At 35.3% G+C, this 56931-nt stretch overlaps 1 long non-coding RNA gene across 1 annotated transcript; it reads left to right on the top strand.

The window, feature by feature from the left end:
- The first annotated feature begins 7499 nt into the window (after nucleotides 1–7499).
- Nucleotides 7500–18102, top strand: LOC145269633 (uncharacterized). Its single transcript, XR_013865147.1, has 2 exons — nucleotides 7500–8090; nucleotides 13953–18102. It is a non-coding gene; the product is annotated as an uncharacterized LOC145269633 (long non-coding RNA).
- Nucleotides 18103–56931: the final 38829 nt, after the last annotated feature.

The following is a 56931-nucleotide window of genomic DNA, read 5'->3' as shown; positions in this document are numbered from 1 at the left end:
CACCTTATATATATATATATATATATATATATATATATATATATATATATATATATATATATATATATATTCATGTCAGGTCATGTTATATGCTATTGGTACCATGTAACCCAGTACTACCTGCCTCATAGTCGGGTCACCGGCGACTAAACTGGTTCCCCCACCAGACTTGTTTGGTGAGGAGGGTGGCTAGTCTCTCTGAAGGATTAAAAACAAAACCTTTCAAAGGGCGAATGAACCCTTTTTCGGGGGCAATGGCCAACTAGCACTGTGTGTGTTTGTGTGTGTGTATGTGTGTGTTGGGGTGGAGAGGGCTCCTGTAAGCAGTGGTGAAAGCAACCTTTCGAGGAGAAGCAAATCTCTGATTTAAAAAACCAGAAAGCGGGAGACCAGTACCTGCATTAAGCTGGTCTGCAGTTTAACTTGTTGCTGGCTATCTTGCTCTTGCTTGTTGTGGGATCTAAAGATTTTGAACCGAGAGAGAGACTTAGCTGTCGTACAAAGCTAGGACTCTGTAACATCATCTGTGTACAGATACTCCCTCAGACATTTGTCTATTAAAATGGTCCTGCGGCGATGGAACTCATTTTTGGGCTCATGGACTTTAAGTGTCTGAGGGAGTGGCACTCGTTTGACAAGACGTTGCAATCATCATATATATATATATATATATATATATATGTGTGTGTGTGTGTGTGTCTGTGTGTATGTTAGATTCAGTTTCGTTTTTTTATACTGAAAAGCGAAACAAAGACGTGGTGAGTGAAAAAAGTCTCGAAAATAGTATGTAAAAGTCGTTCAAATTAAAGATACGCGCGACCTCCCTTTGTAACTCATAGATATTATAGTCTACACAGTATATAAAAAGTTTTAAGAATAAGTGACCCCACCGAGCACGCCCCGTAAAAAAAAAGCCTTTGCCGGACATACACAAAAATGCACGCACTAACACACATTTTGCCTTTTATATATAATAGATAATGTATTAATGTAAATTTTAAGCGATCAAGACTTAGTCTTAAATAATTCCCACCTATGATCTGTTTGAGATGTTCCAAGACTTACAGTAATCTCAGACGATAGCATCCTTTGATCAATGGGTCTTTTGTTATGTAGCTGTGGGTGAGGAAAGATGATGATGAAGATATATATTAGTGATGGGACGATTACAATATTTTTCCTGATTTCGATAAAATTACAGATTCCGTGCTAAATTCCCAATTCCGATTCTGATTCTTTATAAATTTCTAATTATTTAACTATAGAATTGTTATTTCCCCCGATTATTGTAAAAAAAAAAAAAAACCCCACGTTACATATGCAGATATTTTCCTAAACGTTAAAATACACTTGTGGAGGGGGGGGTCTAGCTTTACTGGTGTTTGAAAATCAATAAGTATTTGGTATTTTATCATTATTACCAGCAATGGAATATTTTGGTTTAAAAACAAAATCAAATAAAAAAAGAGACAAAAAGATCGTTTTGGCATCGGAAAATAAGAATCAATTTTTCCAATTCTTGATTCTGATTAATCGTCCCAACACTAATATATATTCTTGTGTCTGTGGTATCTATATAATTGTGACATTTGAAATATCATCGTATTTGTCAATATCACTTATCGCTCTGATTGATAATCTTTTGTCCATGAAAGGTTTCCATATCTTTTTCTTTGCGTTTAATCACGTCTTACTTATTCATTCAACTCTACTTGAGACGCTTTCTTACTCTTCTCACGTTTCAATTGCTGCTGCTTTTTCTTTACGTATTTTCGAATTATATGCGTCATATTCTCTTTAATATCATTCTTCAGTTGCTGTATGTAATTTATTTGAAAAAATCATTGGTTCTTCTTTTTTTTTTTTTTTTTTTTTTACAAAGGCATCACCACATTATCAAGGCCCAGAGGCCACTCAAGGATAAGGGTTAAAGAGTGTACAGTAGAAGTTGGTCAATATAGTAATCATTAGTAATGAAAATTTGGTAAATTTAATAACTTATATGGAACGGCTCATCAAGAACTTATTTACCTTAGACTTGAACACAACCATATTGTAGTCAGCCGGAAAGCAGGAAAACGGAAGACAATTCCACAGGCGTGCAGTTCTAAGAAAGAAGCTTTGTTCATGGAATCTATGTTTAGGTTTAGGCACAGATAAAGAGTGGGGGAAATTATTGATAGTGTTTACAGCTAGACGAGTGTTTCTTGTGAAAGTTTGGCGAGGGGGGACCATAGATTGAAGCTCAGTTGAACACTTTCCATGAAAATAACGATACATCAGAGACAAACTCGCAACATCTCTTCTGTGAGATAGAGGTTGTAAGGAGGAGAAAAGGACATCTCCTACGAGGCTACGAAGTCTATTTTGAACTCTATCAAGGCAGGACAAGTCCTTTCTAGCAGCTCCTGCCCAGATGTGGCAACAGTATTCCATCCTTGGACGTACCTGGCTCTTATATAGATAGAGAATAGCATCAGCAGTGAGATATCTACTGGATCGATAGAAAGATCCCACCATTTTTCCAGCGGCCTTGGCAACAGATTTGATATACGTGTTCCATTTAAGATCAGGAGTAATGGTCAAGCCCAGAAGCTTGTCAAAACTTGAGGCCTCCTGAAGACGAGAGCCATTCATTTCAATTGATGACAAATGTGGATTAAAATGTTGATGATGTAAAGAGAGAAGCTTGGTTTTATGTACAACTTTACTACAGAGAAAGTTCGTATACTAATTGTTCATTTCCTGAACTTTTAATTTACATATTTTCTGATTGAAACATTAACTGATAGCTTAACAAGTAATAAACTTCATACATTGTAAACTAAATATATCTGCACATTTTAGAACGTAAACTTTAATATATTAATAGATACCGACAATGTGAGGTTATGCTAAACGCTATGATTCCGTTTTAACTTCATTAAAGATAGAGAACAATGAAATATTTTAGCAACAAAATAGATGTTTTTGCATCAAAATAAACACAGAAATGTATTCCTGCGATACTTAACAAAATCAATTCGTCATATTTAATTGCCACTGTTTAGGATTAGAACCGTAACTGTCTGTCTCTTTGTATGCATTATCCTTTCATGTTGCGTGCGTGCCTCTAGGCGCATACTTTTTCCTGTTCTTCATCGCTGCCACATCGTGACGATTCATGTCTGCTCTTCAAATTGATTTACGTGTTTAGTCTTTATTCGGATTTCATCGTTGACAGATCAGCCTCGCCTCATTGAATCGATTTAGTTCTTTTTTATTCCTTTTTTTCGTTTTCTCATCTTCAATCAAGTTTCTCCCGTTAACTCTAGATTGACGAACTCGAACTGAACTGTAAGCTCTAAACTATTGACTGTTCCAAAAACTCATATAATTAATTTTAAGGTGTGTGTGTGTGGGGGGGGGGGAGCTGCATGCAGGTGTATGCGTTGTCAAGGGAAATTAATGGGTTTAATTTGTCACCAGCAACCTTTGTTGACTCTTTTGCACTCAATTTGACACAAACAAGTTGTGTTCAACTCAGTAACATCTTAACCACAACATTTTCACAATATAATGTGAATAAAAATTTGCTGAAAGTAAGAAATATTTAATAATGAAAAAAAAAAAAAGAAACCAGCGAATGCTTCATATAAATATATTATACACCATACATTCTGTCGTATATTTTTTAAAAGCTTTTACACCTATATGACATAACAAGCCTTCTTGTGTGTGTTTTTTTTAATTTCTTATCATTAAGTTTTAGCTGGGAATGGAGCATCCTACCGAATGCCAGATATTCACCCACTGTCTCAAACATTCCAATCAAGAGATATTTTTTATGATCCCTTTAAATGCAATTGTTTGAATCTTCCTTGCACTTGGTTCACTGGGTTTATTTTTTCCATGGGTGCGGTTGCTCCAATAATTACTGGAATGATGGAGATCTTCTGCAGATTTCAGTTTTTCATGTCGTACATGGGACCTTTTTTCATGTCGTACATGGGACCTTTTTTCATGTCGTACATGGGACCTTTTTTCATGTCGTACATAGGACCTTAGTATTTCATTATCTCGTCCTTTTCAGCTCTGCTTAATCCAGCATAATTGGAGACATTCGATAATACCAAGGTTGCTTAGTTCTCCTTCTTGTCCCATATCACTATATTCCCTCTATAAAGATAGAAGACTACTCATGCCCAAACGTGTGGTGGGAGGTCGATGGCTGCAGGGGCCAATCACTGATTTGGCGCCTCCCCTGCTTAAGCATATCAGGAAAAACTCCAGTATTGAGGGAAAGATTGATACACATACACTCCAAATGATGATACGCATACACTCCAAGTGCATAGAAATGCTAAATTTGCCCTCCAAACAGCCTCAGAAATGGAACAAAGTTGTGTTTATTAAGGTCTTTATTTTAAATTTTCTTGGGTCTCCTACAAAGGGTGCGCCCCCTAAAACCCCATTTTGGCGCCCCCCCCCCGAAACCTTGGCTGAGGGGGCCTGCCCCACCCTGCCACCATGCTAATGCTGATGCCTGAGAGTATGTTGTACCTTTACAAGGCCACTAGTATTGTTGCCACATCTGGGCTGATGCATCTACCACTAGTTTCTCCCTCTTAGATAAAGCCCAAAAAAGAGCTGTCAATCTAATCGGTCCCACTTTATCAACTAAGCTCCAGCCCCTGTCTCATCGCCGCGATGTTGCATCACTGTGCCTGTTTTACAAATATCTTAATGGAATGTGTTCTGATGAACTTGTAGCACTTGTACCTCCTTGATATACATATCCCCGACAAACCCGCACAGCAACAAGATCTCACCCCTTCACTGTTGTCATCCCTAAATGCCAGAAAGCTTTCTATTTTAATAATTTATTCCCTCAAACAGCTAGACTTTGGAATTCCTTTCCTGCTGCCTGCTTCCCTGGCTATACTAATATGCAGAAGTTTAGATGTAACATAAACAAATATCTTGTCAATATTTCCTAGACATGGCCCCAAATAGTAGCCCCTTACATCCAAGTGGCGATATGCTTTGTAAGGGGTGAACATAATTAAAAAAAAAAAAAATCACCATGCCAGGTTTAATAGGTATATAGCGGTAGAAATTTATTTAATTTTCAACCCAAACAAGGCACAGTGCTAATTTGGTGTACGGGCCTACTATCTGGCACATAATTTGCAGGGATACTATGTAGGGAGTTGAGTAGCAAGATGTCTGTTTACATTACACTTGAACTTCTGCATGTCAGTACAGTCATGGAAGCAGGAACCCAGAAAGGAATTCCAAAGTCTAGCAGTTCTGAGGAGGAATCTATTAGAGTAGAAGACTTTCTGTCATATAGCGATCTTTACTGTGGAGGGGTGGGATTTTGCTACTTGTCAGGATTATCAAGAGTATTTCTGTTGAGGGGGTACAAGGGCTTGTAGTTCGTTGGGGCATCTACGATTAGAATACATAGCTTAGTCTTACAATAAGCCCAGAATATAGCACCCTTTGATCAATAGGGCTTTCCACAAGATCTTGCGAAAAGACCCATTGACTGAAGGATGCTATAGTCTGGACTTATTGTTATAGTTTACTAGAAACTTTCACAACAGTCAATGGGTTTCTCTTTCATCAATAAATTGAATTTTCAGGAGTCTGAGTGAATACAAGTCTTCGTATATTTCCAGTTCACTGACTCTTTTCATTATAGTTGCAAACCAATGTTATAAATAGGGACAAGTGTTTAGCATAAATAGCTTCCCGAGGAAAACAATATTCCTTTCTGGCTAACACTACTCAAGTTTGTACTATTTTCCAAACCTTTGTGATCGTGATTTCTCATTATGGTCTCGCCATCTACATTCTTGTTTGATTCTCTGTTAAAATTGATTTGCTGTTTTATTTCTAAAAACTATGTTTATCTCTTGATAGTTGACATTAAGAAAGAAGTTAAGGGATTTTAGAACCATTCTGAAGGAGAGATTGAGGAAGGTATGTAAAAATGGCACAGGTGTATAAATGGTAAAAATGGCACAGGTGTATAAATGGTAAAATACCACAAGTGTCTAAATGGTAAAAATGGCACAAGTGTCTAAATGGTAAAAATGGCACAAGTATCTAAATGGTAAAAATGGCACAAGTGTATAAATAGTAAAAATGGCACAAGTGTATAAATAGGGGGGAATAGCACATAATGAAATGTCTTTGACAATATACTTAAAGCAAAAGCATTAAGAAGTTTGTCAATTTAAAAAAAATAAATTATATCTATATTTAAAAGCAAAGGAGAAGGAGGAGGAGGATTATACTCCTCCAAAAATGAGATACTGCTTTCTTAGGCGATTACGTGTAAATATTCTGAAAAATATTTTAGAATTTAAAATGGGGGTCATGTTTTCATATAAATTCTTATTAAAACGATCCCTCAGTTCTAGGACATTAACTTTTTCAACTAATAAGGAACTAATTAGAAAACTGATCTTTAATATCTGTCTAAACCTTTTTTGTTTTAATTTAAAATGCAAAATAATTTTAATAACATTTATTTTTTAAATTGTCAACAGAGAACGGAACGGTGGGAAAGTTCTCAATCTTGGAAGCAGTATTTCGTGTGACTTAATTTCCTAATAAAAATCGGTAATGTTGATAAATAAGGTTTGCAGGTGATCTGGAAAAAAAAAAATGAGACTGGAAACTTTCCTGTCGTTCTGTTTTCAGTTTCAGTTGAAAATATTAAAAATAAATATTACTAAAACTATTTTTTCATTTTAAATTTAATTAAAAAAAAGAAAAGTTGTTTAAAAGTTTTTAAAATTATTTGTCATTTTTTTTTTCTCTTGCATTTATTCTACACAAGTAAAAAAATAAAAGTTGTTTAAATTCTCATGTTCTGGTTAGTCAGTTTTGCCTCATTCGTTCTATCTTGGTTTTTAATCGCAAACGCTTAGTCGTACATTTTTAGTAAAACCGCATTTTGTTATGTTTTTATCGGTAAAAACAGGACAAGACAAATCATCACTGAGACCAAGCTGGCTGACTTCTCGCGTCGTCTTTATTCACGTAACAAAAATCAGTCCTGTTTCCTTTTCGACGTTATCGCAAACAAGCTTTCTTTATCTGACACCAGATTGCATAGTACAGTACACTAACCCGACGTGGCGCCGACAAAAAAGAATTCGTCCCCTATTGAAGAAATGCTGGCTTTTTATATTGTCGAATTCGACCACGTCTCAATTTGCACAAGACACATTTTTGTCTTGCGTCGGTCATGTTTCGAGTTGAAGATTTTTTTCTGTTTCTTTTCTTAGGTGAATGAAACCCATGCTAAATCAGTCGCATTAAAATTTTCCCCATCATCGTTGAGAAATAGATTGTTGACTTCTCGCGTCTCCTTTAATCACGGTTGGTGCGATTTACAACATTAAACGATTTACAACATTAAAACGATTTACAACATTAAAACGATTTACAACATTAAAACGATTTACAACATTAAAACGATTTACAACATTAAACGATTTACAACATTAAAACGTTTTGCAACATTAAAACGATTTACAACATTAAAACGATTTACAACATTAAACGATTTACAACATTAAAACGATTTACAACATTAAAACGATTTACAACATTAAACGAAGGGACGCAACTCCTAATATAATTTCTGACCACTCTTTCGTATATCTGTGGATTGTAAAACAAACCCAACATAAGTTTCCTTGAAAAGCAGAGAAAGTCACGTGAACAGTCTCGGTCATAATAGCCTCCCCCTCCAACTCCTCTAATTTTTCATCGTGTTGATTCGTAACCTTTGTAAAAAAGGTCACGGTTGTCGTCAACATAAATACAAGACAAAATCGTAAAATATTGAAATGAATCAATTAAAATTTTTATTTGTAATTATCAAAGAGATTGGCAACGTAACAAAATAGTTATCCGCTCCAATAGTTCGCGTCTTTAATTTTCTGCGAACCTACCTTTCCGGTCGCCATCTTGCATCTTTTGTTTCATCGTCCGGTCGAAGTGACGAGGAAGTTTTTAATTTCGAAGCATTTGTTTCTTTCTTGAAAGTAGACCAGTCATTCAATAAAAACAGCTTGGAAACAAAAGTAAGTATTAATCGAATTTCTTTTATGATTTTCTTTAAAAAAAAAAAAAAATGAACCGATGTAAAAACTTGGAATTGTTAAATTTGCCGAGGGCGAATGGTAGGTTAAGTAAGACACTCTTATGTGTGGACGACATTGGATCGTTTTTCTATCATCATTATTATTGTAGCAGTAGTAATAGTAGAAGAAGAAGAAATTGAAGAAGAAAAAAATATAATAATGATATAATAATAAAATTAAAAAAAAAACGAATGCCCGGATTTGGTGCGTTATATATACACACACTAGTCTCGTCAAATCTCGCTAAACGAGAGGTTGGGATTACAAAATATCCTACACGTGGTCTATCATAGGTGGTTAATGTTGGGTTTTCAGTCAGAGGACATATTGTGGTAATTATTACTGACCGGAACTCGATGTGGAGGGGGGAGGCAGTGGAATTCTGGGAGTCAGTCGTTCAAGCAAAAGGTATAAAAAAGTGCTTGGTCGGACTGATTTTATAGTAGTAGTAGTAGTAGTAGTAGTAGTTTGTTGTCCACCACGTGGGTCGGACTGAACTTTGCATGGCATCAACTTGTGGGTTATAAAACACCCCTATCGTTGATGTGTTAGTTGGACTTTTTTGTTTAGTCAAGTTACACGTTTCACAGTTACTATTACAAAGACAATTTGTCGTCGTAAGCAACGAGGCAATACGTTGCAACTCCAGTTAGCCGAGAAAAGCCGAGAAGGATTCTCCACACAAGTTAAGAGTTTCATTGTTTTTTCCTTCTACGTCGAGTTCAGGTTTAACCGTTGAGTTGCAGAAACGCCCCCCCCCCCTTCATTCGGTTAAAATCCGACAATATATGTCTACGTTACCAGTTTGTGACCGTTACAAGAAAAGATTGCTTGGAAACAACGACGCCATTTCGCTGTAAACTTGAACATCTTCTCCCCCCCCCTTACTTGTCAGTAAAATAATTCCGACACTGACAAATCTTGTCAAATCGGTTATTAATACAGACAGAATTTTCTTAAATGTGTTTTTTTTTGTTTTTTTTTTTACATTTTAACACCAGATTTTGCAATCGTGTTATCGTTTATAAGAAAAATAACAAGGTGACTACAATTGGATTTTATTAATAAACTAGCCTGGCTGCCCGGCATTACCCGGGTGTTTGGAGGCGTGTGTTGAGCAAAACAAAAAAAAAGTGGTAGTAGGCAGGCTCGAACCTGAACAGCGAAGGAGGAAAAGAATGTGAAAATAAAAGAGTGTTAGTAGGCAGACAGACTTGAATTTATCACGCGAATGCAGAAAAGAAAGTGAAAGAAAACCTGACACCTTATCCCTACTCCATGATGCGACTGGAAGTTTGGAACGTTGGAATTAGTAAAGAACAATACAATGACTTGCAAAAATTGCGACGCAAAAAAAAAAAAAAAATCCTCTTTGTAGAAAAGTGGCCAGTATCGAAATTAATGATTTTAGCCAATTTTTCGATATTTGTTGTCCGAAGCTTCAACATGATACCAATCTTATGAAAATCCGTCGCCTCTGTTGAAAGTTTTAAGCAGACATACATACATACATACATACATACATACATACATACTAGTGGTAGGACGATTCCAAATTTTTCCTGATTCCATTTTAAATTTACGATTCCAGTACGATTCCCGATTCCGATTCTAATAACAAAAGCTGCCCCAAAAAACACAACTACAGCATATGAAGCCCCAGTCGTCCCTATCGAATGAGTTCATTAAATAGTTTCGATTTAAGTCGATTTAAGAAATGTTCCAATATTTGGAGCTTTACTTATCGCAGAGAACAATGAGTTTAAGATATAAATTTACCAAATTTATTATTTAAAAATCAACTAACATTTTGTTTACGTCAGTTTTTTTTCTTTCTCTTTAATAATTCTGTGAAAAAAAATCTATAAATAACGGATATGTTCATATTTTATTTGTATCTCACCGATAATTTATATACCAAATATACATTAGGAAACCCATAAATAAAAAAAAAAAGTTCATGTGATAGAAACTTATGCATTGATAACAATGTCATTAGAAATACCGGAAAATTTGACCTAACACTGTTAAGTTTTTTTCCTTAAACCTTGTAGGGTTTTTTTTTGTGGAAGAAGACAGATATTTTTGTATGAAGTTTTATCGATTTATATATATTTGCAGACTTTTAACACTGAATAAATTTGTTATTAGCAGATAATTTATTGATATTTTTTAGGCATATTAGTGAAAATATTTTTTAATTAAAACGTATCAATGTTTAACAAATATATATATATATATATATATATATATATATATACATGTTGTTTGAAAAAAGAAAAACCGAAAGAATTTATAAAATGGTGATAAACGTTTCGTCCCTATTGCAGATGACATCCTCAGGATATTAAAAGGAAAAATGCAGAAGAAGAAAATGATCATAGACCATACGATAGTGCTCAACCCAAGGAGGGAGGCTATATAAAATATATTTTAGTCATCGACATACAGTCCTGTTTCGTTGTATCACAACTCACCAGTGCCGCTAGACTAGCACCTATCCCAAGCCGAGGATCGAACCTAGAACCATCGTGATGACAGTCGGCAGTTCTACCCCCTTGACCACGGAAGCGGTGCCCGTAACTAATCTGTCCAAATGTCTATTTAAATAAACATCCGTCCGCCACTCGTAAAGTGCTCAAACGTTTGTTTGTAAACAAACCGCGAGCTTCGCATTTTTCAGTCAAATTAAGTAGCGAGTGAGATAGTGCATAACCCAAGGAGGGGGGCTATACTTTTAAAAATACGTTATTTAAATACCAATGTACACTTTTTTCTAATCTTATTTTGTTTAAATTATTTAAGCAAAAACGGTTTGGGACAATAGTATGAATAGTGTATGTATATATAAATATATATATATATATATATATATATATATACACATATATTGACATTATTTGAATAGGAGTAAATGTGGTATTGTGGTGAGTGAAATGATTGTATCTAAGAATAATATTGTGTGAGATAGAGGATGGCCAACCTCTCCACTTTCTCACACTTTTGTTGACCTTGTTCTATGCTATATTTTTTAGCAAATAAATAATTCAGAGTGAAGTACATGTTCTGATACTACACTATTTTTCTGTCCTTGTTGGATGAAAATGAAATCCTTGTCGATTGCGGCATTTTTTTTATTTTAATGCCAATTTAAAATGAGCCTTCTTGGAGAGCTTGATTCTGCGCATTATAAACTAAAACTTGTGTCTAAATCAGTCTCACTTAGAAGATAACTGAAAAGAATGACATATACGTAATTACGAATTTAGGAAAACTCGTCCATGGAAAACTCGTCCATTTTTGCTAGGTAGAAAAACTGGTCCATTATTGAATAAGTATGGGTTGAAATCACATTTTATGACCATTCTTGAAGGAGGTGTTGTTTCTAGGAGAGACTACACCCACCCTATAATATTTCAAAATACTTACTTGTTTACTGTTGTTTAATAACAGAAAAATCGATTTTCGTAGTGTTTGTTCTTTACCTTGCTTGATATGCTTTCAGTGGTTTAATTTATTTTAAAATGTTTATTCAGTTCAAAACAGAGACTACACCCCCATAATATTCTCCTGACTTTTACTTTCACTTTTCTCTCTCACATGGACCTAGTCCGAATTTGTAACAGCGGACCATCGGGTTAAGGTTAGGGTTATTAATGGACTTTTTTTTTCAAGTTTGTATTATTATATGGCTACTCTCTTTTGAACTCTGTCCAGGAATGAGAGATTACTAGTAGATGCATCAGCCCAAATGTGACAACAATACTCCATACATGGGCCAATGGTGGCCTTATAGAGGTACAGGATACTTTTAGGAGTAAGTAACTTTCTAGCACGATAGAGAGAGGCCACCTTCTTTGCAGTAGCCTTAGCAATACTCTCAATGTATCTATTCCAACTCATGTTCCCTGTGAACGTTAAGCTGAGGAGTTAAAAAAAAGTACTTTCAGGTAATGTATCTTTAGCTATTGGTGGTTGAGAATGTTTCTTGTAATTATTGAAAGCAACAAGCTTAGTCTTGGCAGCATTGAATGTGACCATCCATTTTTGTCCTCATTCCTCTGCAGATTGAAGGTCATCCTCTAGTGTTTTTGCCATTTCAATTAGATATGTGTTCATTTTCCCCCTTGTGCGTGTTATAGAGCATGGTGAGAAAGTTGTCAAAAAACAAATATATAACAAATATTATCAAAGGCAAGATAAGTTACTTTTCTACCTAAGTGGATAAGTTTTTAGTGTTTTTATTTAATGTAAAATGTTTGTTCGACAAAACATTCAATGTTTATCAGAATATGTGAAAAAGACAAATGTGTCAGCCCATGTCATAGTCACATATATCGAGTGAATTTCTAACAGTATTTTGTATATTTTTTTTAGATTGAACTCATTTTCCCAAACTTGATTGTGGTAGAAACCCACCCAATAAATGTCACAGTAACATTTGCTGGGTGGGTTTCTGCCACCATTTTTTTAAATTTCTTATTTTGAAGTTATTATTCATCTTTTCTTGTTCTTCAGCAGCGTTCAACATTACTCGTTTTTCGGACCAAATAAACATTTTACATTAAATAAAAATACTAAAAAATTATTTAGTTAGGTAGAAAAGTAACTTATCTTTCCTTTGGTAACATTTATTTGTTATATATTTGTTTTTTCACAACTTTTAGGTACCTCTATGTAAAGTAAGACAAACCTAACACTCGACCCTACTTGTTTTTTTAACTGACTGAACGCTTTAAAATAAGTTAAACCACTGAAAACTTAGCAAGCTAGGTAGAAAACAAACACTTAGAAAAATCGATTATATCTTTTTTAAAACAACAGTAAACAGGTGAAAATATATTTAAAATTATTTGGTGCGTGTACTCTCTTTTAAAAACAATATCTTGCAAGAACGGTCATAAAAAAGAGTTTTCAATCGATATTTATTCAATAATAATCATTGCTTTGTGCTTGGAGACTCCTAACAGTTCTCCTAGATTTAGTCTTTTTTAGATTTTTAAGATTTAAGATTCAGCTGACTGGGTTCTGATATGAGACAGCTCTTGTAATGAATAAGTCCATTTCAAACATCTGACTTGATAACTGCTTTTTACCTTTACAGTTTTTATTTCGACTACAAAATCTGATATTTCAGATCTAATCTAATAGGATTATGAAAATATATAATAACTAGCAGATGTACTTAGCATTGTCAGGTATTAAATGTAACATGAAATTCCTTTAAAAAATAAAGAAAATGGAAATAAACTGACACGTGCATGCGAGTATTATGTTTTTTTTCTAAACATTTTACTTGTAAGTTAAAAATATACTTGAATCGAGATCGAAACCGAAACTAAAATCAGTAATTCAAGTACGATAACCATTAGACTAGCTTTACACGATCTTTACAAAGTGTTTTAAAACCTACTTATTCTTAACACAATGATGTTGTCCTGTGAACGATTCACACCTGCACAATTGTGAAACAGTTGACAGATAAAAATCTGATGACCTCCACATACAAATTTCTCAATTTTGACCTCTTAGCAGCGTTTTTTCCTGCTGAAAACCAATTAAAAAGTTTTCCACATGTCTGAATACCATATATACCAAATTTCAAGTCCGTAGATTAAAACATTTGTTGAGTGTATAGGTTGAGATTTTTCCTCACACAAACATACACATTCTCACTTTTGTAAATATGTAGATAATAATGATTATTTAAAAAAAAACGATCTTATTGAAATACAATGTTGGTTTAAAACATTTCACATATTTTTACTTTTTTTTTTAATAAAATTATTTTTTTGTTTACAGATTTCATCCCTGAACATTGAATTTGACTCCTATCTGTTCTGTGAAAAATAAAAACAAAAAAAAAAAAACAAACAAAAAAAAACAAACCCCAGACCATATGGAAAACAATCCTAGAAAGAAATTTCCTTGTGAAACTTGTGGGTTCAGATTTTTTAATATTGCATCTTTAAAAAGACACTCAGAAACGCATAAAACTCACTGCTGTGAAATATGTGACAGCTCGTTTCCCTATCAGTCACACTTAAAAGAACATATGCAAACTCACGATGGGGGGAAGCCATTTTCTTGTAATATATGCAAATCTTCATTTTCTAGTAAGGAACGATTAGCTGTTCATATGCAAAGACACGCGGAGAAAAAAAGATTCTATTGTCAGGTTTGCAACTCAACTTTTTTGCGTAAGTCAGGCATAAAAACACACATGAAAATACACTCTGGAGAAAAACCACATATTTGTGATCAGTGCAACTATTCTTTTACAGATCTGTCGGGCTTAAAAAAGCACATGCTAATACACACTAGAGAAAAGCCACACTCATGTAATATGTGTTGTTCCACTTTTAGATTTAAGTCAGACTTAAAAAAGCATGTGCTAATACACACTGGCGAAAAGCCATACAGTTGTGACTTGTGTAATTCTTCTTTTAGAGATAGGTCTGCTTTTAAAAGGCACATACAAGCACATGCTGGATTTAAGCCGCATCGTTGTGATTTGTGTGATTCGTCCTTTAGAACAAACCAATACCTGACGATACACAGACGAATTCACACTGGGGAGAAACCGTATACTTGTGAAGTGTGTGGATTGCACTTTATCTGCAAGTCGAAACTAAAGTTACATGAACGTAAACATACCGGAGAGAAACCGCACAATTGTGCATTGTGTGGCCGTGGCTTTTCGCGCAAGTCACTTTTGATGACTCACATAATGAGCCACACGGGCGTCAAGCCATATGTATGTGAAGAGTGCGGTGCTTCCTTTAAAGAGAAGTCAAAATTAACCCGACATATGAAAACCTATGGCAATAAAGAACACCCTAAAAAGAAAAAAAGAAAGCAAACATCCAAATAGAAAAAAATATTGAGAATAGGCCAATTTAACATTTTTGCAAATATCATAGTTTGTGATACTTGTGAATACACTAGAAAAAGTCAGAATTCTGATTTTTGTCATAGTTAGTGATATATGTGTAAACACTAGAAAAGGTTATAATTCTGACTTTGTCATATTTAGTGATACATGTTTAAACACTAGAAAAAGAAAAATTCTGATTTTTAGTGATATTTAGTGATACATGTTTAAACACTCAAAAAGGTTATAATTCTGACTTTGTCATATTTAGTAATACATGTTTAAACACTAGAAAAGGTTAGAATTCTGACTGTCATATTTAGTGATACATGTTTAAACACTAGAAAAGTTTATAATTCTGACTTTGTCATATTTAGCGATACATGTTTAAACACTAGAAAAGGTTATAATTCTGACTGTCATATTTAATGATACATGTTTAAACACTAGAAAAGGTTATAATTCTGATCATCATATTTAATGATACATGTTTAAACACTAGAAAAGTTATAATTCTGACTTTGTCATATTTAGTAATACATGTTTAAACACTAGAAAAGTTTATAATTCTGATTGTCATATTTGGTGATACATGTTTAAACACGAGAAAAGTTTATAATTCTGACTGTCATATTTAATGATACATGTTTAAACACTAGAAAAGTTTATAATTCTGACTTTGTCATATTTAGTGCTACATGTGTAAACACTCGAAAAGGTTATAATTCTGACTTTGTCATATTTAGTGCTACATGTTTAAACACTAGAAAAGGTTATAATTCTGATTTTGTCATATTTAGTGCTACATGTTTAAACACTAGAAAAGGTTATAATTCTGATTTCTGTTTGAAGTTATGTTGTATTTTTTCTTTTTTAATTTAAGTCACACATGGACTATAAAAAAATAGCACGATTCATATTCTGCATAAAAGTAGAAAAATAAATGATATGCATCTCCATTTTATCGTTTCACTCTGTGTCTGTGCAAACGCATAATAAAATAAAAATTTGTTGTACCTATAGTGAGCACCTTGTGGTACAATTTTTAAAAATTCTGCTAGCACCTTACATGAGCTTAATGTTTATGGGTGTTGACAACCGCCTTCGTTAGGAGATGATGGTGCAGCAGTCCCCGCTCTCTGCAAAGCCAGAGGATCCAAGGAAAAGACAGAATCGCTACAGTTTAACTCTAACTGCATTGCAGGAGTTGCTGCTGATGACAATAAAAAGTAAGGCTGCCTTAGGGACTCTGGATCCAGATTTTCTGTTAAAGTTTTCTCCCTCCTGATGGGGCAATGTTGCAAGGCAGCAGAGGTTTTGAATCAGAGTTGTCTTCTCCTATGTGAGCTACCATCAAGAGTTGAGTAGCCACACCTGCATGACGTTACTGGTTTTTAGGTGCCAGTGGACTGCCTTTGCTCCTTCTCCCAGTTAGTATAAACAGTTTTGATGGGCTTAGTAGTTAAACCACATGAGAAGGCCAGAAGCTGGACTTGGTTGTCAGAAGCTATTTGTGATACACACCATGAGAGCATTTTTTTTAGGGAGAAGGAGCTTATCCCCACTACCATCCTCAGTTGTGACAACCTTTGAAACCAGTTTATGGTATAGTATTAATTGGTAGGTGTATAATTTATTATGTTTCTTAGAAAGTGTTAAAGAAAAGAGTCCACTAAAAACTACATAACTACATCAACTATATTTTTTTACACAAAAAAATATTCATATTATTTGGATTCTTCAGACTACTGTTCTCATCTTGAATGTCATTTTCAAAATTGACCTCCGACCTTTCTGAGGTGTATCTTGTAAAACTCGGAAATTTGGATTGAATTTCAAATGGAACCCTTTATTTACTTCACTATAGGGGTAACATGCTCTTTTTTTATCAGCCATGATTGGATGGAGGTCCTTACTAATTTGCAATTGCAGTACCCCTGAAGAACGTCAGAGGTTACATCAACTGGAATGTTTTAAAAAGGACACTCAAGATGAAAACAATTGTCCACAGAATCCCAATAATACTAATAAGCAAGCCTCATCTAAAAAATTCATAAATTTTAGAAAAAAAAACACATTTTGTTTGCGGAATATTTTGTTTGCCATTTTTTGCTTACAATTATTTCAGAAACCAACGGAATATAAAACAATCTTGAATTAACACAAGTTAACATTAAGTCAAACGGAATATAAATCAAACTTTATTGAACAGCCATCATAATAAAACCGAATAGTTTGCTTTAATTAGTTATTCTGTAGGTAAAAAAGCCAACACAATTCTCTTGAATCAAAGTAACTGGAATGCTGAGACTGATACTACACTCAGAAACTCATGTTGAAGTAATGGTTGCCCTAACCGTGTTAATGTTTTTTATGTATTAATTTCGAAAAGCTGCTGAAACAGTTTGTGATTTAAACAGTACTTTATTTCAAGTATATTTTTAACAGTGGGGTGGGGGATATGAAGTCAGTCCCGAAAATGGCGGAAACTGTTACGATTTAAACATTACTTTATTTCATGTATATTTTTGACAATGGGGTGGGGGATATGAAATCAGTCCCGGAAATAGCTGAAACTGTTTACGCACTAAACATTACATTATCTCTATATAAATAAAATGAACTCATTTTTTCCCGTCTGATTTTGACATTAATAGGATTAAAAATCAAGAAATTTCATGCAAATATAATATGCACAAACGGCAGAACAATATCTGAGGTGTGTTATAGGCTTATTATTTCTCAAATTCCTCGATAATCTTAGATTTCTATATTTTTTCTGCTGAGAAGTCACGGCCAAAATCGGTTAAGATCAATGGAAGTGGTAAAATATTTTCTCTCTAATAAATTCCTCCTTTCCCTGCCACCACTTAACACCGTTTGGGGATCGTTCACAAGGAACAGTTGAGAAGAGAACACCGGTTTGGCTTCGTAGTTCTTTCATGTGAAGTTATTTAAAATCACTAAACTAAGCTGCAGTGCTTTGTGGCGTAGTGGTTAGCACGCTGGACAATTCACATTATATTTTCACGTTCGCTCCGACCTACCGTAGTCGTTTTTTTTTTTTTTTTTTTTTTTTCCTAAACAACTAGAATGGACTTTTCTTGGTGGCCGAACTGTTAATGTTGCAGATGTTTTTGTTTTTTTTTCACACTTTATTTTCCTATTTTTACTCATGACTCCGGGTTTGATCCTTCCTACTTACCTACCATAACATTTTTTAAAACTCCCCCCCCCCGTCCCGGAAACAAACACTCGGGCAATGCCGGGTACCCCCGCTAGTTTCATTATAATTTTGATAATATATCAAAGTTATTATGTTAGTAAGGTTGGGCAATAATGTGGGCTAAAATTATGAAAAATGATAGTCAAAATTAGTAACATATCCAAGATTTGTGAAAAATTATGAAATGTGAGTTAATTGATTGGTGTGTTTGTAATGAAATCATCGGTCCAGACAATATATCAAAGTTATTATTTTAGTAAAGAGGGGAGGGCGATAAAATTTTAACAAAAAGGCTAGAATAATATGGTGGTGTCTTCATTCATGCCAAACGCCCACAGAATTCCCAGAAGCAGTAGATTACATATGAAAGATGCTGCTGTGGAATTTCCACAGGTCCTGCTAAACAGACATGCTAGATAAATTTGCATGAAATTTGGTCAACAGCTTTTTAAAAAATCTAACGGTTACGTAAATAATGGTTTTTTGTGAAACTAATTTTAAAAAAATGTATTTAGATAAAATATATGTGCGAATATAATTATTAAAGAATGTATATATTGGTAATAAAACTAAGGTTGGTTGGTTAGTTGGTGGGTTGGTTGTCTTTATTTTATGGCATATCAACCCTTTTCGGGTTATTTAATGCCGAATCCAAAGATTTTGAAGAAAAAAATTTTTTAATAGAACATATTTGTTGTTTTCACGTCGGTTTCTATTCAACCCATAATTGGGATCCTAACAGGTACTACCACTCCAGGTCAGAGTGGACCTGGGAGCAATGGTAATTAAAGGGTGGCTCCACACTCCCCAAAGCCCACAAGCTGGGGCCTCACCACTGGATATAGTTTAAGGTCATATCCAGGACCCCCATTGAGGGACTTTTACCCTCTGCAGGGGGGGGCAGTCGGCGTATTCTAATGCCCCACCGACAGGAAAACTATCAAACATTGTTTAATCTTTCTCTGTTTTAATGTGGTTACCGATTGTTGGCAACTTTTATTAATACACATTGAATTTTATTAGCATCATTAGGAAATGCTGATATTTTCTAACTAAAACAAAGTTGTGTTGAGAATAAAGTTTTATGCAAAAGAGAAACAGAATATAAAAGGAAACGAGATCAGCACAAATAAATCAATAAACTGAATGAAAGTTAAGCCTGGACTGATATAGGCAAACTCACAACATAACAGAATTTCATGCCGTCAATATCAGCAATATAGAGATGAAACTTTCAGGTCGTGAATACCTGAGTTCAATCATGATAACAACGTAATATAAGCCCCCTTTAATCCATTTAGTTGAATAAAAAATAGGAGACATTACTTTTAGAATGCCGGTTATATACACAGACACGCATACCTAACTTTCTATAAATAGGGGTTAACACTGAGAAATACCTACTTCTACATATAAACATGTAAACAGCAAAAACATAGATGTTTTTATATTAAAGCTTCCGAACTCTAATTTATTTTTCTTTCTATTCGCTTTACTTTTTCTTTCTTTCTTTTGTTGTTATTGATCTTTTATTTAATAAAAAAAATTTACACAGGAATCACCACTTATCAAGGCCCAGAAGCCAATCGGGGATAAGGCTTAATGTGATTATGGCACAGTAAACATAAGTAGTGGGAATTTTGTAAATTGGATTACTTAGGGGACGGTTCATCAAGAATTTGTTTATGTTGGACTTGAAGACAATCAGATTGTAGTCAGCTGGAAAAGAGGCAATCGGAAGAGAGTTCCACAGGCATACAGTTATAAGAAGCTTTGTTCATGAAATCTGCATTTAGGTTTATGGACAGATAAGAGTGTGGGAAATTATTGATAGTGGTTTTGGCTAGACAAGTGTTTTTCATGAAAGTTTGGTGAGGGGGGACCATAGATTGTGATCAGCTGAGCACTTGCTATGAAAATAACGATAAAGCAGAGACAGGCTCGCAACATCTCTTCTGTGGGAAAGAGGTTGCAGAGAAGAGAAAAGGGTATCCCCTACTAAGCTATTAAGTCTATTTTGAACTCTGTCAAGACAGAATAAGCTGCTTCTAGCAGCTCCTGTCCAGTTGTGGCAACAGTACTCCATCGTTGGCCGTACCTTGCCTTTACCTATGTAGAGAATTGCATCAGCAGTGAGATATCTACTGGAGCGGTAGAAGGATTTTCGTTGTAATTCCTGTATTTAGTTTTTATTCTCTTCATGTGCTCTAAACAATTTATTAATATTTCCTAAACAATTTATTAATATTTACTAAACAATTTATTAATATTTACTGTACAATTTATTAATATTTCCTAAACAATTTATTAATATTTACTAAACAATTTATTAATATTTTCTAAACAATTTATTAATATTTACTAAACAATTTATTAATATTTACTAAACAATTTATTAATATTTACTAAACAATTTATTAATATTTACTAAACAATTTATTAATATTTTCTAAACAATTTATTAATATTTCCTAAACAATTTTTTAATATTTTCTAAACAATTTATTAATATTTATTAAACAATTTATTAATATTTACTAAACAATTTATTAATATTTACTAAACAATTTATTAATATTTACTAAAAAATTTATTAATATTTACTAAACAATTTATTAATATTTTCTAAACAATTTATTAATATTTACACTGCATTGGCCACTGTACAACATGAACGCATTCACACATGCAGACAATTTTCTCTGCCCTTCTATAGGGAGCGGAACAACTGAAATATATGCATTAAAAGAGATAGGTACGAGGTGCCTTAAATAAGTTTCCAGACATTTTTTGTACGGCCACTTTTATTGATAGTACACGCATAAAACTTTAGTACCCTTCAAAGTAATCTCCTCCAGCTGCAATGCACTTGTTTTACCGTTCTATATTCGTTTTCAGCATACCCGAAAACCTCCATGAAACAAGTTTTTAAGGTAGGTTTTGTGTTGGTCTACCAGGCCACAATAAACACCACCCATAAAAAATAACATACCCCCCCCAAAGAAAAAAAGTGTCCATAAAGTGGGTTCATTTTACACTGAATTAATATAGAAAAGTTATCCCTTTTTTGAAACTATAATTTTTTTTATCTTGGAAACCATTCATTTCCTGGAATATTAAATGGTATTTTCGTTTTCGGTACCCATGAAAACCTATAATAATGGTAATTTAAACGTTGTGAAAATCACATTCAAGATGAGAACAGTAACCTGAAGAATCCCAATATTATGAATAACCAATCCTCATCTCAAACATTCAGAAACGTCAACATTTTTCTATATGACATTGGAACAAAAATTGTTTTATTTTTTGCCAAATAAATTGAATTAAAAAGAGCTAAAATAACCCTGGTCAGTCAGACTAACCAAGACATACCTTCAATAAGCTTCCAGACTTTTTGTATGGGCACATTTATTGATAGTACACATATAAAACTCTAGTTGCCTTTGAAGTAATCTCCTCCAGCTGCAATGCACTTGTTTAACCATTCCAACAACTTTTGGAAGCCTTCATGGATGTCACCTTGTGTGAGTGTATCAATGTCTCCCATCATAGCCTCTTTCATCTTCTAAATCATCTCATGACGACAGCCTCCAAGGTTTTCCTGAGAAACTGTCTTGACGTCCATCTTGATCAAATAGTCTGATCTTCTCTGAGAACTTACGAGATAAACTCATTTTTCATATTTTCGGTTCCTCATGAATAACTGTGTGTACAGTTCCCACACTGGCAGCAAACTGTGCACTTATTGTTTCTGTAGACACGCTAAGGTCCTTATCTATCTTAAACAATTTCAGAATGGTTCATGAAAAAGAAAAAAATAAATAAATTAACAAAAATATGCAACAATTTTTGATTAACCAAAAACAAAAACAATGATTCTAAACATTATCATTTATTAGTGTTAAAATGTGAAATTAATGTTTCTCATATTTATTTTAGAAAGTAGTTTGTTAGTGCTCCGTGAAAAAGGGGCTCTATGTTATCCTGAAGTTTGGGAAACCTTCATCAATGTAATTCCTTTTTAATGAGCATGTTCACATTCTACCACTCCAAAAGGTATCTCATTTCCGATGCAACCCTCTACCTTTACAGGGACGTCCTAAAATAGATTTTTTTTTTCCACATATGGACAAGAGCTGCTCGGACACCTTATTCTGCCTTGACGGAGTTCAAAACCAGCTTCGAAATCAAGAAGATGATGTCCTTTTCTCCTTTCTGCAACATATTTTCCACAAAACGATATTGCGACTCTATCTCTACTCTATCGTTATTTTCATGGCAAGTGCTCGTCCGAGCTTCAATCTATGGTTCCCCACTACCAACATCAATAATTTCCCCCACTCTTTATCTGTGCCTAAACTTAAACGTAGATTCCATGAACAAAGCTTCTTTCTTAGAACTGCACGCCTGTGGAATTGTCTTCCGTTTTCCTGCTTTCCGGCTGACTACAATATGGTTGTGTTCAAGTCTAAAGTAAATAAGTTCTTGATGAGCCGTTCCATATAAGTTATTAAATTTACCAAATTTTCATTACTAATGATTACTATATTGACCAATTTCTACTGTACACTCTTTAACCCTTATCCTTGAGTGGCCTCTGGGCCTTGATAATGTGGTAATGCCTTTGTAAAAAAAAAAAAAAATGACTCTTTAAGCTACAACGATCTCTTCCACTATTAATCTATGCCTAAACTTTAACACAAATCCCACGAACAAAACTTTTTTCCTAAAACTACCCACCTCAGAAATTCTTACATTTTCTTCACTTTTTTTATTGCATCCTCGTTTTACTTAATTTATATTTCTCTATATCCTTAGTTTTAATACAAGTAATCGTTTATTTTGGTGTTTCCTTTGGCTTCAGTTATTTTCTTATATTTTTCTCATTGACTGTTGTTCATTCTTTTTGACTTCTAAATTCTGTTTCCGCCTTATTTATTTTCACTCCCTTCATTTTTCTACCACATTTGTGATTTTTTCAATTATCTTGTATCATTTCTTACTTTTGAATCTTCGCTTAGTGGTACATGTATATGAAGCATTAGATTGAATGCCTACTAAACACCACCCCCAGGTGTCTTCGGTCTCTCCGTATAGGGGTTTGTCGAGGTCTCTGTCCTGATAGGAAAATACTTCTAAAAGGAAGTAAATCCTGATCAAATAATCAAATAAAACAAAATGAATAAAAGCAAAAGAAAATGTTGGCAGGCCAGCACGCAGGATAAAAAGGGATCCTCAACTCGTTCATGCACCAGATGGGAAGAGGAAAGCAATGGTGAAAACTTGCGTTCCTTTGAAAGTTACAATATTGCATTACCAGAAGCAAACCGGGATCAGCCATCACACCTTGATAAAAAAAGATCCTAGCCCCCTACCATTAACAACTTACGCCCCCCCCCCAAAAAAAGGAACACAAGAGACTTAAAAAGCTCCGTCATGCACTATTGCTCCAAAAAAGGTACTGCTGTTTTGCTACTACTATTCTAAGTGTGAAAAGTGAAGCTAAACATTAAATCAGATGTTACTCAAAGAATAAGAATAAGAAAATCTAACCTCCCTGAGGACTTTAGTGCAAGAGAAATACAAACAATTGCACTTAAAGGGACGGTAAGAATCTCAAAAAAGATCTCTCGGTTGGAGTAACTAAACTAATGGGATAATGTTTGACATCCGGTAGAATGCCCCATCCCAGCAAAAATGAAGTGATAAGAAAGATAAAACAAAAGTGAAATGTTTAATGAGTGCATGCCACATCCTCCTGGCAGATGGCCACTGCCCGCCACAGCAAAGTATGTAAATACCACCATTGATATATCTGTGGAGAGATGCATCAAACATCTAAGAACATGAACCGTCACCCAGAGCATCAAATGGAAAGGGAACAGTGTTCTGTAAAAATACAGACAGTCTAACAAAAATGATCACAAACAGCCAAACATTTTTCATTTTATACTCCCATGTATATCTGTATGCCTACTTATATATGTGTGTGTGTCTATTCATTTTTCCGTACCCCCAAAAGACTAAGACCTTGGAGGCGCAAGATAAAGATGAACAGAAAAAAGATTAAATTGATATCCTGAAAGTCTTGTAATCTCTATTCTTTTTTCTCTTTCTATGTCTGTTTCTTCCCATTTGTTTTTTGTTCTGTTTGCAATTGACTTTTCCAATACACCATACTAACCCGACTACACCATGGACGCATGACACAGTGGTAAGAGTGCTTGGATATTCTCCTTTTTTTTCTTTTTTTACATGGAGTTCACCACTTATCAAGGCCTAATGGCCACTCAAGGATAAGGTTATTGTGTGTACAGTAATCAAAGGGATAGTGTAGCAATAGTATTGGAGAATTGGTAAGGTGTCATTACTTAGGGGGGGGGGCGGTTCATCAGGAATTTGTTTGTGTTGGACTTGAAGACATCCAGGTTGAAGTCAGGAGGGAAACAAGCAAGCGGAACAGAGTTCCACAGGCGTGCAGTTCTAAGAAAGAAGCTTTGTTCATGGTATCTACGTTTTGATTTAGACACAGATAGAGAGTGGGGAAAATTATTGACGGTGGTTTCAGCTAGTCGGGGGGGGGTTTGAGAAAGATTGGCGAGGGGGGACCAGAGAATGGAGCTTAGACGAGCACCTGCCATGGAAATAACGATAAAACAATGACAGGCTCGCTACGTCTCTTCTGTGGGAAAGAGGTTGCAGGGTAGAGGAAAGGACATCCCTCACCAAGCCACGGAGTCTATTTTGTACTCTGTCAAGGCAGGATAGGCTGTTTTTTGCAACCCCCGCCCAGATGTGGCAGTAGTACTCCATCTTTGGACGTACTTGGCTCTTATATAGATAGAGAATTGCATCAGTAGTGAGATATCTTCTGGAGCGGTAGAAGGGTCCCACCATTTTCCCAGCGACCTTGGCCACAGACTTGATGTATGTGTTCCATTTAAGATCGGGTGTAAAGGTCAAACCCAGGAGCTTATCAAATCCTGGGGGCCTCCCTTAGACGAGAGCCATGCATTTCAATTGATGCCAGATGGGGATCAGAGCGTTTATGATGTAGAAATAGGAGCTTGGTCTTAGATGCATTAAAGGTAACCAGCCACCTCTTTCCCCACTGTACCACGCGCTCAAGATCAGAGCGAACATCATCATTTACGGCCTTTGATGTGTTGCCATAGATGGTCGTGTCATCAGCATAGATGTCAACGAAAGATTTTAGCATATGTTTTGGGAGATCATTGATGTAGATTAGGAAGGGAGTTGGGCCTAGTATGGACTCCTGAGGGACTCCAGCATTAATACTGTGGGCCTCTGATTTCTGCCCATCAACCACTACTCTTATGAGCCTATCAGATAGAAATGATTTAATGATAGAGAAAACATTTCCAGTTATACCGTAGCTGGAAATCTTGTGTAGTAGGCCTTTATACCAAACCTTATTGAAGGCCTTTGATATGTCGAGAGCAATTGCCCTAGAAATTAAGCCTTTGTCGAGAGATTCGTTAATCCTATGAGATATAACTGTTAGCACATCTGCTGTAGATCTAGCAGAGCGGAAACCATATTGTATGTCGCTAAGAAGGTTATTTCTGCTGAGGTGGTTGACTACTTCTCTATTTATTGTGGATTCCAGCAACTTACTCATGACACACAGGAGACTTATTGGTCTGTACTGAGAGGGGGATGACTTATCACTTGAATTCTTGAATACAGGGCATACTGATGAGGTTTTCCAGGATGTTGGAAAGCACTTCTCCTTAAAGAAGGTTGAAGGTAAAATTTTCAGTGTGGCAAGCCTAAAAATACAACTACAAATTACTTAGCATGTACATACAGTCATGGATGACGGAACGAGAGCATCCTATCCTATGAAGTAAAGAAAGGGTTCCGTTCGAAAATCCGTCCAAATTTCCGAGTTCGGCAGAAACATTTTTGAGTTCAACAAGGTCAAAGAAGGTCGACATTTACATTGACCGAAACTGTGAATTGTGAAAATGACACTCAAGATGAGAACAACAGACTCCACGCTAAAGAAAGTAGGTCAATGGCGATGGATTATCAAAACCGACGTCATTAGCGTCCTATATAAAATCCGCATAGTAAAGGAATCCATGAAATATTGTGATATTGTTACAGTTTCAGATGCATGGTTGTTAACACAAGAGGCTCAATAGGTTTGTCAGAAACAGACGCAGCTGTGGAGAAACTAATGCGTGGAGTACTAGGCGACTTGTGGTAAAGCTTACTGATGATCTATACTGTGGAGGGAACAGCATAGAGGACCTATCATCAGTTTGAAAGAGAGTTCTCAGAACTCTAACTCTGGCTATTTTAAGACTATCCGCCAGCAAAACCATATGTCCTAAGGAAACAACTATCTAAAAATGGATATAGTCAAAGAGATTGTTGTCAGCTGGCTCTCATCGTACCGTTACACTAAGCTCCTGTCAATATCATAAAACTGTGAAGGGTCTACGATCATTCATAGGAGCCTACTGTGGCCTGACCGCCTCTGAGAGAGGTGGAGCTCCCCATTGAGGGGAGATTGAGACCTCTCAAACACTGAGTAAGACCGAGCAACTATGCTAGTATTAACTGTTAAGCATTATTGGGTGGCCGGGGAGTGGCAGGTAACCTAGCTGAAAGAATGAATTTATTGTGTTTTGTAAAACAGGCATACTTTTATTGTTTGGGAAAAATGACAAGGGATATCATTTGAAAGCTAGAACGAAATATAATTTTGTTCTTGGCGAAACCCAACTCAAGGACGTCTGGCTTTTGAGCACTAGGTTAGCACAGAGATCAAACTGTCAACCCCTCTGAGCCTGTGAATGGGATTGAGTTGTGATCACAGATTTTAAGACCATGCAAGGCATTCGAACTTCCCTGGAATGATGCGCTGATCGATGATTGGTTTAGTGGCTTACCCCAACCAACTCTTCCATCGAAATATCAGAAAATGCCCGCGCCAAAAATCTCAGATTGGAGTCGAATTTCAAGAGAAGTAAACGCTGCCCAAAGAGATGCCACCCCCTCGACCGTTGCCACCGTAGAGAATGGAGAATAAGACTTAGGAGTGTTTTTTTGTGTAATGAGATCGAACTGAACAATTGTACATACGTAAATTTCGTGAATGAATTTAAGTAGATTAGAAACATCTGTGTTTGTCTTCCTTTGGCTTGAAGGAGAAGCTAATTATTTTCAGTGGACACTGGCATATCAACCCGATAAACGAAGCCCCTATAAAGAACTCTCGGAGGAAAGACTGTGGAGAAATGCGTGACTTACCTGGATAGACCACGTGCGGGTCGGTCACCGAAAATAAATAAAAAGAAAGAAAAGAAACGGTCAAGACTCTTATTTATAGAGTAGTGATCACGTGAGTTAGAAGAATATGCAAATAGAGGTGAACGATTTTGCGATATAAAAAGCCTGTGTTGTTAAGAGGAGGGGTAGACTGTTGGCAGAAGTCAGTGCTGTCAGACGTGCTTTAGAGTTTTGTTATTATATGCTGTGTTCGATTGTTGGGAGAGAGAGAAAAGAGAAGAGGAGGAACCAAGAAGACATTCTGCAGATACTTGACTTTGTGTTGGTTTTAAGCTATTTCGGCGCTTGGTGTGCGGTGACTAACAATGGACAGATTCGACATTCGCTTAATACCCGAGTTCGACGGATCTACCACTGGACCGGCTGTCGTCGAATGGATTGAAAAGGCAGAGAAAATCTGTAAACTGTGCAAAATTAAAGAATCAGCCACAGTTATCCCTTTGAGGCTAACAGGAGGGGCCTATGCAGTCTACCAACAACTCGGGGATGAATCAGACTGGGATGAAATCAAGCAGAGCCTGTATACAGCGTTTGGTACAGATCCATTTGTTGCGTGGCAACAGTTCACGAGCCGGACACTTCAACCCAAGGAAACAGTCGACGTGTACCTAGCCGACCTGCGAAAATTATCTGTACCGTTTGGTGGGGTCAACGATAAAATATTAAGCTGTGCTTTTTTGGTAGGCCTACCCGAGGAGGTCAGTAAACTGTTGCGGGCATCATCAAGAATCGATGAATTGTCAACTGATGAGTTATTGGCCCGAGCTCGAAACATCTGTAAGGAACAGGAACCAATTGCAGCAGCAGCTCGTTTTCGACATGGAGGCAATGTGGACTCTCTTCCAGATAGTAATAAGCATGCCACCCCAGTGTGCTATAAATGTGGGGAGGCCAATCATTTTGCTAAAGAGTGCCGAAGTGATAGGAGAGGTGTATATCCACAATCAAAGAGACCAGTGCAATGCTATCGCTGCAATAAGTTTGGGCACATATCTCGCAACTGTTCGGGAAACGAAGTTGGGGGCAAGGTACTATCGCTACCCTTGCCCCCTGCCAACCAATAAACACAGGATTGCCTGTCATTAGCGTTAAACTGGATGATGTGCAGTGTTCAGCACTTATAGACACGGGGTGTTCCCGGTCTATAGTTAGTGCCCATTGCTGTCCGGTGTGGCGGAGGAACCCAGTCGGCGTTATGACCATCAATGGTTTATCACGGGTATGTTGTGGTGAAGGGACAGTCACAATCTGTACTGAGAAGGGTGACACAGCTAAAGTTGACGTTCTGGTGACACAGGAGAAACCCCTTGGCTACGACATGTTGCTTGGAATTGATGCAATACAAGCACTAGGAGGCGTTACAATCACAGCAGCTAGAGGTATCAGGCTTGGAGAAGGGAAAGACGTCTGTGCAGCCATGTCGATTGAAGAAAAGGACTTCTGTGCTACATTTGATGACAACGAAAGGGTGTGGACTGCAAAGTGGAAATGGGCCATGGGCCAGGAACCACATCGGCTGTGCAACACGATTCCAGAGTATGCAGTTTCTACCAAGAACAGGGCCACATATGAAGAAGAACTTCAGATGTGGATTGACAACGGTTGGTTAATACCATACCCACAGGAACGTCTGGGACCACCCAAGGGATTAATTCCGCTCATGGCTGTTGAACAACCTACCAAAGAAAAAATTCGTCCCGTAATGGATTACCGAGAGTTGAATCGGCATGTTGATGCGTTTACCGGAAACGCAGATATGTGCGCTGCTAAACTGAGAGAGTGGCGTCAAAAAGGGAGCAATGTAGCACTTCTGGATCTAAAGAGGGCCTACCTGCAGATACGTGTCCATGAGTCATTATGGCCGTTTCAGACAGTACTACTCAAGGGAAAACTATATTGTTTGACACGTTTGGGTTTTGGCCTAAACGTAGCACCCTTGATTATGACAACCATTATTAAAACTGTTTTGATGCAGGATGAGACCACAGCAAAAGCTGCTTCAGCCTACATAGATGACATCTATGTTAATGAGGACATAATGTCTGCGGATGCAGTTCGAATAAAACTGAAAGCGTTTGGGTTAATAAGCAAAGACCCTAAGCGCCTAAAGGATGGAGTGCCCGTACTAGGCCTCGAAGTCTGGGAGGAGGGCAATACGTTGCGATGGAAGCGAGGGAGCCCACTTCCAAAGTTACCCAATGTATTAACAAGACGTACTGTGTTTTCTATCTGTGGTAAATTGGTAGGACATCTACCTGTCTGTGGATGGCTCCGATCGGCAACAGGAGTGGTGAAAAGACGAGTGACTACAGTAACAAAAGGATGGGACGATGTTGCGGATGATGATTCTCTCCAACAAATGATGGCTGAAATGTTGTCCAGAGTGCATAGGAATGACCCTGCCCGGGGTGAGTGGCAAGTGTCTGGAAACTAACTAAATGCATGGGTTGACGCAAGTTCGTTGGCTACAGGTGTCGTGTTGGAGCAACTAGGTGTTGTTGTGGAAGATGCATGCTGGCTTCGTCCGAAAAATGATGCCCAACATATAAATTTGGCAGAACTTGATGCCACGTTAAAAGGTCTTAATCTCGCATTGCAATGGCAGACTAATGTTGTGCATCTCCACACTGACTCATTGTGTGTTTACCATTGGTTAACCGACACCTTGACTGGAAAGGCTCGAGTTAAGACTAGAGCTGCAAGTGAAATGCTAGTACGAAGGAGACTAGCAATAATTAAGCGTCTAGTTGACGAATACAGCTTGCAGATAAACATTACGTTAGTCTCGTCGATGGAGAATTTGGCTGATAGCTTGACTCGAGTACCAAAGAGGTGGATCGATGCAATGAGGCAGGGATCCGATCTTCAACAACAAACATGCGCGACTGTAACGGATCAATTAACACCTGACCAGATCCGTATGATACACCAGCAGATTGGACATCCTGGAATTCAGAGGACTGCATATTTTGTCCGAAGAGTATGCCCTGCAACTACAAAAGCATCAGTGAAAGCAGCCATACGTTCGTGTGAAGAGTGTCAGAGAATTGATCCGGCACCATCCCAATGGCAAAAAGGGAAGCTCGAGGTGGAGGGCAACTGGCAGCGAGTAGGGATGGACATAACACATTATGGGGACAAACATTTTTTGACCATGACGGATTGTGGCCCGACACGTTTCACAATATGGCGCCTGTTGACACGACAGGATGCAGCCAGCATTATACAAGAGTTGAGAGCCGTCTTTTTTGAACGTGGTGCCCCGATTGAAATTCTGACTGATAATGCCGCCACATTTCGATGTCAAGAATTTCAGAAATTCGTGCACGAATGGGGGATTAAAATGCATTATCGGTGTGCATATTATCCCGAGGGTAATGGTATAGCAGAACGGTGTCACCGCACCATCAAAAGAATTGCAGCCAGGACGCAGTGCTCTATTCCAGAAGCTGTGTACTGGTATAATATAACACCCAAGGACAATGCAACACCAGCAACTGAACCAGCCAATGGGATTTACCAATATGAACAGCGTGTGAAAGGAGTTGATGCCATACCATCAGTGATGAGTGTTGTCAATACACCATATCAGGTGGGAGACCTTGTTTGGATAAAACCCCCGAATGCTGAGTGCACTACGAAATTTTTCCGGGGAAAAATAGACGAAATCATAAGTCCTCAGACCATGTTGATTGGTGGCATACCACGTCACGTAAAAGATATCCGCCCTTGTTATACCTCTTCTGATTCTGAGGACGATGAGGAGGATCACACACCGTTCAGAGATGATCCTGATCACTTACTGCCCCTTCAGGTGAGCATAGAAACACCACCAACAGAACCAGACGAGGGAATGATGGGACATACTGATGACAATAGTGAGGAGAGCGATGGACACAAGGAAGTAATGCCTCATCGAAATACTCGACAGAGACGAATACTGCCCACCCCCCGTGATTGCGAAACCCCGCGAGAAGGGATGATGGAGCACACCGAGGAAATGACGCCTCCGATTCTTCAGAGAAGTACCCGACAAAGACGGATACTGCCCCCCTGCCCTGATTGTGAGACACCGCCTATGGAACCACGAGACGGGATAATGGAACAGACTGGTAGTAATGATGGTGGTAATGAAGAAAACAGCAATGAGGAAGTGCTGCCCCCAATTCTTCGAAGGAGTACCCGCCAACGACGATTGCCCGCATGTCCTGTTTGTGATCATGAGATCAGGGGGGAGTGTGGAGAAATGCGTGACTTACCTGGATAGACCACGTGCGGGTCGGTCACCGAAAATAAATAAAAAGAAAGAAAAGAAACGGTCAAGACTCTTATTTATAGAGTAGTGATCACGTGAGTTAGAAGAATATGCAAATAGAGGTGAACGATTTTGCGATATAAAAAGCCTGTGTTGTTAAGAGGAGGGGCAGACTGTTGGCAGAAGTCAGTGCTGTCAGACGTGCTTTAGAGTTTTGTTATTATATGCTGTGTTCGATTGTTGGGAGAGAGAGAAAAGAGAAGAGGAGGAACCAAGAAGACATTCTGCAGATACTTGACTTTGTGTTGGTTTTAAAGACGATCATGACTATTGCGACTTCGAAGGGATCAGAAGTCACCTTAGAAACCATGTAATTCCTCATGTTCCTACTTTCTTGGCCCTTTAGATGAAGCCACTGCATGAAAAGAGTCACTGGATGCTGTAAACTGACAACAAATGTGAGGCTTTCTTCACTGCTCAGAAAAAAACACACTTGCGCAAAAACCATTCATCTACTCCGTCCTGTCGACCAGTTGTGAATTGTGACTGACGGTTCTGTCAGGTACCACAGTATTAGTGTCCTGACATGCACAAACAAAGGAGGGATACTCTGTGGTCATTTTTATGTGAGACTACACGGCCTCAACCCACCTGTTTATCATGTGAAGTCGAAGAATTGGCTATTGCTGCACTGCTGCAGTGATAAAACATTTTATCCCATACCTGATTCAGTCAGAACATTATTCCGCTATCCTCACTAATAGCAAGCCCTGTGTTTTGGCATATAAAAAGCTCTGCCAAGGCCAATTTTCAACCGGTTGGCTCTTAGAGTAGATGCATGTAGATTATCATTTAGTTCCTAAGTAGTGTGCCATCATCAGCGAAGATGAGATGTGGCAGGTGTTTGCCATTGATGTTGACTCCCCTACCCTCCCACAATCCAACTGATTATCACATCCAGGAGACAGGCTATGAAGAGTTTTGGCGAGATGTTGCCACCTTGTCTTGCTCCACTCTCCATCTTAATCTTGTTACTGTCACGACGTATCTTTAATTCAAATCGGTCCGACGTAAGTGTTTTCTTGTAACGAGTGTTTATTATGCAAGATTATCCAAATGAGGACCTCCTGAGAATAGCACAAAGTTTAAGAATACTGAGTTTTATGAACAGAGTGTCACACATAGCTTGAAATGACTCTGTTCTGAGTGAGAAACAGTCATTAAATCATATAAGTCGAACGCGTATATGTGTGTGTTCATTACATAAGAAAAAAACAGTAGTTCGAAATAAGAATTAATTCTCATTCAATGTGGTAATTTTCCATGATGAGAATTAAGGTTCATATTCATGGCAAGACGGGGGGATTCATTGATATCCAATCTTGTAGAAAACAAGAGGGAGAAACTTGAATAAAAACTGAAATGAACTGATTTAATTTTCACGGACTATTCTTATATAACCATGTTCTCGAACGTTCCGACCTGTTTGCTGTATCACTACGCACAAAAGCGAAACATAGTTTCTTTGTTTCATGTGTACTGTACACGGCTGGTCAAATCGCAATGTTGTGTGCTTATGCATTCTGATACACGTGCTTATGTCGAAAACAGTGATTGCCACGAAAATGTTTCTGCTGAAGATTTGTTCTGGCCGTATGTGGCAGTTGTAGCACTAGGTGTATCAGAATGTTTGTAGGAATCTTTGACACCCCTAACACGAAACTGCGAATAAAATATTAAAAAGAAAACTCGTAATTTCTCTTTTAAAAGTGGGTTGTTTATTTTATTTATGGATTATACTTCCAAAATAAACTATTAAAGTTGTTTTAAAAGTAATAGAAATATTATTTTTTTTTATTTTTTAAAAAACAGTAATGGAATTAATTGAATTTTACGAGGTCAGCAGTTTTCAATTTTTAAACTTTAAAAATCTATCAAAATTTTTCTATTGATTCTATGTTTACGATATTTCCAGTGTCAATGTGAAATTTTATGTTCTTTCCAATAAACCAGATATACTATTTTAGACAAACGTTTTTTTTTAATTCACGCCCCCCCCCCATTTTCAAATGTCTACTAAAAATTTAATAATTAATTTACTCACTGTTGTGAAGTACGTAGCTGCGGCTACAACTAAATACGAAACAGCGTGCAAAGCACGCAGAGCTCTGTACAAAACACGTCTCCGGTAATAAAGCTTCTGGTGCTTAACTTGAAAACGACTGCCTTTGTTCTCTGTTACATTTCGCATCATTACATGGTGTAACGAAGTGGGATTTCATTTTTTTCTTCTTTCCGGAATAACGTAAACACTGTGGATAATTATAATCGTTCAGCAAAATGTACATATTTTAACTCGGACTTTGTGGTTACATATCCTGGCACGGAATTTATCAACCACGTGGATTCGGTCATTTTTATACATTCGTCGGAAAAAAACATGGGATATGCAATTCCACCACCAGTGAAAATGAAAATGGACGGCGATTTACGAGAGAACTGGGCCCTCTTCAAATTAACCTGGGAAAATTATGCAGCTGCAACGGAAATTGGAAAAAAAGCAGCAAAAATACAGGTAGGAACTCTGCTTTCTATCATCGGTAAAGAATGTTTACAGATATACAAAAATCTGCCAATATCGGAAGAGGAATAAGCGAGTACAAAAAATATTTTGGAAAGACTCACAGACTACTTTGAGCCTAAGCAAAACACCATATACCAACGGTATATGTTTAATTCCTGCACACAGGAACAGGACGAAAAATTTGACAGTTACTTAAATAAATTAAGAAACCTAGTTAAAACCTGCAAGTACGGTGCACTTGAGGATGAATTACTACGTGACCGAATTGTGATAGGTACCAGCAATAATAATGTACGGGCCAGCCTCCTTAGCGAATCTGGACTTAACTTAGACTAGACAATAGATATTTGCCAAAGCACTGAACAGGCTGAACAACAGCTCGGCAAACTTAACAAATCAGTAGAGAACGTCCACTTCACGAAAGCAGACAAAAAAAAAGACACGCGAATTTATAAAGGACTGCAAATTCTGTGGACAGAGCCATGACAAAGGGAAATGTCAGGCCTATGGACTAACGTGTGCGATCTGCCTAAAGTGCAATCACATTGCCAGGGTATGCCAATCACAGACACAGCCTACCCCACCACAACGGCCAAACAAACCCATGACGAAACGAACTGCAAAAGTGCGCTATGTTGAAACAGAAGTGCCCAGCAGTGATGAAAGCATTTATGTTCTGGGATCTCTGTCAGACCGCAAACAGTACCACGCAGACATTTGTCTATCCATCCCAGGAGACAGTGCAAGGACCACGGGTAGATTCCAAATTGACACAGGAGCAAGCTGCAGCACCTTGGCCCTTGCCGACTATAAACATCTAAAAATAAACACCACTACAGCCTTCTCACACAAGGTTAAGGCTGTACGACAATTCCATACTGCAACCCTTGGGCTCAGTGATACTTCATTGTGAGATAAATGGCATAAGAAAAAAAGTCAACTTTCAAGTGGTGGACAGCAACTCACCTTCACTACTTTCCGGACAGGCTAGCTCAGCTCTGAGGCTGATAGCTTTTAATACAGAATGTGTTCAACAACTGAGTGAAGTAAAGGAGACAAGGACAACTACTAAAGAAGATATCCTCAGGAAATATGAAGACGTTTTCTCTGGCCTGGGGAAGCTACCAGGCAAATACAAAATCGAAATCGACCAAAACGTCAAGCCTATACAAAATAATCCCCGCAGGGTTCCTCTGCCACTGAAAACGGAATTAAAAAGAAAACTCAATGAATTGGTCGATCAAGGAGTAATAGCCTGGGTCACAGAACCAACCCCATGGATCAACAACCTGGTTGTCGTCCGAAAGCCAAACAAACTGCGGATATGCATTGACCCATACCACCTAAACAAGGCGATCAGGCGCAACCGCTACCCAACACCGACTGTTGAGGAAATTGCAACTAAAATGAAGAAGGCCAGATTGTTTTCGGTTGTTGGCGCTAAAGATGGCTTTCTTCAGGTTGTTTTAGATGAATCATCTTCCTACTTGACAACCTGCTGGACCCCATTTGGCAGAATACGATGGCTTCGAATGCCATTCAGAATCAGCTCAGCCCCCGAAGAATGGCAGCGACGACTCGACCACTGCCTTGAAGGACTTGAAAATACCCAAGTTATCGCAGATGACACCATAATCTACGGGTATGGTGACAGTGATGCGGAAGCGGACAAAAGTCATGATGCTGCCTTTACAGCGCTCCTGGAAAGGTGCCGCAAAGTTGGAATGAAGCTGAATTCGGACAAGCTCACCTTTAAAAAATCTTCTGTTAGTTACATGGGACATATCTTCAGCGCACAAGGGCTAGCACCCGATCCAGACAAGGTCACAGCAGTATCAGAGATGCAACGCCCTACAGACATTCAAGGTGTTCAACGATTGCTGGGAGTTGTAAACTACCTCGCCAAGTTTGCCCCCAAACTCAGCACAGTATGTGAACCACTGCGACGCCTTCTTGACAAGGAATCTCTGTTTGACTGGCTACCACAACATGAAACAGCATTCACGCAGATCAAACAGCTTATCACCAAAGCCCCTGTTCTTCACTACTATGATGTGAGCAAGGAGGTCTCACTTGAATGTGACAGTTCAGAAGTTGGCCTTGGGGCAGTCTTAACACAAGATGGACACCCAATAGCATATGCATCCCGGGCACTCACAAAAACTGAGCGAAACTATGCCCAAATAGAGAAAGAGTGTCTTGCTATCGTTTTCGCAGCAGAACGATTTGAACAATACATCCTTGGCAAAGAGTAAGTCAAAGTACTCTCCGACCACAAACCCCTAGAGGCAATATTGGCAAAACCCATTCATGTGAGCCCAAAGCGACTCCAGCGAATGCGATTAAGGCTCCAAAAATACTCTCTATATGTGAGATACAAACCAGGACCCCAAATGTACATTAGTGACACACTATCTCGGGCATCACCACCTACTGCCCCAGCCACAATGGAAGAGAACCTTACCATATTTCATCTGCAAGAACAGGAACTCGCAGAAGAGTTAGAAAACATCAATATGGAAGACGACCACTTGGTCACTGACCACCGCCTCTCACAGATACAAGAGGAAACTAACTGTGGCGCAACATTAAGGACACTAATGGAAGTCACAAAAAACGGGTGGCCAGAGGACAAAAACGACAGCCCACTCAACATCAGGGAATACTGGCCATACCGCGACGAACTGTCCTCTGAAAATGGCCTGGCATATCGAGGCACACGCCTCATCATACCGATAAAACTTAGACCCGACATGATCACCAGAGCACATAGATCCCATCTGGGCATTCAATACGCACTAAACACAGCCCGGGATAAAATGTTCTGGCCACGAATGCATGCGGAGATCACGGAAGCTGTTCAAAGGTGTGAAATTTGCCAACTGACACAACCACAACAACAAAAACAACCTTTGATGACCCACCCGATACCAGTTCACCCGTGGCAGTCTGTTGCCAGTGACTGTTTTGAGACAAACGGCAAACACTTTGTGGTAGTGGTGGACATATTTTCAGACTTTGTGGAAGTTGGCCAACTCCCGGATCTAAGCGGAAACTCCCTTGTCAGGGTGATCAAACCTATGTTTCCCACACATAGCACACCAGCTACCATGGTAACTGACAATGCTACCAACTATATAAGTAGCGAGTTTCACAAGTTCACACAGTCATGGGACATCAGGCACATAACCGCCAGCCCTCACCACCACCAATCAAATGGGCGAGCTGAAGCGGCAGTGAAGCTGATGAAAGGAATTATAAAAAGGTCAACAAAAGAAAGGAAAGACTTCTGGCAAGCCATACTTGAATGGCGCAATGCTATCACACCTGGCATGCATAGTTCACCGGCACAAAGGTTCTTTTCAAGGCGCACTCGCTCCATGCTACCTTGCAAACCCACAGACTACATACCACAAGTGCAAACAAATACACAGCAAGCACTCATCAATAAAAGACGGGTAGCAAAAAAATACTATGATAGACACAGTAAACCTCTGCCGGACCTCACCATTGGACAGTCTGTTAGGGTGAAATGTCACCCGCAGATCCCTCACAGCGATTGGAAACCTGGCATCATCACTAGCAAAGAAGCACTAGGTGTATCAGAATTTTTGAGTAATTTTTGACACCCCTAACAGAAAACTGCGAATAAAATATAGAAAACTCGTAATGTCTCTTTCTAAAGTGGGTTATTTATTTTCTGTATAGAATATGCTTCCAAAATAAACTTTTTAAGTTGTTTAAAAAATAATAGAAATATTATTTTTCATTTTTTAAAAAACAGTGTTTACAAAGTGCGTGCGTGCGCTCAGGGAGCCATTTTATTACGTAGTGAAATCAATTGATTTTTATGAGATGAATATTTTTCAATTTTTAAACTTTAAAAATCTATCAAAATTTTCCTATTCATTCAATTGTTACGTTTTTTTCAGGGTGAATGTAAAATTTTATGCTCTTTCCGATAAACTGAATATAATATTTTAGACAAACGTTGTTTTATAAATTCACCCCCCCATTTTGAAATGTCTATGAGAATTTTAATAATTAATTTTGGTTGACACGTTTTATATATCACAAATTGAAGATAAAACATCAATAAATAAAATACTCAAATTTAAAACAACAAAAAAAATATCACTTATCTGTAAATTTACCGGTAAAGTCCAAAATGTAAATCCTTCTTTTTTCGATAACCACGTGTTTTTTTTTTTTTTTTTTTTTTTTTGTTTTTTTTACGTGGAAGCTTAATTTTTGTTTAGAATTTTCCAGTCAATATTTTTCGGTCAGTGTATATTTTTATATTTAATTCCTGTTTTCCTTTTTTTCGATATAAAAAAAAGGCGAAACCATATAATGCAGATTTATAGTATAATAAATAAAAAAATCAGGTATTTCTTTAAGATATTAAAAAAAAAAAATTACATTTCATATCTTCGTCATCCCGTAATCCGTGTAAATCCAAAAATGAAAGATCCCAGTTTTCATGTACGATAGCGTAAAGGCGACAACATTAAAAAAAAGGACGATAAGTTATCTCCCTTTAGAAGTAAGACGGAACAAACACTAAGCATTCTTTCAAGCAGACTTATTTACTTGTCTTTAAAGAAATTTATTGGAATAATGGTAGTTTTTTTTTACTACACGTACTTTTTTTACTTTCTGTAACTGATGAGAAAAAAATACATTGAAAAACTTTTTATTCTGGAATTTAAATCTGTCTAAAGAGAATTTATATTTTCTTATTTTGTTTTAAATAAAATTATTTAAACTTTTATTCTGATTTCAAAATGTACGCTGGAAAATTTTATTTATTTTCTTGTTTTAAAGACATTTGCAAACTTATCTTAATTGTTTTCCCCTGAATTTAAAATATACTCAATTTCTTTTTTATTTCAATAAATTCAAATGGAATTTCTTTGTCTTTCTGCTTAATTTCTCACATCTTTGAAGAATTTATAAGAAATTATTTGATTAAAATCTTACTTACATTGGAAAATAGGAAATGTCAATCCTAAAGTGCTCTTTTTAAAATTGTGATATATACATAAACCTTCGTTTATTTTATACAAAACGGAATAAAAAACTTATATTATAAAGAAGACGTGTTTTGGTTTGTTATTATTGTTATTATTACATTAAATGTTTGTTTAATCATATAGGGTAAATATGAAGAATTCCACCCTTTATTCACATAGGGTCAATATGAAGCCACCCTCGAAAATTCCTTTAAAATTACGGCCAAATCTGTTCATTGCAATGTGGCCATAAAGTGGGTGTCCATTTGACGTCACATCATTATAGAAAAGTGACCCCCCACTTTGTGACTATTTGTAAAATTTTTTATCTTGGAAACTACTAGTTTCGTTTGCCGTATATATAAATGGTTATTTCCGTTTTCAGCGCCTCCAAAAACCTTTAAAAGTGGAAAATTTGAAGGAATATAATCCAATATCGAGATTATTAAGGTTCCTGAATTAGTGTTTTTTTTTTACACTTATAGGCTTCCGTACATAAGAAAGTGATAATCTTAACATCCGGTGTCTTTACAACTTTCTTGAAAGACACGCGTTGTCGCGATATGTGTTGGAAAAATCCTTCCATTTTAAAAATACATGGATTATAATACATAAATATGAATAAATTCTCATACAGGAAGATTAAAAGAAAGCATATCTTACTCATGGAGTAGGTGAGTGATATTTTGCCGTTTAAAATATATATCGTAAGATTCAACTGTGTTATTTGTTCGACATTCCGTGAAATGTTATGTGAAGAAATCGAAGGAAAAATAAATAAAATTGTTTATTTCTCTATTAAAGCTTTTATGATATTAAAATTTGGTCTTTGCTCGTTTTATTGAAATAAAATTTACGGGTTTAAATTACGTTTTCATATTGTTATAATCTAATAGAAAGATAGGTGTCTATTCAAAATGGCGACTCGGCTGAAAATTCCCCCAAAATTCTGATACTGCTAAAGAAGTACCACGCAGCTACGGAGTCCAAGTAAATGGGAAAATCTACAGAAGAAACCAAATACATGTTCGCCAACCAACCACCCGCTCAACCAAACACACCCATCATACCTAATCATGTTCCCATACAGCAAACAGCAGAAGATAACGCTGACCAGACGAAACCAGCACTTCAACAACTGTCAACACATGACAAACAACCTCGCAAGTCTAGTCGTGTTGTCAAACTCCCTACCCGACTAAGAGACTATACACTAGACAACACACACACACACACACACACACACACACACACACACACAAAACACCAACGACACACAACACACTTAAAAGTAATAAACAAAAACACACATAAGCCCAGACTGCAATGGGTAATAAAAAAAACCAATAAAACATTATTGAATAAGGGGGATGTTGTGAAGTACGTAGATACGGCTACAACTAAATACGAATCGGCGTGCAAAGCACGCAGAGCTCTGTACAAAACACGTCTCCGGTAATAAAGCTTCTGGTGCTTAACTTGAAAACGACTGCCTTTGTTCTCTGTTACATCTCGCATCATTACACTCACCAAAGTTTTATATATCACAAATTAAAGATAAAATAAAAGATCAATAAATAATATATTCAAATTTAAACAAAAACGTAGTGTTTTTTTACAAATTTACCTGTAATGTCCGAAGTTTAAAACCTTTTTTTTTACCCATGTTGTTTTTTTTTTGTTTTTGTTTTTTTAATGAAACCTTGGTCCTTGCTCCTTTAATTGAAAAAAAAAGGTCTTGAATTACATTTTTCGAGGAGTTATAAGTTTGGAAAGACAGGGGTGGAATTATTCAATATTTTTCACGAAATTTCTGGCACACCTAATGTAGCAGTCGCTACATAAGTATAAATATATTTTTTTAATATTATGGGCGTTTAGTCTATTTTTTGAACTGCATAAACACCTTTAAAATAAGTTGAACCACCAAAAATTTAACGAGCTAGGTAGAAAACTAACACTTAGAAAAATCAATTTAAAACTTTCTAAAACAACAGTAAATAAGTATACATATTAAAAAATATATTATGGAGTGTATAGTGTTGGGATTTTCCCAACTATAGATGGTAACAAAATAATCTGACGTCGACACTGTTCAAAATAAAATTGTTTAACATATAAAGTTATATTTGAGTATATGTAGGAGAGCACTTTAAGTCGATTTACGCCAATTTTAATTTAGTTTTTTCAATTTTCTCTACTTAGCAGCTCTTTTCATCGGCTAAAAAACAACTCGAATTTGTTCCACAAGTCCAAATCCACTATAGATCAAGTTTCAAGTCTGTAGACTAAAATTGATAGAGTAATTTGGTAGAGGCTGTTCTACACACACAGACAAGGTCACTTAATTTTACAGGAGGTTAGAAAAAATCGATACTGTTGGTTTCAAATCCAGTATAAGGGGATCGGTTTATGGTCGCAAATATTAGGTTCTCTTCAAGTTTTATTTGCATCTGTTTTCCAGAAGTTGTGGCTGCACGTTCTTATTTTTTAAATTGTAATTTATTTATTTATTATTTATTTAAAAAAAATAAATACTTTTTTTAAACTTAAGTCTCTCACCCCTAGACATAGTTACAAAAATTGTTTAACATTATAAGTTCTGCACTGCCAGCCAAACTCCAACCTCTGCCATATTGACAAAATAGTGTATCTCTCTGCCTATTCAATAAGTATTTTAATAGAAGGCGCTTTGACGAAATTCCACCTCTACGCTGTAAAGATCTAGATGTTCTTTCATAGAACTGCTAGACTTTGAAATTTCCTCTCCAATCTCTGCTTCCCTGACTGGACTGACATGTAGAAGTTCAAGTGTAATGTGAACAGACATCTTGCTGCTCAACTCCCTACATGGTATCGTTGCAACTTTTGTCCCAAATAGTAGCCATTACATCCAAGTAGCACTCACTGTGCATTGTTTGGCCTGAAACGCAGTTAAAAAAATCAACTTAGCATTTATGAATGCAATGGATATACTGATTGATTTTCGTCCCTCATCCCCGGCAGATTGAACGGAAACAAAAACCTGGTTCTGAATCTCAATTTACGTCATATAAAAAGATTTTCTAGGTTTGTTAAGCCATTTCAGGAAAATTCCGTCTTGTGAATAAATTCCAAAAGAAAAAAAAACAAGTCGTTTTGTATTGACTTAATTAGTCCATGGTGTCATGTGAATACCTAGGCATTTTTAATGTTCTCCCTTTGAAGATTGTAACGCTGGGTATGGGGCAGCCAAATCAACTACCAACATTGCCCTGCTTTTTATTGAAACACACCGAGAGCTCTTTTTAGTATCCTCGTTGTTCCCTTAACGCAATTGTCTGGATTTCTTCTGCACTTGGTTCACCAAGAATATTAGTTAAGTAGGACTTCAGATTCTTCTTCATAAGCCCTGTGGCACCTATAATAACTGGTATGATTGATATCTCTCTAAGATTCCAGTTTCTTTTCATATCATACATGAGACCTTGATATTTGGTCTGTTTCTTCCTTTCAGCTCTGTTCAGACCTCAATCATTAGGAACACTCACTTCAATCAAGGTTACAACTTTCTCTAACTTATTCCATATAACTATGTCAGGTTTCATAGCAGCATTTTCAAGATAGGTGGCTGCAGGGATTACATGGTGGTAATGTATGGTATATAAGTCATTTCCAACTGTTCTTTAGGGCTGATGTTCCCAGGACTTGCTGCTACATTGGATGTTTAATTTTTACAGATGGTCCAGTGGATGTACTTAAATACTCCATCATGTCTCGCTGTATAGTAGACGTCCCCTAAAAGAACCTTGCAACTTGATATCAGATGACTCAACGTATGAAACTGGCTGAAAGTACAATGAAATACGAAACCAACGCATGACTCAATAAACTGAATGAAACTGATTTCTTTTTATTTCTTTTTTATTTATATAAAAAAAAAACATTACCCCCCCCCTAAAAATCATAATTTAGTTTTGAGGTTTGCTGCTACATTGGATGTTTAATTTTTACAGATGGTCCAGTGGAGGTACTTACATACTCCATCATGTGGAGTAGCCATCCCTCAAAAGAACCTTGCAACTTGATACCAGATGACTGGAACTTTCCAATTCCTTGTGGCAGAATCTGCATTCATTTTATTGTATGTATTGAAGCATATATTATTATATATTTAATTCATAATGTAATTTAATTCATAATGTAATTTAATTAATAATGTAATTTAATTCATAATGTAATTTAATATTATTATATATTTAATTCATAATGTAATTTAATTCATAATGTAATTTAATTCAAATGTAATTTAATATTATTATATATTTAATTCATAATGTAATTTAATTCATAATGTAATTTAATATTATTATATATTTAATTCATAATGTAATTTAATTCATAATGTAATTTAATTCATAATGTAATTTAATATTATTATATATTTAATTCATAATGTAATTTAATTCATAATGTAATTTAATATTATTGTATATTTAATTCATAATGTAATTTAATTCATAATGTAATTTAATTCATAATGTAATTTAATATTATTATATATTTAATTAATAATCTAATTTAATTTATAATGTAATTTAATTCACAATGTAATTTAATATTATTATATATTTAATTCATAATGTAATTTAATTTATAATGTAATTTAATTCATAATGTAATTTAATATTATTATATATTTAATTCATAATGTAATTTAATTTATAATGTAATTTAATTCACAATGTAATTTAATATTATTATATATTTAATTCATAATGTAATTTAATATTATTATATATTTAATTCATAATGTAATTTAATTCATAATGTAATTTAATTCATAATGTAATTTAATATTATTATATATTTAATTCATAATGTAATTTAATATTATTATATATTTAATTCATATTGTAATTTAATTCATAATGTAATTTAATTCATAATGTAATTTTCTTCATAATGTAATTTAATATTATTATATATTTAATTCATAATGTAATTTAATTCATAATGTAATTTAATATTATTATATATTTAATTCATAATGTAATTTAATATTATTATATATTTAATTCATAATGTAATTTAATTCATAATGTAATTTAATTCATAATGTAATTTAATTCATAACGGTTCATGGTGGTGCTGCAAATACTAAGTCTTTTTATATGTATTAAACCATATATTTTTAATCTTTATTCATCTTTAATTTATTTATTATTTTCGCTGAGAGAAATTTTATTTTAGTTATTTTAATTGAAAACTTCTACTACTTGTCGGTAAATATTCAATGATTTCAACAAATACTTTATTATAAAAATATTAGCAAAGATGTGTTGCTCATATTTTTAGCAACTGTTATATTTTCATTATCATCACTGTAAGAAAACACCAAATGTAATGTACAAAAAAAAAGACAAAATACACATTTTATTTACATAATGAAAAAGGTAACACAGACTTTTAATACATAATGATTAGTTGGTTGATTATTTTTGTTTTACGGCTTATCAACCCTTTTCAGGTTATTTAATGCTGCATCCAGTTGGTTTGAAGAAAATTTGTTTAATAGAATAGTTTTTTTTCCCAAGTAGGTTTCTATTTAACCCATAGTTGGGACCCTAACAAGTACTACCACTCCGGGTCAGAGTGGACCTGGGAGCACGTACTTAAACCAAATGTATATTTATAATTTTACTCTATTTTATTTCTATCTCTAACCCATTTAAATCCATACCTTTATTTTAATTTTTTCTAGATACATCTGCCTTACTTTAAGGCTAGGTTTATTTATGGTGTCTTTTACATTTAATAAAAACCCTTCACAATATTTGCTGATGAGGACACCTTGTTTGTTAAAAAAACCATATGCAATAATGATTGTCCGTAACTTGATGTTTACCACAATAAAAACACTGTTTTCCGAAACGATCGTACAAATAATTGATTTTATTGTTGTTTCTTCTTATGAAACGGATTTTTAATTTAATTATAATTTGATTTTTAAATTATCAATCACATTACTATATATATATATATATATATATATCAGTATAGTAATACATGTTAAGTTTGGAATCCAAGAAAAAGTATCTTTATATTCAATCATGTGGTATCGTCATGAATTCTTCTTTCTCCTTCAATAACCTAGTCGTTACATGTCAACACTCGGAACCCACACATTGTATGCAAAGAAAATGGTATTCAGGTCTGATTAGATACCTTTATTCACCACAAAAAAGTAAATAATAAAAAAATATCAAACATGTGAAATAAACTTTGTTTATTTACACAAAAGTAAAAACAAATCATTTTTCAGTGTCCAAAAAAATGTCTTCATAGACAATTCTTATTCGTTTTTTTCTTCGTACATTAATTTCTTCATTCTCTTGTTACCAATGTGACGTCCTCATATAATCCTCTTCTCATACACGCTCTCAAACATGATCTCTACATTTATATGATCTCGAACGTTCTTCCCATCTCTAACATGATCTTCTTTTTTAAAATTCTTTATTTCCCTACTGGTGACGTTATTTTCCATGCATTTACATACGCACATCCACGCCATGTTACAGTTGTACATATTACCCTGGTACTGCTTATTACAATTGTGAGTTTAAAAATCCAATTTTAACAAATTCGTCTAATAGACAACTTTATATACACTGAAACATTATTTGTCCTTTCATATAAGTTCCTTGCCTTATATCGTTTCATTTATCCTTTTACTGGAGTCACTATTGGCCAACCAAGAAGAAAAAGATAAATTCCAATTTTTCATTCATCGCATACTACCATATCTATATTGATCACATCAGTTCTATGAGTTCAACATGCTTTGTTTCGGCATATTTTTCATTTCATACAAATGTAATAATTTATTTTCCTTCTATTGCAAGATTCCAGGATTAGAAAAAATGAATGCTGCTACATCCCTCCAATGCAGCCACAGCCGCGATTGAACTCACTACACAAGTTTGTAGTGTAATATAAATCTTGTTGGGAACTGAATACTTGATGCTTCGCAAGGGTATTTTTTACGATGACGCCATCACTAGATGGGTGCCTACCATGGCTTAAGAGAGTCCCATCTATCCTTAAAAGAAGGATAGACCACACCAGTTTCTCAACCTGGTATTTTACCTTACAGTACATACATCACCTCGCTTTCCCAAGTGGTCACCCATTTGGTACTGGCCAGGCTCAACATTGCTTAACTTTGATCTGGCAAGAACCGGTGTGTCAACATGGTTGTGCCGTATATATTCTGCTACTCATTCTAATACTGTACACAGTTCCTCTGAAATAATGGACTGTAACATTACACATGCACACCCAACATTTTGTAGCGGAGTATGTTCCAAGGAACATAGGACAAACAACTCCTTTTTCTTGTTACATTAATTCATTCTCCCGCCACACAGGACTGCTCGTTACAGCTGTGACGTCACCCATGTCTCTAACGTGATCATCTTCTCTAATGTGATCACTCTCTTTTTTCATATGCATATCCACGCTTTCTTACAGAAAGCCAATAAATATTGTGTCTGGTGCAGTTCTTATGCGTTTCATTAAATTTGATTTTCAGGACGAGAATATTGACATATTGTACAAGATATAAGTGAAAATAATATATCCTTTTTTTTTTTTAAGTTTACTTCATTAAGTTTTTTCTCCAGCATGAGTTTTCATATGTGATTCTAAATGGGATTTCTGGGTAAAAGAAGAGCCACATACTTCACAGGTATATGGCTTTTCCCCAGTGTGGGTTCTCATATGAGACGTTAAATTTGACTTTATAGAAAAAGAAGAGCTACACACATCACAGATATATGGCTTTTCCCCTGTGTGAGTTCTCATATGTATCACTAGATGTGATTTCTGGGAACAAGAATATTCACACAATTTACAAGAATATGGCTTTTCGCCAGTATGCGTTCTCGTATGCAACTCCAGATGTGATTTATTAGAAAAAGAAGAGCCGCATATTTCACAAGAATATGGCTTTTCCCCAGTGTGAGTTCTCATATGTCTCACTAAATCTGATTTCCGGGAACAAGCATATTCGCATAACTTACACAAATATGGCTTTTCACCAGTGTGAATTTTAGTATGGAAATTTAACCGTGATTTTGTTGCAAATGAAGATTCACATATGTGACAAGAATATTGCTTTTCGCCAGTGTGAAGAGTCAGATGAGACTGTAGATTAGATTTCCTACTAAAAGAGGAACCACACACGTCGCAAGAATATGGCTTCTCTCCAGTGTGAGTAGTCATGTGTGATGTTAAAATTGATTGGGTGGTGAAAGTCGAGCCACAAACTTCACAAGAATACGGCCTTTCCCTGGTGTGAGTTCTCATATGTCGCAATGAATTTGATTTGGTGGAACAAGAATATCCACAAAGGTCACAAGAATATGGATTGCCACCCGCATGTGTTCTCATATGTTTCACTAAACTTGATTTCATGACGCAAGAAAATTCACACAATTTACAAGAATATGTTTTTTTTCTACTGTCCATTCTCAATATGTTTCACAAAACTATTTATTTACTTTACTTGAAAAAAGAATATGCAATACTTAAATCGGATAGTGTTTTTCTAACATGTGGGAGCTTATTTGTTTAGTTCAATTGAATTTTTGTGTTAAAAAGAACCACATACTTCATAAAAATGCAGTGTGTGTACGCATATTTGGTTAATGCTGATCTCATTAAATCCTCCAATAGTTTATTCCTCAGAACTGCTACGCTGTGAACTTCCTTCCGGGATTCTACTTTGCAAACTTATACTGACATGCAGAATTTCAAGTGTAATGTGGACAGACATCTTGTTGCTCATCTCTCTTCATGATATCCTTGCAACTTAAGTCCCCGATAGTAGCCCCCCCACTTCAAAGTGGCACTGTGCCTACTTTGAGGTGAAAATTGAATAAAAAAATTTTTTAAAAAGTATATTGCACTCTAAAAGAACGTGGTTTATTAGGAGTGTGTGATTTCTAAACGTTGGCTTCCATAAAGAATAATTTACTCTTCATTCTTTGTAGTTAGAAAGTGATGCATTCCATTAGTGATAAAGTATTAACTATATATATATATATATATATATATATATATATATATATATATATATATATATATATATAAACTTAACTGTTAAAAGCTCCAACTGTCATTTTGGCGATCGAGTTTGGATCCTGGCTTGAGGTAACTGCTTGTTTAGCCGCACTGATGAGCTGTGAATCAGTGAAACAGTACTGTACGTGGATGACTATAATGCTCCCTCCCTATCTTAGGTTGAGCATTTTGAAAGTAATATACAAATTACCATTGGTGTATGAAGCGATGCTATTTGTGTAAACAAATTGAGCTTAAGTATTTGGACATTGTCAAAACATTGTTAATTCACTGCTCGCACAGCAGCAGCAATATAGCACGACTAAAAGTTCCGACTGTCATTCAGGTTTCAATCTTGGCTTAAGATAGTTGCTTGTCTAGATGCACTGATGAGCTGTGAAACAGCGAAACAGTACTGCATGTGGATGACTATATATATATATATATATATATATATATATATATGTGTGTTTGTGTGTGTGCCTATGTATGACAGTGAGAAGCTTCGTTATTTTTGTCATATATATGTGTGTGTGTGTGTGTAGGGTGGAAAATTACTAGCACACAATAACTCACTTTAGGGCAGGTGGGAGCTCTTCAATCCTGGTCGACAGTCTACCTACAAGATGGAAAACTCTGACAATACAAGCTTTCATGCAGTTGGCCATTGATTCTTTCGTATATTTTACAGCAATTAATGTAATCTGTTGTATCAATAAGTGTGAATGGTTCTGCACAAGTTATTACAACTTTAAGCAACCCAGTGTGTGGGTAGTCTATGAATTGGATCATTTTGCTTTAAAAAACATTAGTAGGTAAATCAAGGTTCAAAGATATGTTATCAAGTCAAACTTTATAGAGCATGTATAGGAACTGCGCCTGCTTAGCCCGTAACTTGTGAGTAACATGTCTTCGTTTGCAAGAGCAAGACTGGCTTTGTGTCGCACATGTCCTACAGACATTTGAAGCAGAGTATAACAGGGTGGATTTGGATATATATATATACATATATATATATATATATATATATATATATATATATATATATATATTCAAGCGTTATTTTACTAAAAGAAGGAATCAAGCAATGTTTATTTTCATTAGAGTCCGTTTTACAAACGATGCAATAAAACCGATATTTCTTTAAAGATCACTGCATCCGAAAGTTGAAATTGTTTTGTATTTCAGAAGTTTTATCCAATATAAACATCTAGAGATTTCCTTCACGATATATTACGATTTCAGTGTCTACAGAACATGATTTCTGTATGGTATATCATAAATAAAATAACAACCCTTCCAAATAAAAAATAGCTGTAAACCAGCAGGATCTGCAAATAAAATAAATTCCATTAGCATGTTATTATTTATATATGCACACAGGCATTCAATTTCTTTACTACTGAATAAAGAGTTTAAAAGCAAAAAAATGATGAATCAGGATTTTATAGAAATATTAAACATTAAAAAATCTATCTAATATTTGACTTAAGTGTATTTTAATTATAAGTAACAAACACATTTTTATTTATATCAAATGACGTAAAACATGATTTTGTGATTTATTCAAATACAGTCCATATTATTGTTTTCCATACAAATACACTAGTAGAATATTGTTTCAAGATATTTACATATATGCTATACATATGAGAAACTATTTTGGAATTTTTGTTATAATGCTAATTACATATCTTGGTTAAGATGAGTGGATAGATATGCTGTTTATGATATATGTGACTTTCTACCTAGATAGTATTGGTCATGATATATATGACTTTCTACCTGAATTATTTATTGGTTATGATATATATGACTTTCTACCTGAATTATTTATTGGTTATGATATATATTACTTTCTACTTGAATTATTTATAGGTTATGATATATATGACTTTCTACCTGAATTAATTATTGGTCATGATATATATGACTTTCTACCTGAATTATTTATAGGTTATGATATATATGATTTTCTACCGGAATTATTTATAGGTTATGATATATATGATTTTCTACCGGAATTATTTATTGGTTATGATATATATGACTTTCTACCTGAATTATTTATAGGTTATGATATATATGATTTTCTACCTGAATTATTTATAGGTTATGATATATATGATTTTCTACCTGAATTAATTATCGGTTATGATATATATGACTTTCTACCTGAATGGATTATTGGTTATGATATATATGACTTTCTACCCGAATTAATTATCGGTTATGATATAGTTAAAAGTTAATGGATATAAGCAATCTAAGATACACTGGACATTCTATGTTAGGAATCTACAGCAGTAATTTAAATCAAAGATATATATATATATAATTTTTAATTTTTTCCAAGAAATCACTACTTATCAGGGCCTGAATGCCACTCGAGTATAAGGGTAAATTAGTATATCGTGGTCACCATTACAATAGCATAGTTATCATTGAAATATGATACAAATAGAATATTTAGGAGGGCGGCTAAATAAGAACTCGTTTACATTGGACTTAAAGATGCCCATATTATAGTCAACTGGAAAGAAGACCAGCAGAACAGAGTTCCACAGCAGAAAGTCCTGAGAAAAAACTTTTTCATGGAATTTGTATTTTGATTTAGGCAAAGATAGAGAAATGGGGAAATTGTTGATAGTTGTTGTTGCTAGACGAGTGTCCTTTGTGAATGACCAGTTTTCTAAATATTAAGTTCTTTATTATCTAATGTAATCCTTATGTTTTCACCGGTGGCCATGTTTTTCCAAAGTGAACAAGTACTAATGCCCATGCATGTTACAAAACGCCTCCTCCCCATGTTAAAATGGTGACATCCGATGAAATTCATTAATTGAAAAAATGTCTATCCCAAAGTCGGTTGGTTGGTTGTTTTGTTTTACGGCATATCAACCCTTTTCAGGTTATTTAATGCCGAATCTACTGATTTTGAAGAACGATTTTTTAATATAGCATATCTGTTTTTTAAGTCGTATTCTATTTAACCCATAGTTGGGACTCTAACAGGTACTACCACTCCAGGTCAGAGTGGACCTGGGATCAATGGCAATTAAAGGGTGGCTTCACACTCCCTAAGGCCTGCAAGCTGGGGCCTAACCATCGGATAGAATTTAAGGTCATATCCAGGACCCTATCCCAAATTTGAATGTGATACTTACCCAGCTTTAAAATGACGACTTTTAAAAGTTTTTGAGAATTCTGAAAATGAATATCACATTCTATCCCAAATTTGAATGTGATATTCATTTTCAGAATTCTCGAAAACTTTTAAAAGTCGTCATTTTAAAGCTGGGTAAGTAGTTGGAGTTAAAGTAAAATTTTACCAAGTACTTAAACAAAACTTTTTAATAAACAAACGAGGAATAATTACTTCACATTTTAATAATTATGTGATTTTAACTTTTAAATAAGAAAATGTAAACAGGATTATTGTGAAATGCTAAATAGTACTCTCCTCGATAAATGTCAGCATGTTACGGAAAAACGGTTAATTATGTTTTTGTAAACTGCTCATGAAAAATAATTTTTTAGATCAATTAAAAAGCATGAAAAACTACGTAACACATAAAAAATGAACCACATTTTTTAAAAAATTCTCGTTATTTAAAATATGTGCTAAAAATTCCTCCACAATGTGACAAGTCACTTTACGTTCATGCACACATGAACGTAAGAACCAAAATTATGTAAACAAATACAATGATGCGTTGTGCTTTTTTTTTTTTTTACTTATAGAAACTAATAAAATAATAATTTTAAAAAATAAATGTGATTTCTCTTTGGTCTGTGCGCATGTGTAATCAGGTTACTTATTCCATTATAGCTGATTATCCGAGCAAAATAATCCCTTGGAAAAATATAAATATCTACAAAACTATTAATTTGCGATAAATACAGTTTTCAGATTCTTTTTCAGCATTTTTCTACTAGTTCGAGTTCACGTTTTTTCTAAAATTTTACCAAGAATTTTTTTAAATTGATCAACAAAAAGTTATTGCAAAAAAAAAAATGACGAAATACAAAATAAGTGCAATATTTTTCAACGTAAATTTCCACTGCATACCAAGAAATGGGCGATCATTTTACTTTAAATTTATATACGAAAGTGGTCGCACCAAATCAGAATTTGGTGCATATGCATTTATTTTACCATGCTATTTCTTTAAAAATAGTATTTAAAGTTAATTTAATTTAATTTTATTCAGTTAAATAAAATAATATATTATATAATATAATATATAATATATATATATAATATATATATTATATAATATAATATATAATATATATATATAATATATATAATATATTATATATAATGTAAATATAATAAAATAGTATTTAAAGTTAATTTAATTCATATTTTAATTTAGTTTTTATGTTTTTGTTTATTAAATTGTTAGTCGGAAGTACAGAATAGTTACAAAGCACCCTCCTAGCAGCAAATGCTGGGAACATCAACTCTAAAGAACAGTTGGAAATGACTTGTATACCATACATTATGACCATGTAATCCCTACTACCACCTACCTTGAAAATGCTGCTGTGAAACCTGACATAGTAATATGGAATGTCAGAGAGAGTTGCAACCTAGGTTGAAGTGAGTGTCCCTAATGATAGAAGTCTGAACAGAGCTGAAAGGGAGAAACAGACCAAATATCCAGGTCTCATGTATGATATGAAAAGAAACTGGAATCTTGGGGAGATATCAATCATACCAGTTATTATAGGTGCCACAGGGCTTATGAAGAAGAACCTGAAGTCCTACCTAACTAATATTCTTGTTGAACCAAGTGCAAAAAAGATCCAGATAATTGCACTTAAGGGAACAGCGGGGATACTAAAGAGCTCTCGGTTGGTTTCAATAAAAAGCAGGGCAATGTTGGCAGCTGGTTTTGCTGCCCCATACCCAGCGTTACAATCTTCAAAGAAAGAAAATTAAAAAAAAAAAATGGGTTTCTAAATAGTAACGTTATTATTACAGTGAGATATTATAGATGCACACGTGCCCAGCATTCTCTAGTGATATAATTGGTAAATGTGTATAAACAATAACTGTTTATCGAAAATACTAAAAGAAGTGAATACTCTGCCAAACTTGCTTGTTTCTGTACTTAAATTAACTACGACCTTCGAATTATTAATTTTTTATGAAAAATATTATTGTTTTCCTAGAAACTACATAAGCCATACGAAAATAAAATTGATTACTTTACAAATGAAAGATTTTTTGTGCTTGTTCAAAGAGAGTCGATAGATCGATTTTTAAAAACATGTCCTTTTAAGCAAAAAAAACAAAAAACAAACAAACAATAGTACTTACTTGACATGTCGAAAATAGTAATATATTAAAAAATTATGAAATTTCATCAAATAGAACAATTGCTACTGCGTTTTAAGTAAAAATAAAATGCTTTCAATACAGGCTACTGGACGCCATTATGAGGTAATCTCTATATAAATAAAATGAACTCATTTTTTCCCGTCTGATTTTGACATTAATAGGATTAAAAATCAAGATATTTCATGCAAATATAATATGCACAAACGGCAGAACAATATCTGAGGTGTGTTATAGGCTTATTATTTCTCAAATTCCTCGATAATCTTGGATTTCTATACTTTTTCTGCTGAGAAGTCACGGCCAAAATCGGTTAAGATCAATGGAAGTGGTAAAATATTTTCTCTCTAATAAATTCCTCCTCCCCCTTCCACCACTTAACACCGTTTGGGGATCGTTCACAAGGAACAGTTGAGAAGAGAACACCGGTTTGGCTTCGTAGTTCTTTCATGTGAAGTTATTTAAAATCACTAAACTAAGCTGCAGTGCTCTGTGGCGTAGTGGTTAGCGTGCTGGACAATTCACATTATATTTTCACGTTCGCGCCGACCTACCATAGTCGTTTTTTTTTTTTTTCCTAAACAACTGGAATGGACTTTTCTTGGTGGCCGAACTGTTAACGTTGCAGATGTTTTTTTTTTGTTTCTTTTCACACTTTATTTTCCTACTTTTACTCATGACTCCGGGTTTGATCCTTCCTACTTACCTACCATAACATTTTTTAAAACTCCGCCCCCCCCCCCGTCCTGGAAACAAACATGCGGGCAACGCTGTGTACCCCCGCTAGTGAGGTAATAAAGAATATGCTTTCGTGACTCTTTACAGTCTGCTTTCAAACATCTACGAAGGATTCAATTTTCCCCAAATTTCCGTAAAAATTACTTGAACTGAGTGTCCCTAATGATGGAGGTCTGAACAGAGCTGAAAGGGAGAAACTTTCTATTAAAGTTGTTTTGGGATATATTACTATTTTCGACATGAAAAGTAATATTTGTGTTTGCTATACGGGACATATTAAAAAAAAATCGATCGTTGGTTTTCTTTGTAAAATATCAAATTCAGTTATCTATTTATGTTTTTTTTAATGGAAGAAGTAATAATTTTGAAAGTGGACTATTGGAATCAATTGAAATAAAAATATTTAAATATTAAAAATGATTAGGTGTTTATTAAGATAAAGTCAACAGATTGACTTTATTAAATATATCGTTTTAAGCAAAAACAATATTGCTTACTTGTCATATCGAAAATAGTAATGTATCCAAAAAATTACAAAATATCAAGTAGCACAACTGCTTTTTTGGTTGCACTAAAAAAAAAAAGCCTATGGTCTGAAACAGTACGTAAGTCATTGAAGCGGCAAAAATAGAGATAACTATTCCCATGTATTTGCAATGTTCATGGTGTTCACATCTAGAGAAAATGCAATTTCCTATAATTTTCCGTAAAAATTACTTTTGACTATAAATAATTTTTCATTTGATGTATTTTCGTAATTTTTGGATATATGGGTTTGTTTTACAATCCACAGAGATTCGAAAAAAGTAGTAAAAAAATGAAATATATAAAAAAGAACTGTTACCGAATGCAATGTAAGTTACTTTTCTACCAAACTGGGTAGGTTTTTAATGTTTTTACTCAATGTAAAATATTTATTCAGCTTGAAAAACAAGCAATATCAGCCGGTACACGGGCACAAGAAAAAAAAAATCATGGCAACATATTTGTTACGCGGCCATTATTTCTTGTGGTCACGTACTGGTTGACATTGTTAGTTTTTCAAGCCAAATAAACATTTTACATTAATAAATAATTTAAAAACAAACCCACTAAAATCCTACCCAGTGATCTAGAAAAGTAATATTGCCTTTGGAAATGTTTATTTGGGTAAATTTTTACGACGTGCCCCACTGTATTATAAACATCCCCAACTATCCCATGTTAAGAATGGCTTTTGGAATAAAAACTCCTCCAACCTCCCCATGTTAAGAACAGTTTTCGAGGATGCTGGTGTTTATTCCGAAAGCCGTTTTTAACATGGGGAGGTTGGGGTGTAAAAATTTACCTTTATTTGTTATATATTTGATTTTTTAAACCACTTTTTCGAATCTGTGTAGATTTCAAAACAAACCTGAATATATTACTATCAATATCATAACAATTAAGTAATGTTGCTTTTTCTTAAAACTCTAACTGTGTCAGCACTAACCCTATTCAGAATTTAACCGGCTTCCCCCGAAGGAGGAAGTTTCATGGGAGTATGGAAATCACAAGTGGTCCCCAGTCGCATGTATATCCCCGTCAGGGGAGATGACGACGTTCTTGCAGGGAGGTGACGACGTCCTCCGACATACAGCGCCTGGAATTTCCAAATTGGTCAACCATTTTAGTAATGACCAGGCTCAACGTTGTTTAACTTCGGTGAGCTGACAGAAACCGGTGTGTCAACGTGATTATGCCATATTTTGCTTAAAGCCACATATCAAAATAAAATCGATCTGTCTGTATTTATTTGCTTCCCCACGAAAGCAAATTAAACACAAGGTCATTTTTAATGTGGGGGAAAACCAGCTCACACCAAAAGCAATAACGAGATGTTTATCACAAAAATAGTAATTGTCTCAGTATTTAGGGTTTCCCCTACATTGACCAAAAACAATTAACTTAATTTAAGTGAAACATCAGAACAGATACTACACTCTGATCCAGGCCCGAAGGCCAAGGACAAACCCAGGCCGGATACTCTATCTTAACAAGCACCAATGATTATAAAAGTTATTGAATACAATTGTAAAAAAAACATTTTGATTCGAAAAAGTTGTCAAAAACAAATATATAACAAATTTTATCAAAAGCAAGACAAATTACTCTTCTACCTAACTGGAACATTTTTTGGTGTTTTTATTTAATGTAACATGTTTATTTAGCTCGGAAAACATACAGTTTGTATTGAAAAATTTAAAATGGCACTGGACTCTCTGTTGAACACGGTAAGTTTGGGAAAATGAGTTTAAAAAAAATTATATAAAATACTGTTAAAAA

Source organism: Euprymna scolopes, chromosome 45 (genome assembly GCF_053919585.1).
Source record: "Euprymna scolopes isolate OS-2025 chromosome 45, ASM5391958v1, whole genome shotgun sequence".
In the NCBI taxonomy this organism is placed as follows: domain Eukaryota; kingdom Metazoa; phylum Mollusca; class Cephalopoda; order Sepiida; family Sepiolidae; genus Euprymna; species Euprymna scolopes.
Note: the sequence above shows the minus strand (reverse complement) of the source record. Positions and strands in the feature narration are given on the sequence as shown.